The sequence below is a fragment of the Equus quagga genome, chromosome 14, assembly GCF_021613505.1.
Source record: "Equus quagga isolate Etosha38 chromosome 14, UCLA_HA_Equagga_1.0, whole genome shotgun sequence".
Taxonomy (NCBI): domain Eukaryota; kingdom Metazoa; phylum Chordata; class Mammalia; order Perissodactyla; family Equidae; genus Equus; species Equus quagga.
In genome coordinates, this window is record NC_060280.1 from 7,785,212 (window position 1) to 7,857,300 (window position 72,089).

Here is a 72,089-nt window from a genome sequence, read left to right on the forward strand (position 1 = left end):
TCTGTTGCCACTTACAATGTTACCCCCTAAGCTCAAAATCAGCCCGGAGCCTTGTGCTCCCCAGAAGGAGTTCTGTTCTGCACAGCTGCTCTCCAAATTAATCTGTCCACGACGAGGCTGCCTTGCTCAAGGCAATGCTGTCTTTAGAGTTTTTCAGCTGAATGAAAGAACAGAGAGCTTTGTTGACAGATTTTTCAAAACAGGTTATTTTACACATATTTTGAGAGTCAACCATATTTTTTGTCCTTTTTTTGGCCCATTTTTACGACGAATGTTGAAGCCACTAATCAAATTTCTACCACATTGCCTAGACATGTTAGGGGCCCAAAGGTTACCTAATGAATAGTGATCTAACTAAAATTTTGATAAAATTTTGTTGGAAAGGTAGAGAAATCTAATTATTCTGTGGGTCATTTCAAAGTGAAACTAAGAACCTAAAACAAGGCCAGTTTAGTTGACCTTGTATCAACACAGGACTTCAAATTTGGATTCTCACGAATAATGACAGTATTTTGGTATAAAATTTCTAACTCTTTGTGTAGGTGATATGATGGTCACCATGTGCTGTTGGTTCTAGATGCAAAAGTAAGAGCCTAATTGTCAGTTGACTAATTTTTCTGCATTGAGTTAAATATAGACAAAAGTCCTCTCGGTGCATCATCATAGTTCATTTTCTTCATTGTAAGGAGCATATACACCCTTTCTAATTTTGCTGTCACTCCCCAGCTTGACAACAGCTTCAATGGCTCCACACTGCTTATTTAGATGCGTACATGTACCTTTACATAATAAATCCATTCTGCCCTGCTCTGTGGGGCACAAGTAGACTACATTTCACACATTCTTTGTCAATTTGGTAGAGCTGTGTGACTAAATTCTAGCTGATGGAATGTGTAGGGAAGTGACAAGGCCCTGAGATCTGCTGGAGCCACAAGTTTCTGAATAAAAACATGAAGGAGAATGGCTTTGAAGATCTGAATGTTTCTGCCTCAAACTGAGCTTCCAGAGGGTAAGAAAAACGAACACCTGGTAGGACTTACAGAGGTGTTGTAAATATAAGGAACAACTTTCTGACCATGAGGTTTATCCAAGAGTAGATTTGACTCTTGTATGGAGAGTGAACTTTTCATGTTGGAAAGTGTTCCAGCAAAATCTAAAAGGCTGTTTCTCAAATATATTGAAATATTCCTGCTTCCTGGGAAAGATAGCATCATGTTAGCTGTAAGTTCTCTCATGGCTTTATATAGCATGCCCTTGTTTAAGGGGATTCTCTGTCTCCAGCAAAGTCTACTCTCAGTCTTTCCTCTAGCTCAGAGCCTCGGGTTCACTCTGTTTCTGATGGTTGCATGCCTCTTACGATCTGTGGCTCTCTAAGCAGTCTTTGGTCATTCTGTGTTATTGCTCCTTCTTCTGACCTGTTTGTGGAAGTCCTGTTCAAGACTCATGGCTGCCCTTTCAATTAATTACCTCTGGTTAGTCTCTTTTGACTCTGACCTCTGCAAAATTTTCCCACTCATCCAGTACAGTTGAATAGCTGACCTATATGGCTGTCTATAAGTCTTTATTTTCTTTTCAAGATGTCGGCCCATTCTGTTCCTGGTGAGAGCCCTCTTCCTGGCTTGCAGACGACATCCTTATCACTGTCCTCATGCGTGAGAGAGAGAGCTCTGATCTTTCTTCCTCTTCTTATGAGGACATTGATCCCATCATGAGGGTCCCATCCTTTTGGGCTCATCTAAACCTGATTATCTTCCAAAGGTGCCATCTCCCAATAGCACCACATTGGGTGATAGGGTGTCAGCATATAAATTTTCGTGGAGACTTAATTCAGTCCATAGAAGAAACTATGCAAGATACATGTAAAAACTTATTACATGATTAAACAATTATCATGGCAGCAATTAACTATTCCAAGTTTGTACAAGCCTGACTAGTTGTCTATTCTTAATTGTTCCCAGGATCACAGTGAACAATGACTATTCAAATAGCAGAATTTATGTGATTCCAAGAGAAGACACAATCTTCAAACCATGCATATTAAAACTTGTAATATCTCTTATAAATCTTGAAAATGTGATAACCAAATTACAAATTGTGTTCTTACACGTCACTCGCCCTAGTCTATTCTCCATAATGCATCTTGAAGCATCCTTTTAAAATTTACATATATGATATCTCTGCTAGAAATCCTCTGGAGGCTTGTCATCGTCTGTAGATTAAAATCCAAATTCTATACCATAACTTCCAAACTCCGTATGATCAGATCCTGTCTACCTGTTTGTGCTCATTTTCTCCCACCCTCCCCCATCAATGCACCAGAGCCACCCTGGCCTCCTTACTGTTCCTCAGACATGTCAAGCATATTACATCCAGGGTCGTTGCACTTTGTAATTCTGCTGGGAAGGCTCTTTCTTAAGGAATTCTAATCTCTTATCCCTTCTTTTCTCTCTAGATTTCCACTCAAAAGTCACCTCCTCAGAGTCCTGCCCTTACCTCTCTATTTAAAGTAATAATTCCCCTCCTTCCCATTACTTTCTATTCTCTTATCTGCTTTATTTTCTTTCAAGTACTTCTTTCTTAGTACCTGTCATAATATCTGTTTCATGTCTAACCCCCACTAGAATATAAGCTTCAAAAAAGAAAGGGATTTATTTTATTTACTTCTGCAGTCTCCATGCTTGGAAAAGCAACTGGCTTCAGTGGGTATATATGGAAATTACATTATTGTACTCAGTACTTCACCCTACCCTTAATGTGTAGGCTTTGTCATATGATTTTGCAGTTTCTCCCTCTAGAGATGGAATATATTTTCCTTCCTCACTGATGTTGGCTATGGCCATGTGACTGCCTTTTGCCAGTGAAATGTAGATGGAAGTGGCAATGTGTCCAGCCTGAATCTTCCCAAGGTATCCTTTTTTTCCCTCCTTAATCTCACATGCACTTCTACCACTGCTGTGAGAAGAATGTGCTCTAGATATCTTGCTAATCCAGAAAGGATAAGAGATGCATCTTGCAACTTGTAGACAAGACCCAAATAGGCCAGCCAAGGTAAGTCAGCCCCCAGATGATCACGATGCACCAGCAAGAATTAATTTTTATTGAGTATTGAGTTTGAAAGAAGTATCTTATAGAGCTTTATTGTGGCAATAACTGAATAAAATAGTAATCAGTAAATATTTTAATGCCAATAAATCAAGTTCTAAAAATATCTTAAAGTTCAATAATCTCTCCTATGTTGTTTGTTTGTTTGTTTTAGGAAGATTAGCCTTGAGCTAACATCTACTGCCAATCCTCCTATTTTTGCTGAGGAAGGTGGGCCCTGAGCTAACATCCATGCCCATCTTCCTCTGCTTTATATGTGTGATGCCTACCGCAGCATGGCTTGACAAGAACTGCATAGGTCCTCACCCAGGATCCAAACCGGCGAGCCCTGGGATGGTGAAACAGAATGTGCAAACTTAACTGCTGTGCCATTGGGCCAGCCCTCTCCTATGTTTTGTTAGCATTTTTTTTCTTAGTTAACCTAATTCTGTAAATAGACAGCTTTAAGAACTCTAAGCAAACATAACGTAAATGGTATCTGGAAACAAGAGTATTATTGTAAATTTACAAATATTTTTTTTATTTCAAAACTTATGAATAAGTTAATATCTCTAAAGGAGAAAACATAGATAATTCTATAGTGCTTATTGGATGGAAAGGCCTTTCTTGGCAGGGTGCTGTTAGAGCAGGGACACTCTAGGCAGGGGAGGCAGTACACAATATAGTGATGTGCTTATCGGATGGGGATGAGAAAGCTCTCCAAAGTGAGTCATCACATCGAGTTAGTGGCTCTCAGACTGTAGTGTGTATCAGAGTCACTTGGGGAGCTGGTTAGGGACACAGATTGCTGGGAGCAAATTCCTGAGATGATTCTGTAGGTCTGGGTTGGGGCCTTAGGATATGCTTTTCAAATAAGTTTCCAGTTGACATCAATGCAGTGCAGCTGGCTTGGGATTCACACTTTGACAACCACTGATCTCTGAGGTCTGCTCATTCAAAGAGAAGTAGAAAAGCCTAAAAATCTTTTTGCTGGGCATGGAAATGAAACTAACAGTGGCCGTACTTTTTAAAGGTTTATAGATATGTTTATACCCTTTATATTTTCTCCTCCTTCTTCAATCATGAACTGCTCTGTTACTGGATCACTCAGCCAGTAAAATTTTTCACAAGCCAATTTTTGCACTGTAAAATTGCTAAAGTCAGCTGTCTTATTGGCATGAAATTAATGCATTGGATCTCTTCAAAAAGAGAGAATGAAGCAGTAAAGATTTAAGTTAAAAATTACACAGTGAAAATAGAAATAGTAACATAAAGTCCAGGCCTGACCTAAGAAATATTTTATTCACAAGCGCTTCAAACTCACTAGTTTGCATAGATCTGTCAGTGTGATGTTCTAGAAGAAGACCACTATATTTTTGGATCATATGCTAAAAAAGGAAGGTAGGAAGGAACAAATGCCATTGCAAGATGTGTGAGTAGTACATAGAATTAAATTCTACTCTGTTCTGTACTAAGAATCCGAATGTCTTTGGTACATCACACTCATCTCAGAACATTATTTTTTAAGATCAAATCAAAAAAATTTAATTTCTGCTCAGGAACAAAGCTAGCCTGGGAGTAGAGTCAAAACTGTTCAATAAGTGACTCATTAAAAAATACATGAGTTCAGTCTGAAGACTTCTGCCCCCTGGGAGAGAGGGCTCAGGGAGAGTGAGGGATTGCCTTCCAGAGGGAGCCAAGCCATCACTTTACAGCCATCGAGGCAAGACGTTTTATCTGGAGAAAACTGCAGGCAAAAGCTGATTCTGAGGCTCTTTATGACCCTCTAGTAACCTTCACTTTCATGATGTTGTCAAAATAAAATTGTTTTAGGAAGTGGCATTGTGTTATGTTTAAGGGGGACCCCTACGGCTCTCATTTGAGAGCTAAGTCATAGCGCTCACGTTTTGAGGAAATGTTAATTCAGTTAATAACTGAATTCCAGCCAAACATAAAATCAAGCCTGTCTCTTGGATTCTAGAAAGGTGAAATGAATATCCTCTCTGTGGCTACTCAGGTCCTGATTTGCCAGTTCCTAAAGAAAGGCAAACACATGTAGTGATGCAGTTGCAGACAGAATAAAAGCCAAAGGAATATTCGAAGTTGGAAGGCCAGTTACGTCAGTGCTGGTGAGGGGAGTGCATTCAGCAAAAGAAGGCCAAGTGACACAGTGGCCCCCTCTCAGGGAATTTACCACAGCTCAGGGGCTATCCTTAGTCTTTGCCTGGGAGCGGAGATGCTTATGGCTAGAGTTGCCCCAATGACCTGAACACACATGCACGTACACACACAGATACAATTTCACATATCTAGCCACGTGGGAATTCATAATAGTAATGAGAGGATTCCCTGGTGAGCAAAAAGTTAGAGGAAAGTCAAGAAGGGGTAGATAACATAAACCTTGATTTCTAAACTGGCTGCTTCCTTTTACTGATATCTTGTTTCTTTAAACACATTAATCTGGATAGCAGTTTCACCTGGTTTAGAAAACTTTCTCCCTTATCCCATTGGGTGGGATTACACTAAACTCTCAGAGACCGATCTTATTCCCCTTATAGCCAGAATCTTATTTTCAGGTTCCACTAGAAGCTTTCTTTGTCTTCCAAAGAACAAAATAGAGCATCAAGTCCCATCCCAGAGACGTATTTGTACAAATGAGATTAAGTCAAACAATCGCTTCATTATTTTTCCTTGAGGGAATTCCTATCAATTTCTCCAATAGATAATTTATATTAGAGTGAAGAAAGGTGAGTACATTTTTATTGTTTTCTTTTCTCTAATACATTTAAAATAACTTTACAGTAAAAATGGAAAGATCTTAGACCCCCCAGCAACATCTACTAAAATAAGTAAGCCAAGGTGACTGGATTACATTACCAGTGTGAAGATTTATAGAAACGTAAACTTCTTCAATTTGAACAGAGAGCTGAAATGTGAGAATATTTATTTCTCTTCCTTATTACTCTAAAAATAATTTCTTTTTCCTAATTCATTTAAAATTCCATACAATATTTTGCCATAGGGCTCCTGATCAAAGCTGAAAAATTCAGAGTACAATTCCAGATTGAATCATCTTTTAGATGGTATGTAATAATAATTTGCTTTAGAGCTACCGTGCCTTACGTACAATGCTAAGCCCAGGAGTTCACAAAAGAGCTCACAAGTTACCAAAAGAGGCAGATATACACGAACATAACGACATCATAGAGGCATTACAATGTAGTAAACAATATCTCGGGTGGAGGGAGAAACTAGGAGAGACAAGACAAGAAAAGCTTTGTAGAATAAGAACTTTTCACTGGCATTGGGGCTTGGATGACAATGGGGTTGGAAGCAGGAAGGGGATTCCTGGCCCAGGGTCCAACGTATGTGAAGGCACATATGAGTGAAAGACAATGACATGTTTATAAAATAATGGTTTAATTTGTTTTAAACACTTTTATATATAAAACATCATATACGAAACATAATCTATCAGTCCTGAAAGAAGGACTTGTATTGATTGAATATTTCCTGTAAGAAGGTAGATTATTGATTTTTTTTTTCTTTTTTTGAGGAAGGCTGGCCCTGGGCTAACATCCCTGCCCATCTCCCTCTACTTTATATGTGGGACGCCTGCCATAGCATGGCTTTATAAGAGGCGCGTGTGTCTGCACCTGGGATCTGAACCGGCGAACCCTGGGCCGCTGAAACAGAACCCGCGAACTTTGCTGCGCCACCTGGCCGGCCCCCGATTATTGGTTTTTGGTTGATTAATTTACTTCCCGTAAGAAGGTAGCTCCAAGGAATTCACAGGAGGAAGAGAAGATTTGCTGCTGGTTCCACACATTTTTCTCCAGTTGAGCTGAATGCCAAATGTCAAAGAGGATGACCAGTGCTAACCCAGCACACTCCTTTGTCTTCTTTATCATCCTGCCGCAGAGTGACTGAGTCAGAGGATGCCTTCCCCAGGAGCATACCTCTGCTTCTCAAATGACTTGTTTTGATATACTGTGGTCCTTTGGCATCTGCAGGGAATTGCTTCCAGGAGCCCCGCAGATACCAGAATCCGTGGATGCTCAAATCCCTTGCATAAAATGGGTTAGTATTTGCATATAGCCTACGCACATCCTCCTGTAGACTTTAAATCATCTCTGGATTACTTATAATACCTAATACCTTGTAAGTGCTATGTAAATAGCTGTTATGCTGTGTTGTTTAGGGAATAATAACAAGAAAGAGAAATCTGTACACGTTCAGTACAGACACAACTATCCTAGGCCTTTCAATCTGCAGTTGTTTGAACCTGAGGATGCAGAACCCTCTGATACAGCAGCCTGCTGTATGCTTACATCCTCGCTCCTAGGTAGTTTCAGTGTAACAATTTATGAGGCAAGCAGTAGGTCTCTATGGTTTGTTGAAACTATTTAATCTCTCTATGTCTTGGACCCTAACTTCCTGGATAAGGGTCTTATTACTAAACCTCAGTTTCTTCATCTGAAAATTGAAACTACTGTAGTTTTTCGGTCGAAGACAGTATTAAATTTAAGATATTCCATTATTGTTTTTTGTTCAACTACTAATAGAAAGCTGTATTTATGTTATGTCATAATGTTTTATTTTCACTAGTTATGTTGTGTCATACACACAGAGAAAATATTCTTTTAGCCTGGAGTCTTATCAAAATCACTTTTAGATTTACAAAAAAGCCTGAAAAATATAAGCAAAATAAATCAGTTGAATTATTTCTAAAACTTGTTAGCATTTAGAGTCTGATTCTTTTGAATTACTCCTCTGTTCGTAGACATCAATGTCCTTTCCCATCCACACAATGTCATTCTTTCTGCTGTCAAGATCACTGGAGACGGAGCATTTTTAAAAAGTAATCCATTTCTTAAAATGACACTGGGATCTGAAATTGCCTTTGAAATTATGGAAAGATAGCCTAATTTTGACTCTACTATCAGGTCTGTTAATAATGCATTAGCTAATCCTCAGTGTGGCTGTGAAAGTTCTTTAAGGAATTCTGAAATTAGTCAACCAGTATTTCCTAAAGTATATCATACAGAATATTGATCAGGTATTAAGGGATTAAGGATTAAACAATTTTGAGAAAGACATCAGGCTTTGTCCTTTGACATTGCACGTTAAATGTTGGCATGTTATAGACTCTCTTAAGACTTGAAGTAAAGAAAAATTGAACTTCCGTTAAACCAATATTTCTCAAATTTAGTTGACCCAAGTCCCTTCTTTTGTGTTGGATGTATGTGTTGTGTTTGAATGTATTTGTGAACACCAGTAAAGTTGGGGCCTTGAGAGAGTTTGGAAATGTCTGATGTACATGACAGGGACTATGAAATCTGCTACTTTTAGGAACCTGTGATCCGAAAATTCTCCATGCTCCATCTTCATATCTAATTTTTTTTTTAAATCTGGTCCTTCATCCTCTTGTGGCCCTGGAGGAGGGTGACTTGGTGATGAATGAACACAGTCTATCAATAGCAGAGATGAAAGAGCAGCACAAGTTCATGTCTAACACTACTCGTGATGTCCCAAGCAGCTCACATAGACCTGGAATCCAGGGGCGAGCAGAAGAGGAAGACAGACCTAGCCAAAATTATCTAACTGTGAAAAACTTAAATCCTATTCATATTATATGCAACACGCATAGGAGAAAATAAATCCTACTATGTGAGGATGCTTTGCCAAGACAAAGTCGTTCTATGTTCAAAGGCTGTTAAATTATCTGTTAAGCTGCTTATTATAGGGGCAGGATAGTACAATGTATGTAAACACGTGGGTTTAGGCATCTGTTATTGGATTCATATCCTGGGCTTTCAACTTACCTGCTGTATTTGACATTGAGTAAAGTAGTTGAGCTTTAATTTGCTCATCTATGTAACGGAGTCAGTTATAATATCCACTTTTTAAGGATAGAGATTAAATTACAAAATCCACATAAAATGATTAGCTCCATCTTGGTGCATCTTTGGTTTTGCATAATGGGAGCTATTATTATTTACTGCAGGCTTTTAACTTGGCTATGTGTTTTTGTAGAAAGGATCTATTTCTATTCAGTAGTTCGACAAGTGTTTAGTTAGAGTATCCCTGTTGGGAAATTGTCAAATTAAAGGTTATATGGCCGCTGCCCTCATTGAACTTAGATGTTACCCCTGATATTTCTTCATCTGTGCTCATATGTATTATTCTTTATTTTTTTATTCATACCTTGTGCAGACTTAGTAATTCCACCATAGGTGATAGAAATTTGATCTCCTTTTCTAAGACGTCAAAGGGAAGAATGAGGAGTAGACCAGCTTCTTTTGAAGAGAAAATATGGAGTGATTTCAGTTCATTTTAAACTCATTACCAGAAATATGAGGTAATATGTGTTTAGATATAGAATGTGACCGGTGTAAATGTTAAAAATCAAACATAGTGTTGCTTATAATAGTCAAAATTGGGCAAAATAGTCCATGATCTTCTGTAGGGAATCAGTTAAATACGGCATGTTTCTGCAAAAATATTTACAGGGACTGAATGACATATGCTTAACCATGTGGCTTCCTGAGTCAACTGCTTAAATTTGATTTCCGATTCCAGGACATAATATCTGTGTAACATCAGGTAAGTCAATGACCTCTCTAGTCTTCGGTTTCTTCATCCTGAACAAAAGTCATCTTATTCATCAGGTAGAAGTGAAGAAAACATCAAGAAAAACAAATCACGTGCTTGGCACCATGTCCTACATGTAGAAAGCAGCAACGTTGGCAGAATACCCTACATGGAGGTGTGATTCATATCATTCCAGGTTATTTTAAAGCACAAGGACTCTTCCCTCTATTGTCTAAATAGTTTCTAAAGAGCATAGAAATGGCTATTAATGTGAGAATATTCTGTCTAAAATCCTTTCCCAATTTGTGTATAAGTTGCAGGTAATTTCAATTTTCTGTGTTCCTCTCAAGAAATAATATTATGTTAAGAATAAATCTTTGGCTCTATATTTTCATCCATATACCTTTCAAAGTGTTTTTTAGAATCTCTAAAATATTTTCAGTTAGGAGTATAATAATGCCTTCTAACTGAAAATGTCTGTTAGGCAAAATTCTAATATGCATAGACTTAATGACATATCTTCTTTTTTAAAAACAATTCTGAGAACTTTGAGTTATCCTAAATCATTAAATGTAAATATCTTCTTGGAGAAAAATATATAAGAAATAATATTTCTTAGTATTCTTGTCGTGAAATGAAACACCAGGTGTTCTGGGGGAGACCAGCCATGGCTCCACCAAGGCCGTGAATATCAGAGGTGGCGCTTTCATCCTGATAGGTGAACTGTACACACTAAGGGCAAGATCTTGTATATTCCTATTAAGCATAGATGGAAGGAAGGCAGCAAGATCACCTTCCCCAAAGAGGGGGATGCCATGCCTGATGACCTCCCTGCAGATATTGTTTAGTATTCAAAGAACAGCCCAGTGCCTTTTTGGAATAAGGCATCAGTGTGCTGTGCAGTGCCTGGATCAGCCTCAAGGTGGTGATGCCTGGATCAGATTGAGGAGGGGGCGGGGGGAACAGGACAGGGTCACCATATGGATGATGAGGCATAAAGCTTTGTTCTACCAGCAAGGTCCTTCTTTCCCCTCTTCATTTTTTCTTCCCTCCTCGCTTACTCCAAGTCATCTTTTCCTTACTCTCAGCTTTATTTTATCCTGGGAGGTAGGTGGCTACCTGGTCAACATTGTTACTACTGGCAGCCGAGTGATGCTTTTGCTTTGCAACAAAATATCATTTGGCAGTCTGAAGAAATACCTACAGAGGGGAACCACTTCCCCCAGGTGCCTTTCCAGTAGGGAAACCTCAATGTAAAGTTTAAAGTATTCTTCCCTAACACATTAATATGACTCACATGACAGATTCTTAAGGAGTGTCTGTGCTGTTCGTAGCCCCTCCCCCACCAGCCCAGGATCCACTGCAGCAATACCCTCCCACAGCCCCCAAATCCCATTCAGGGTTCACCCACCTGTGGGGTCCTCTGGTCACTGACCTCTAAATCATGATGAAGCCACTGTTTTTTCTTCATTGTTGTTTTATGAATTGCATACCTATTCTTGACCCTCTTCGGATAGAGAACACCTGTCTTCCCTACTCTCTGAAGGATGTAAAACATTCAGTGAGTGGAAGGTGTGGGCTGCTCTACACTTTCGTTAAGGCTAAGCGAAGAGGCAGGAGGCAGAGCCCACCTCCTCAAACTTCATCAGGGAGGAAATGGGCTTTTGGGGACACGTGATATCTCTTTGTCAGCAAGAGCTCCAGAGCACTGGTGACCTTTTAGAAGCCAGAGGAAGCAATCAGTAAGAGCTGAACTCACTCCTCCTTTTCCCTAAGCACAAGCCCTGAGTTACCTGAAACCCATGCCCCCAACACAGGACACAGAAAAGACATCACTATTATTAGAGAATCATTTATTGGGGAGAATTAATATTCTCCACAAGAAGGAATTATTTTGCGGTGGGAAATTTTCCGCTCTCGAAACGCTGGAAAAGTGTTTTCTGTTGACATAGAGACGGATCCCTAAACATAGTGCCTTTAGCAGTGGTGAGAACAGCTGGAGGCCCCTGGGCCGGCTTGACGCCTGCAGGTGGGGCTTGGATGGGGCACATGCTCCCTGCGGGGCACAGATAAGGGACTCTTCTGATCCAATAGCTGATCTTTAAACGCCATGACTTTCTGAGGGTGTCTGTTCTGGTCTCTGATCCGTCTAGGACATGTAGGATAATTCTGGCCAGCAAAGACAACTTCTTGGTGGCAGGACTTGGTGCTTGGCACTTTACAGGAGGGAGCCATGTAGTGGGAAGGATGCCCCTGGACAGGCTCTGCCTGGGCCTGCTCTTCTGCCTTCTGCTGAGTTTTCACAAACTTCCTCAGGGAAGGAAGGGGCTCTTGAGGGCGGGTGATCTCTGTTGCACACCGCTGCCGCAGTTTCTCCACTGGGAACTTCCCAGGGACCGTCCTGGTCTTCTGAGCCGTGGTGGTCCCAGTAACGGCAGCTCTCCCTTTAACCAGGCCTCTGCTCTGTGCAGATGATATGGGGCTGCCCTTTTCCTGGGGATGTTCTTGCTTTTTGCCTTTTGTCCCAGGATGAAGCCATTGAAAAATGTGGTTCATCTTTTTTCTGAACAGACTTTCAGGAGGAGGCTGTGCCTTCTGTGATGAGGTCTGGGAAGACTTGCTCCCAAGCGTCCCCTCTGACGCTGTGATCTGAGTAGGGAAACTCTTTCTTGTAGGTTGGGATGTCCCCAAACCTGCATCCCCTCCACCAAGCTCTTCTTTGTTGGGGCCCGGAGGGCTCACTCTCATTGTAGCTGGTGGGAATTTCTTATCCTCGTACCTCTTTAGGTCTTTCTTAGGGACCCAAGGCTCCTTCCACTGCTGCCTGCTGATCCCACTGTCCTCCAGATGGACATGCAGCACCTGGGAAGCTCCCATGTCCCCACTGGAGACACCGTGGGCATGAGTCAGTGAGGCCTTGTAAGTCAAGCTCTCTGAGGCAGGGGACCTGTCAGTGTGTTGGCCTTGGACCTGGCTCTGATTCCTCTTCTCTAGTTTCGACTTTAATTCCCCAAACAGATGTTCCTTAAGATCCGATGACTTCGGGTCTTGGGGAACTTGTCTTTTTGGTGCAGGGCTTTCAATGGTCCCAGTAATTTCTATTTTACTGTGATTCTCACGTATCATTTGGGAGCTTCCTGGCTTGCTGGTTGTCAACACATTACCAGTTTTTGACTGCAGAGCGTTGAGCTCCTTGGCCGTGAATATGTCCCTGGCCGTGTTGTGCATGGAAAAGGGTTCCGACTTAATCTTTTTGTCCTGTCGCCTTTCTCTTCTATCACTGGAACTCACTCTCTCATCCTTTGTCTCATGTTTGGCACCAGCTTGCCTTGCAGGCAGCTCTGGGGGGCATCTGTTGCCTAGCTGAGTAAATTTCTGACTCGCTTTGCCTGTGATGCCACATGTGACAGGCAGATGAGTCTGCCTGGCACCCTTACTCCTCTGAACAACCTCTGCAATCTCTTGGTTGATACCAGAGGGTGATTGTCTCAGCACCCCTTGTCCTTCCCTGCCCATAGGTGAAGTAGCAGGGCAAAGACGATCCAGGACCAGGGCTGAATTTGTTGTTTCCGCTTTTTCTTGAGGAACAGATTTAGAGCTTCCTCGATGGGGCTTGAAGCCCTCGGATTTGGAGTCCACTTCCCAAGTTGGGTTATTTGAGGGGGGACAGTAGAAATACGGCAAGGACTGGGATGCAGCATCTTCCAATTTAAACGCCTGTATGGATTCAAGGACCCTGCAGGGAAGGCCCCACTCCATCCTCATATGAAACCTTTTAATATGGGTTTCCATCATCTGTTGTGCACTGGAATCAATGAAGCAAAGCTCCTGGAAGGTATTCAGGGAGGAGTTCCCACCCAGTGAAGGTGGCAAACTCCTCTGTGTTATTTGGGTGTGGGATTTGTCAGAAAGCAACAATGTCTGCTTGCTAGCATGCCATGAACTGCGCACCGTCCCAGGGAGCCAAGCCTCACTGATTTCCTCAAACTTCTTGCTCAAATGTGCTTTTAGGACATTTTCAAGTTGTTTCTGATCTAGACTTTCCTCCAAGGCCCTTGAATTTTTCCCTGACAGACTTGCCACGTGACTATTTAGGTCTTTCTTAGAGTCATATGCCGGATCCTTATCTGAAGAGCTCTTTGGGTCACTCAACAGATGAGCTTTGGGGCCGTTCTCTGGGCTATGCCCCTGATCCTTCCCCATCTCCTTCTCTACCTCAAGCAGTTCTGAACCCCTCTCATGGAAGCTTTTGGATTGGCTCAATCCAACATTTAGATCTTTGTTCACAGAGATCCGTGAGAGTCCACGATTGCTCTCTGACTTAGCTATCTCTGAGAAATCTCTTGGAGGCATCATCAGTGACAGACACTCACAGATCCTGCGGGGCAGGCCCCACCGGTGTTGGATGAGCCTCTTTCGAAGGTGATGTTCCAGTTTCTTCCTCAGCTCATCACTGAGAGGAAACTCTACGTGAAGGATGGAGATGGAGGCATGGGCCTGGGAGGCCTGAAGGTAAGGAAAGTTGGGAGCTGAAGAACAAAATTCTTCCTGAGATCTTTGGACTACAGAGGGGGAGCCCCACAAACTTTCCTGTTGCTTCTGCAACACTTTCCATTCCAGTTGTTGAATTTCAGATGAGGTGAGAGACTCTGATTCATCCTGGGGTCTATGGTAACACACTCCACAGATCCTTATCTGGCGTAGAGGACCAGAGGGTAGGATTGGGAGTGGGGATTTAAGGTGGGCCTGGGACTTGACCTGAGTGAGAGGTAGGGGCTGGGATTGGGGCAGGGTTTGAGGCAAGGGTTGGGGCTGGATCTCAGGCAAGGATGGAGGTGGGCGATGGAGAGGTACTGGGGATTCTTGGCCCATGGAGGCATTTGAGATGGTATTGAAAAGGAAGATTGTGGTGCAGTCACTTGAGTCACGGATAGCAGAGGGCAAGGACTCGCTGTGCAGAGATGGGAGACCCCAGAAGAGCTGCAGACATTTTTCCTGTAAATGGTCCTCCAAGATTTTAGGATATGGGGGCTGCTCATGCATGTGCAGCTCCTTTGGTTTGCCTGCACTGCTCCAAAAAGGAAGGGAGCATGCTGAGTCACACTCATCAGCATTTGACTCTGACGTTTTCCCCGAAGGATTTAGTTGGTGGCCTGGCCTAAGTTTTTTCGGAAAAGAACCCTTCTCCTTCTCCTTTTCCTTCCACATCAGGAAATCACTCCTCTTTCGGACTTGTCTCTCCAGGAGTGCCAGGACATGAGGGCTGAGAAATGAGAGGTTACCAGGCTCTATAAGGTTAGCTGTAGGGTGTCTCTCCAGAGAGGACTCTGAAGAATGGAGGGCAAGAAACTCTCGATTAAAATCACATGGTGCCAAGGTGGAAGGTGCTAAGAACAAGTCTTTGGCACAAGCTTGCCACCAGGATAATTCTGAAATTGACAGGCTTGAATGGTCAGTGCCTCTGATTGTTGGGACATAAGTGGACAACCCGCCAGGGCTATCTGGAGATGAGTTCTCTGGAACAGACTTCAATAAGATGGAAACAGATTTAGATTGAGTCACAGTTAAAGGGTGGTCTGTCGGTGGTGAGACAGACAGGCTTGGTGGTGCGTGATGACAAGCCAGTGAATCAGTGGGATTGATTATCTGGGACAAATTTGGTAAGGGGTTAATATCTTGGGAAAGGGTGCGGTCAAGAGAGAAGATCGTATTCAGAGACAGAGTGGCCTCTGGTTGGAGAATAGGATCCATTGCCTGGGTGTCATGTGGTGGGAGAGGGGGAAGGGCAAGGGGTTGGGGTGGGGAATGGTCTGCTGGGAATTTGGACTCCAAGGGAGGAAAAGGCTCTGGTGGCATAGAGTGACCCGGTGGTGAGGGTGAAAGAAAGTCAGCTAAGGGTGTCATTGGGTTAGGTGAGAGAACAGAGGGGGGTGGTGGGGAAGGGTCAGGTGGAGGGGATGGTGTTAGGTCTCCTGGAGGGACTTCTGAGAAGGCAGAGGACAGAGTGAATGATGACTCAGTCCCAGAAGCTGTGGAAGCCATAGAGGACACAGAGGCAGTATCATCTTCCAGGTCCTCCAGGAACAGCAGCCGATTGACCTCAGCAGTTGTGCTATTACACACCTCACAGGAGGGGTCTGGGCATAATAGTTGACGAAAGTGGGTGGTATCGAGAGGCCGGCCTAGGGGCCTGCGGGAGACAGAAAGTAGAAAACTGTAGCCAGGACCAGAACAAGGAAAGGAGGACCTGCCGGCCTGTCAGGGGAGGGGCCGCCTGAAGGCTGCTGCCCCTTCACAATGCCCCACGTCTATGACTTCACCATACACTCAGCAGCCCTCACCCCAAGGCCTTCATTCACATACCCGTTCCTATGGCAAACCTCTCCCATGACTACTGCAGGCTGTACTGAATCCCTGGAATTGCAGAGAACATGTTAAAGAGGGATCAGGAAAGAAAAGACTAGTCACCTTTTCAGAATAGAAATTAGCCTCCTTTTCTCCTCTGTTTCCCTCTGGTAATTTCTCCAACCTGGGAAACCAGAAGAGTGAATTACATGTAATAAAGGTAGAAGCATAGGTGTTACACAGGAGTCCCTTTATGGGAGACCCTTGGGATATTAACGGGATATTAACTCTGAAAGCCCCAAGAATCAGTAGATGTGGTCAAACGGTCAATGATAATATTAATAAGGTTCACATGTGTTTGTTGCTTCATTTATAAAGTACTGTCACATACATTATCCCATGGGATGTTCAAAACCACCATGTGAGGAACATAGGTCAATGGTTACCTCAAAGAGGAGTCTGATCATCCAGGAAGTCAATGTAGTTTCACAAGGTCAGGAGACAGAAGTTCTGACTCTTGACGTCTCCCACGGCCACCCACTGGGCAACACCCATTGTCCAGGCCCATCACTGCTTCATGCCCAGAGCTGGGCAGAGCAGGAATCTGAGAAATGTCTCAGGTTCTGACTACCTTCCCATGAGCCTTTCCTCTGAGGCCTCTATTTTCTGAGAGGGACTCTATCTAGTGACTGACATCCTCAGAGACCATGGACCTGGGACCTCATGGAGAAGACAGGAAGGGTCACCCTTGGAGAGCTCAGGTGGGATAGGTGGAACCTTACCACTTGATGTTCCACCTTTTCTTCTCCTCTTGGCTCTGCCCTGATGCTGAGAACAAAAAGAAAAGAATGAGGAGCGAGGACTTAGTTGTCTTGCTCCTCTCTCTAGGAAACTCAGCTATTCATCCAAGATTAATGTCACTCTCTATTTTTATTACTAGCACTTTGTGTTCCTTCCCTTTCTGAATTTCTAAAGGTGATAAGATACTTTCAATTTTTCCTTCTTTGAAAAACTCGAAGGAGGATTTTTGGCTAGAGTCCACACTTGATATTCTCAGTCAGAAGTCCTCTGCTCAAGGAGGGCATAGACTCTGAGGCCCACAGTCACATCTGTGCTTCCTCAGATAGGACCCTGTATCCTGGGACAGAGCTCACACTCCAGTGTCTGCTCAGAGGCTCAGCCCTGCTTTCCTGATCTGCCCAATACAAAGGACGGTTTGGTCGAATGACGCCCGACATGGGAATGTGACTCATGATCCAGTGTTGGGAACAGTGTTCTCCTACACAGATCCCAAACTCTCTAAATAACCTAATGCAGGGCCGTGAAATCACTGATGGGATCTAATCCAGGAATCCTCCACCACACCCAGATGGTCTGTGAGTTTTGAATGGGAAACAGTCCCAGCTGAACCCCTAGTCCTGCCTGGCCTATTCCCCTAGAAGGATGATGTTCTATCCTCTATTCAGACTTGCCATCTTAGGAGTCTCTCTGGACCAACTCATTTAAAAATGTGGGACTAGAAATGGAAACAACAATAAAAAATCCCTGTTGGTGGCTTGCCCAGGGATCCTTACCTTTTGGTAGATTTTGGTTTTCCAGAAGGTTGGTAAAGATGGAATCCCCACCAGGAAGCACAGGAACAGAAGAAGCAACCACAACCCACACACGATGGTGAGGTTGTGGTCACTATCTAAGAAGGTTGAGCAGATGCTCAAAAACAACTCAATATGGCTATTCAGAAATGAGAGAACATTCCATTGACTGAACTCCATTTTCTGAATCGCAAGGCTGCCTGAGGCAACTGAGCTCTGAGAGTGTCCACACTTGCCTATAATCCCAGGCCTGCATCACAGAGCACTGAAGAGTCACAAAGGGTTTCAGAGTGTGGGGGAGGGGACATGCAGAGGGTGTGCCCATGGCCCCTTCCCCCCACCAGCCCAGCTGATCTCTCCATCCATCCTGGGCCCTCCAGGTCCCTCTGCCCTACCCTGCCATCCTATTTTCCAACTCTGTCCGTTCATCATATCATACAATTACATTAATGGAATTTTCTGCCTGTTCCACCTGTACTCCAGATATTACCTGGGCCCCCTTTACTGTTTGGAGAGCTTGACTTTGGTTTCACCAATTCCACTGCCTCGAAAGTCTGAAATGCTCCCTGAAATTTTTGCTTGTACCCAGACATTTACACTCAGAATCATATATGTCCTCAAATCCATCTTTCCTTTGGAATGTTTTTGCCTTACATGAACCCTGATATAGAACTTAAAGTTCTTCTTTACTCATTTGGTTTGTGAATGTTGAATAACAAATTTTAGTTTTTTGCTTCAGTCAGCCTTTACCATCTTCAGCCAGTGGGGCTGACTCAAATAATTGAAATGTATAATTCATTATTCAACACTCACAAGACTAAAATCAGTACAGGCATACCTCACTTAATGAAAGGGATATGTTTAGAGAAATTCGTCATTAGGTAATTTCGTTGCTGTGTGAACATCACACAGTGTACTTACACAAACCTAGGTGGTAGAGCCTACACACCTAGGCTATGTGGTGCTACCCGTATGGGACCACTGTCATATATGTGGTCCATTAGTGACCGAAACATCGTTAATATTGTTACGTGGTGCGTGACTGTGGTGGATGACAATGACAAAATGGAGTACCATTTTCAAGTCTTCTAAAATGGAGCTGGGAGGCCATTAAGGAAGTTAATCTCCAAGGTGAGAACCACTGCTGTACGTAAAGCTCAGTTCTGAGCATATCACCCCTTTGCCCAATACTCTTTATTGCCTTCCTGCCAACAACCACATGAGTGCCTCTGTGTGTGTGTGTGTGTGTGTGTGTGTGTGTGTGTGCGCGCGCGCGCATGCGCCCTTCTATCCAAGGCCTTCTGCAGTCAAGCACCAACTCATGTGTCCCCACGCAGGGAGGTGTGTTCCACAGTCATCCTAATGGGTTATCTGCTCTTCCCTCTGCTCTCCTGCCGCCTCTCTCTGTTAATGTTGGGTCCTCTGCTAGAAATACCCGCCTCCTCCCTCTCCTTGGAGAAACCTTACTCATTCTTTAAAGCTCACTTAAAAATTAATATTTATCTAAGGAATCCATACTTGTGCCTTTAAAATCAAATAGTACTGAAGTCTTTATAAAGAACCGTGACAGGCCCTCCCCCACCTCACAACCCCAGTCCTTTCATCCCCCCAGTCCCATTCCCCGTGGAAACCACTTTAGCCATTTCTGTCACAGCTGTTCTTGTGTTTACCTCCATTTATATAACTAATACGCGAATACTTGTATTTAAAAGTAATTTTAAAATATTAGATACTAACTTCTTGCCGTGGTAGATAAAATTTGAGTAGGTAAAATTGCAGGTGGATGAAATTTGGTCGACACCCCATTCCCCTCTTCACTCTTCTCAGTCTGTCCTCACTTAAATCTTTATTCATGCAAAGTTCATCTTGGCATGGAAGGTGACCCCTTTCCCGGAACGTGTTCAGAGACTGCTCCTCCCCTGCCCCCACAGAGCTGTGTATCTCTCTTAGTGCACTGTTCCCCTTGCCCTTCCACGTTGGGGTTATCTATAGAACAGGTCACACAACTGTGGTCTTTACTGCTGTGTGCCCGATATTGGTAAACCCTGCTCTTCTTCCCTGTCCCTAGCCATCTCTATATCTCTCTGCTTTGCCAGTCTCTGGGTGGGGGGAAACCAAAGTGGGTACTTCATGTGTGCCCTGAAAGGCTGGGACGCTGGTCGTTCACTCTTCTCTCTCTTTCCCTGAAAGGAGAGTTCTTTCTAGCTGAGGAGTTCCCTCTTAGCACTGAGTAATGCCAGCTTAAAGGATGGGGTGATGCAGGCAAAATGAAGCTGTTCTTCTTTCTCTTTATGTGTGGTTATTCTCACATTTTTTGTTCTGCTATGTTGCTAAAGTTTCTTAAGGGGGCTTTAGAGCTCTCCCAGAACTCTTTTTGACCATGGGTAGGTGGCAGTCTAATTGTTGATCTTTCTGGGAGGACAGAGGCTAAGATCTCCTACTGCCCCATCTTGGTGACATCACTCACTAACACATCGTTCAGGATTTTTCATTTATATTCATGAGGGATAGTGGTCTTGTCTTTGCATGTGATGTCTTCACTTGCCATTGAAATCAAGGTAACTCTGGCCTAATAGAATGATGTGAGACCAGCTCTCTCCTTCGATATTTTCTGAAATAGATGGTGGGAGATTGGGATTATTTTCTCCATTAATAGTCAATGGAATTCACCAGTTGAGTCATCCAAATCTGGGCTTTTCTTCCCTGAAAGGGTTTTAATTACTAATTTAATTTTCTTGTTTGGTACAGATCTATGGAGATTTTCTATTTCTCTTTGAGTCAGTTTTGCAAATTTGGATCTAAGAATTTGCCAATATCTTATAAATTGTCTAATTTGTGGCATAAAGTTGTTCATAATATTCTCTTATAATCCTTTAATTTCTCTGTGGGTGGCCCTTTATAATTTCTAATTTTGGTAAATTCTATCTTCTCTCTTCCTTGGGGATGCTAGCTAAGGGATTGTCAACTTTATCTGGTAAACAGCCAATTTCTGGTTTTATTGATTTTTGTGTTTTGTATTTCACGGACACGTGTTCTAATCTTTTGTATTTCCTTTCTTTTGTTTGTTTTCAGTTTGGTTTATTTTCCTTTCTTTCCTTTCTTTGGGTAGGAACTTAAATTATTGATTTGAGACTTTCCTCTCTTCCACTATAGGTGTTTAATACTATAAATTTCTCTCTAAGTACTGCTTTAGGCACATCCCATAGACTTTGATATTCTATTTTTTAAATTTTCATTCACTTCAAAGTACTTTCAAATTTTGTTCCCAATTTATTCTTTGACTCATGTGTTATTCAGATGGGTGTCATTTAAGTTCCAAATGTTTGTGGATATCCCAGATATATTCCATTCTTGATAGCTCACATTCCATTGTGGTTGGAGAACATATTTTATATTATTTCATTCTTGCTAAATCTGTTGAATTTATTTTATGGCTGAGTACATGGTCTATCCTGGAGCATGTTCCATGTGCTATTGAAAAGAATGTGTATTTTGTAGTCATTGAGTGCAGTGATCTATACACGTCACTTAATTTAATTTGATTGATAGTGCTGTTCAAGTCTTTTATAACCTTGCTGATTGTCTTTCCTCTTTTTAATCCATTATGGACAGGAGGCAGTTGAAATTTCCAAGTATTGTTGTTGAATTGTCTCTTTCTCCTTTCATTTCTGTCAAGTTTTACTTCACGTATCTTGAAGCTCTGTTGTTACATTTGTAAGCATTGATAATTTTTATATCTTTCTGATGTATTGACATTTTGTCATTTGGGTATGTCCCTCTTTGCTTCTAATGATATTTCTTGTTTTAAAATCTACATTGTCCAGTATTACTACAACCCTCTAGCAACCTTTTGGTAACTATTTGTATGATGTGTCTTTTCCATCCTTCTAGTTTCAACTTCTGTTTGTCTTTGAATCTAAGTGTGTCTTTTGTAGATCACATATAGTTGGATCTTGCTTTATTATTCATTTTCCCAATCTCTGTCTTCTAATTGGTTTTTTTAGACCATTCACATTTAGTGCAGTTATTGATAGGATCAGAGTTACATTTGCCATTTTGTTATTTGTTTTCTATGTCTTCAGGCATTTTTGTTCTCTGTCCTTCCTTTATTAACTTCTTTTGTGCGAAATAAATCTTTCAGTATATCATTTTAATTCCTCTATTGAATATTTTTGAGCTATTTTCCTAGTGTCTGTGCTAGGGATTCCAATATGCATTTTAACTGACTATGGTCTATTTCAAACGAATATTAACTTAATTCCTATGAAATATAGAATGTTTCCTCCAATGTAACTCTATTACTTTCCCCTCTTGTGCTATTATTTTTATATATATTATATCTATATATGTTACAAAACCAATACTACAATGTTACAATTATTTCTTTGTACAATCTCATGTCTTTTAAAGAATTTAACAGAAGAAATGAGAAAATAGATTTATAGATTCTTTTTTTTAAAACCCAGAAATTTATTACTTCTGGCTCTCTTAATTTCTTCCAGCTGATTCGAGGTACTGTCTGATGTCATTTTCTTCCAGCCCAAAGAATTTCCTTTAGTATTTCTCACAATTTACTTCTGATATCAAGAAATTCTTCCAGTCTTTTTAAATTTAAGAATGTCCTTATTTTACCTTTATAATTAGTAGATAGTCTTGCTGGATAAAAAAATTCTTCGTTACCATTTTTTCTTTCAGTATTTTGAATATGCCATTTCTCTGCCTTGTAGGGTCTATTTTCTCTGATGAGCAGTTAGATATTATTTATGTTGATGCTCTCCTGTACATGTTCAGTTGTTTTTCTCTTTCTTCTTTTAAGATTTTCTCTTTGTGTGTGGCTTCCAACAGTTTGACTATGATGTGTCTAGGTAAAACTATATCTTTGTATTTATCCTACTTGGAGTTCAGTAAGCTTCTTGGATGTGTAAATTAGCATTGTTTCATCAACTTTGGGAAGTTTTGGACATTATTTCTTCAAAAAATTACAATAACTATTACATCCACAATTTGAGGAGGTGTATTAGATGAGATTTGGGACATTTACTGGGAAAATCTAGGAACCTGGAAATTGGAATGATTACATGTATTTGGATTCAGATTTGGCTGAACTCATTGGGCACAATGAGTCTCCCTTGATTTCATAAGCAGTTGTTTCTCCCTGTGTGAGGCTGTTCCTTCATTGCTGGTATTCAACTATAGGATGAATCTCAAAATCATTATCCTGAGTGAAAAAAAAGCCACACAAAAATACACTGTATGATTCCTTTTGCATGAAACCCTAAAAAGATAAAACTAATCTAATATTGACAGGCATAGAGAGAAACAGTTCCCAGATGGAGGTGTCTGAACAGTTTGAAAAGTGATCTAATATACTGGGGCTCTTAATAGATTGCCTCAATTACTCACTCAGATAAGGTTTGAATACAAGAATATCTTCAAGAGGGACATTATGTTCCTCAATATTTTATAAAATGATCACTACCCATATGAGGGTGAATGCCAGGTAAGTACACCTCCCCCAGTTACTGCTAGGATGGACTCAGTGTGAGGTCAAGATTAAGGTGAAGAAATTGTATTCCTTCACTTACATGGATTTACCGAGCATCTAGGAAGCCCAAAGTTATTATCAGAGGAGAAGGATATGGTCAAACACATACTACTACTTGGTCAGAACAGATATTCCATACTCTGTGCACTTTGCCTGGCAGGTGTACACTTGCCTCTGCACAGCTTTGAGGCTTATTAGACAGTTCAAGTTTGTTGTACCTGCCACACTCTCTGCAATTTTAAGGCCTTTAAGGTATACTAAAAGTCACTGCTTTGAGGAGCTTAGAAAAAGAAGTGAAGAGTAACTGAATTCTGACAGTGTCTCTCTCACTTCTCTCTCTCTCCAAATCCTAAGGGGTGATCCTAGTATAAGTTACCCCTGAAGGAGATACACACTATCCTCAGGCCCTGTCCAAACTTCCTTACTGGCTCCAGGCCTATAATGGGAATAAAAAACCAGCTATGTTCAGAGTAAAATTGCAAGAAATCCAGAAATTAAAAAACCAAAAACACAAAAGGAACTCAAGATCTTGCCCAATAAAGCAGAAACTAGGTAGCACATAAGGGGGTGGATCCTTACCATATTAGATTAGGAAGGATGAATTATGTTTGGATAGGCTCAAATTAATCAATATGAGTATACTCCCTGTGGACTCAGGAGCAGCCCATGTTGCATTTCATACCAATGAAATATGTGTTTTCTCTAATGGGATACTGACAAATGTTTTTTAAAACTCTTAGAGTGTTTCTCATGTGCAGCCATCTTTTGTGGTGACATGAAGGGATCGGTGGTGGTGGCTCTTTGATCATGAAGTTCATTGAAATGAAATAGATGGGTATTCTCCTAAGCTGCTTCTTGAGATATATATCTATATACATGTGAAATTCTGGATCTTTGGGCAGAAAACGAACACAAATCACCACAACAGGGATTCAGATTCTCTTTCTAAATCCTTGATATATTCTACTTTATAGACAGGAGGCTTTGACTAAAGGGAAGGCGGGGTCCCTTTGACAAAATTCCTCATAACTTGGTCACAAGAATATACAATTAAACATTCCCCAAAAGTCCCCAAGGGAGACCTGTGGCCACATACCCATCCACTCTCCTTCAAACTGGGTTTACAGTGTATGGTGGCATCATTGGAAATTATGGCTGCTACAATTACAGTCTCACTTAGGGGTGGTTCTGAAACGTGTGGTGAAAAAAATCTTCCCAGTGGGTAGAGTTTAAGGAGGTATATTTAGTTCACTTTGTGAAGAACTGACATGTACTTGAGTTTCGATTTATACTGATTTATGTCCAGTAGCTCAGTGAGTTGACAGGTAGTAGGGGGCTAAACAAGAATAAGACTGGAAAATTGGTGACAAAAAGGTCTAGAAGAGACATATGTGGATGGAATTCTAAGAATAGGTATTGAATGGAGTTTATAAATGCTTAACGGAGGATAGGATATCAGAGGGAAGAGAACAAGTGAGGTGTTGGGTATTTATTCCTTTGGCTCTCTGTGCTGAGCCATGTAATGGGCATTCACAATGTTTCTCTTCCTAAGACCACAGCTCTCATAAGGGTGGCCTTTTGTGCTAAGTTCTGATAATGTTACCTACTCTCACTACAGCCCTGGGGGTGGTGATAACTCTCTACCAACACTAGTTACAGGATGCTTCACTAACCCTACCCACATTTTTAGAGCCCTATTTATTAGACTCTCCTCAAGTGTCCCATGGTTTCTTGACAACTCACACCTGTTTCTTGAGGGGACCCTGACTAATAGGCCCCACAACAACCCTGATCACAAACTCCATGGGGGTAGGGAATTTACTCTCTTTTATTTGATGTTGCTATCCCAGCACCTAGAATCATGTCGATTGTACAGTCAGTTTTCAATAAATGTTTGTTAAATGACATATGTTGTGACCACTTTCTCTCCTTCGTGATCTTTATGTTAAAGTCTATTATGATTGATTTAATATAGTTTAACCAGCATTCTTGTGCTTTTATCTGTAATTTTCTAAAGAATGACAAAGAATTATAAACGTCAGCAAAAAGCAAGCAAACTTGTTGTTATGTGCATGGAAATCCAAGATATTTAACACAAAAATTTATGAAACAATAAGAGAATTCAGCAAGAAGCAATGTTAATGTATAAAACCCAACAGATTTCCTATAAACATCCACCCCTGGAGCACCTGTGCAGACCCTCAGTAGAATCTGCACACTGGGCCCCAGGCGCGCCAGGATGGGGCTCAGGGGTAGGTGGGTCCGGTGGCTGTAAAGGAACAGGGTGGAGGTCCCAGGTTGAAAAATTGTAAAATTATAATTTTACAGCTATATAATTTAACTACTTCAGTCGTCATGTTCTTTTCTTTTTACAAAGTCAATTTTCCTACATAATTCCAAATTTTTTTCACACCATCTAAGTAATATTTTAATATTTTCCATATCCAATCCGTATTCAAATTTCCCTAATTACCTCCAAATGACTTATGAAAAAAAATGCTATTTTAATCGGGAGCCAATAGCGGACTACCCTTTGCATTTGACAGCAGAGTTCAGGCTTAACCCTTAACCTCTTCGGGCTCGGAGGACCCTGGGCAGGAGAGATTTAAGAACACCGTCCTCCCGCTTTCGCGGAAAGGCCAAGAGTGACTTGAAATGTAGACGCGGAGGCCTATGGGAAATGTAGTTTTAAATAGGTGAGGTTCACCGCCTGGACTCTGGGAAGGGGATGCCACGCTCCTTCTGCGCATGTGCAGCCGTATCCTCCTCGTTCGTCTTCTCAGGACTCCAGAGAACCGTTGGGGAACTTTGGGGTGTGCTCGGAAAATGCAGGGTGCGCGCCTAGGGCGAGGGACTAGCTGGGAAGGGTGTGCCTGTGCTTGGGGATGGGAGCAGGAAGTGTCTGGGACCTCGTCGCCCCCCGCGGCGGTGTATAAACCCGGGCGGGCCGTCAGAGCGGGTAAGGCCGATGGGGGAGACCCCGGCCCTCGGGCTCCCGGGGCGCAGGTGTTCGGGGCGGTCCGGGGTGCCCGAGGATCGTGTGACCAGCCCGCCTGCAGCCCGACCGGAGAGAAGCCCGTGTCGGCGGCGGTGGGTGCGGGAGGGAGGAGTGCGTTTATCAGGCGGACGGTGACCGTGGGTCTGCGGTGGAGCCCGAGCTCTGGAGCACTACAGGCCCGGTCAGTGCCAGCTCTGTCACCTGTAAGCAGGGGCGACAGAAGGAACCTGGGCGAGAGTCAGGGTTCTCATCTAAAAATATTAATAATGATTGTTTCACGGCGGCGTTTGGAAACATAGATCACTATTTTAGACAAGTGCTAGGTAGAAAGCCTTAAGTAAGTGACAACTGCTGTTATAGTTAGAGGACGCTTTGTTTTTTTACTGGATAGTTTAATGTACCCTGACAACCACTTCACCAGAAACCGAGGCTCGGGTCGGTGGCCCGATGTGCTCGAGTCAGGAGCTCCCAGCCAGGGAATTTGGATTCGAGGGCAGGTGTGCTTCGCTTCAGTCTCAGGCTTTGTCTGATGTCACACCTGCCCAAGACTGGCATTACAGCCTTCACAGCACTTAGGAACATGGCCTGTCCCTGCGTCCCCAGGGATGTAAAGGAAAGGACGTGGATGGAATCCCACCGTGTGTCACATGTATCCTGGGATTTCTAGTGTCTCTTCAGGTCCCTTGGGTCAGACAGAGGTGCCTGGCCCCCTCTGCATTGTCAGGCTTTCTGTCCTTGAAGTCTAACGTTATAATGAATTCCAAGAGTCAGGCTTTTTGCCCCTAAGATGAATTTATTTCTCAGATCCGTGTCCCAGTTGCCTTGAAACAAACCAGCCCTTGTGAGGCGGGAAGCAGGGGGCCTCTGTGAGGGAGTATTACCTGGAAGAGAGCGCCCCTCTGACCTTAGACCTCTCTCCAGAGCTTCAGAGGAGAGACAAGAGCCCAGAAAGGAGCAGATGCTAGATTTGCAAGATCAGAAGCAGGTCTTGATCCTCCTGCCCAGGATGAACCAGACTTGATGATGATGCCACCTTCAGGAGCCACCACACTGTGTGACAGTGGGGCATTTGGGCCGTCCCTGGGAAGTACAGGTGAGCTGGGGTGGCCCAGGGACAGGCTGCTCAGGAAAGGCTGCTTTGTTGGAGAGCCGTGAGGGCAAGGTCTGGGGGTAAGGGACAACCAGGCAGAGGGAGGAAGTTCTGTCTCCAGTCCCCTTAAATGGCCCCCGCTATTTACAGATGCGCTGCTGTCACACATGTCCACCACCACATGTGACATTAGTGACGTTATCCTGATGTCACAGGATCCAAGAATGATGATCTGTGAAGAGTTTTCCAAGGTCACCTACTTCTAACCCTTTTGGAAGATTTAAAGACATTGGGCCTGAAAACTTCAGTGACTTGTCCAGGGAAACGCAGTTTGTGACAGTTCACTCTCTCACAGGTAAGTTACCAAAAGCATCTATCAAAAGGGCCTTTTGAGAAATACTTCCCAGCTGAAATGAACAATTAAAAATTCCTGCTTTAAATCATCCCATCTCTTTTACTAGGTTTTCCGTGGATTGTGTAGACCAGGGGTTAAATAATATTACTGAGAAAAATAGATAAATGATGCATACTGAGTATTTTTCTGCTAAGTTAACTTTAATGAAGGAATACTGTCTTGTCGTTGGCGTACTTTAATTCAACTAATCGGTTGTTTTTATTTCTTTCTGTTATTCAGAAGGACGCATGCGTTATTGTTAAATCAATCGAGTAAAGTTTATGTTCACTCAGTAAAAAACTGCAGATTTCAGCTCCATGGTCGTTTCAGAATCACACAAAGACAGCTGTTGCTGCCTGTCCAGGATCCTTCTTGTGCCTTTTCAATGCCCAGAGGGCCCTGTGCCTATGGGGAGGATGATCCCCAACTGGGGTGCTGAGATTTGAGGAGGTGAATCTAAGAGCTGTAAGACAGCTAAATCTCAGGACCCCTGTCTTCTTTCTGTCCCCTCAGCTGAACCACAGTCCTCTGTACTCGCCCAGGAGCCACAGAGGGTGAACATCCCTCAGGTGAGCTCTTTATTCATTCCCCACTTTATATTGTAACGGATTTATAAGGTTTAGCAGGATCCATGCATTAAAGGAAAAGGAGAAGTAGAAATAGTAGAAATCAAGTCAGTCTTGAGGAAAAATATACCGTGTTTTACTATTAATTGTGATGTTGGCTGTTAGCTTTGAGTGGGTAACCTTGTGAGGGGAAGTAGTTTCCCACTAAGCTACCTGTTTCAATCTCTTTACTTGTGATTGGGCTATTCAGATTCTCTGTTTCTTCTTGATTCAGTTTTGGGAAGTTGTATGAGTCTTAGAATTTATCTGTTTCTTCTAGATTGTCCACTTTGTTGCTATATAGTTTTTCATGGTATTCTCTTATAATCCTTTATATTTCTGTGGTATCTGTTGTAATTTCTCCTCTTTCATTTCTAATTTTATTTGTTTGAGCCTTCTCTCTTTTTTTCTTAGAGAGTCAGGCTAAGTGTTTGTCAATTTTGCATATCTTCTCAAAGAACCAGTAAAAGTCTTATTTAATTATCTGTCTCCCTTTTCAAGACCAGCTTCAAGTATAAGAAGAAATGGAAACCTATTTTTCTGGTAACTTATTTTCTAGAGACTCTCTTATCATGACTATCTTCTACTTAGAGTGATGCAAACTTGACATTCCATACGCAGTGTTATTTCCCGTTAGTTTAGGTTTTAATCTGCCTATATAGAAATTTAACCGAGAACTGTTGTTGACATCCTAAAGAGGTTACAAAGACTAAATCAGGAGCAGATTCTCGTGGGGGATAGGAGAGAAGGTAGTGAACAACAACCACCACAACGACTGGAGCAATGGTAAGAGAGTTTCTCTTATAAATGTGGCTCTTCTATGGATGTTGGGCTTATTGTGCTATATCCTGATAAATATTTATCATTTCCTGCAAAGTCTACAAAGGTTATGGCAAGTTATAAAGGAGGAGCCATATCTTGTCTTCATCCGTGGACTAAAATGGTTCTTAGGAACTGCAGAACGCTCAGCGAGGAGGCCGGAGAGAGGGCTCAGCAAGTCTCTTTCCCAGTCTAGGCCAGTGGCTTACAGAGTGGAGAATGAGAAGAAAATTTTATACCTTCTATTTATAAGCATTTTTTATTTTAGAAAAATGCCTGTATTAGTCAGGGTTATTCAGAGAAACAGAACCAATAGGAAATACATAGAAATTTATATACATGTATAAAATAAGGAATTGGCTCACGTGATTATGGAAGCTGAGAAGTCCCAACATGTGCAGTGGGCAAGCTGGAGACCCAGGATCGCTGACGGTGTAGTTCCAGCTCGAGTCTGAGTCTGAAAGCAGAAGATTGATGTCCCAGCTCAAAGATAGGCAGGCAGAGAAAAAGAATTCTGCCCCACGTAGCATTTTGTTCTGTTCAGGACTTCAACAAAGTGGATGATGCTCACCCACATTGGCAAGCAATCTTCTTTACTAAGTCTACCGAAGCAAATGTTAATCTCATCCAGAAACACCCTCAGACAGATTAGAACAATATTTAAGCAGATATTTGGGCACCCCATGGCCCAGTCAAGTTGACACATAAAATGAACTATCACAGTGCCTTTGACATTACTAAAGTATTACATTATTGGAAGTCACAGATATCAGTTTCCCTGTCTTTTCTGGTTTTTGTTTTCCTAATATTCTGTGGTTTGAAGATGTGGAATCAACAGTCTTTTTTCCACCCTTCTGCACTTCTATTCAGGGAGGATGAAGGTTTTGTCTCTCTAACTCCTGTTTCATAGAAAGCGTGTGATTTTAAGGTGAAATTGTCATTGAAAATACAGTTGGAAAACCTGTTCAATAACTGAGTCACTTCTGCCTTGTGTGTATTTAACACAACTATTCTATTAGGGAACAAAGTTGTGGTTAGTAACTTCATCCTAAATTGGCAGAGAAGAGAATTGTTATCTGGCAGATGTTGGGTGGCATGTGCAGTACAAATTGAAAGTGTCCACATAATTCTTAGAGAGAGGCTTCCTCCCATGAATGGTGGATTATGATTGATTTTAGGAACCACCATCTGCTCTAACAGTCTCTATACTGAGTCTGAGTGATGGATAACACTGTGCAGATGGGGTTATTTTGGCAGGTGAAACTCATGCCTGGGGTCTGCATAGAATTCCACAGTGGTATCTAATGATCCTGTTGCTTTCACTATTTGAGTTTGACTTAAATTGAAAAGCATTTGAATAAATATCTATTTTCAAGTTATCGCGTGACAATATTGAGCAGTGATTTCTTTCTTTTAATAATACATATTAAGTACAAAATAAAACAAATTCATCGTAACTAGCCACAACAGTATAGATATTTTTGTTTTTCATTCTGTGGCTCACTTCCCTGAGGTAACCATTGTTGATGGCTATTCTTCCTGATTTTTTTCCCTGTGTACACACCCACATAATACACTATGCTTTTTTTAAAGAAGGTCTTACTCTACAAATTGTTCTGTACAATTTTTTTCACTTTATGTGTTATAAAAAACACTTCTGCGTTTACATATGTAAATCCATGTTATTTGTAATTGATGCTTAATATTTTGAAAAATCACACTGTGTTCTTTGCGTGATCTCCAATTGTGAGGGAGGCCTCCCATCCCCACTTTAACACAGAAGCCCTGCGTGTAGCTGCTCTATATCCTAGGGTGCCACGTGGGATTCACATGAAGAAGGGGTTCTGCTGCTAAAGGCAGTTTGTAAACTAGAGTCACTAAAACAATACCACACACCAGAACATTGATTTTTAAGAATACTGTGACGTTAGGCATTTCATATGTCTGTATTTGAACAAATGCCTTCTCGGTTAACGTTTTACAAGGCCTTGAATGTATTCCTCAATAATCAAAGATAAATCATATTGAGACCCCTCATTTTTTTCCTTTCCACCTGGAATGCTAGTCCACTCCTTCACCTCCTTTAAGTCACTGGTATCACCTTTTCTATAACGCCTACTCTGATCTCCAAACTTAACCAGGTAACCCTCACCCCCACCCCCGTGATCCAGAACCACTTACTCTCTTTTCGCCATAGTGGTAATAACTATATGTACTATCTTATGCATTATATTATTGTCTGCCTATTTTATTACAATGAAACTATTCAAGGACAGGATTTGTGTGCATGTGTCTATTTTATTTATTGATATATAAATAGAACCAATAAGAGGAGCTGATATATAATAGGTGTCCATGTTATTTATTCAACAATATATTATTCAATGCACAATTGCACAAATGAGTGAATAAAAAAGTGAGCTGCACCAGAGTTTCTTCTTAGTCCTGGATGTGGTTTAAAGCAAGATTAAAAAATATTTTAGTGGTTTATGGGAATGAAAGATGTGACCTCACTTTGGAGTTGTTTCACTATTCTAACCGACTTCAGAGCCTTCTGGATGTAGACTTCTTGAGAGTATTCCAGAGGGGCATGGACAGCAGCCAGTCTTAGCAGACTGCTTCATAAAGGTCAAAACAGGACTACGTTAGTACATTACTTGTCTGCTCCCCTGTGGGGGCCTGCTACAGCCCTAGTTCACCTGAAGTGGGGGGGTTAAAATTAAAAGTATAAGAAATGACAAAATGTAAGGGATCTAGGGGGTAAAATTTCTTCTGTTCTCTTGCATCCCTACCTTGTTTCATAAAAGAGATTTCCACCCTTTGGAAATCTTGGCAGGGGGGGGGACTTTTATCTTTATCTTTTCTCTGCCCATTCACTCTTCTTACCTGAGACAACATTTAGAAAATTTTCATTGCAAACATATGCTTCATCCTTTCTTTGGGTCTCTCTTTGGGATCTGCCCTTCTTTAGGCTGAGCCCGTTCTCCACTTGTCCAGGAGCTGAGCCCACTCTCTGATGCCTTTCACTTCCAGAGGGGCTGAAGACTCTTCGGGTGTTCTGTACGTCTATGGGAGAATGATTCTAACTCAGTAGAGACACTACAAAATGCACATTTTGTACTCAAGTCCAAGTTGGGTTCTCTATCCCAATTTTGGTAACAGCTAACTTGATTCCTATCTTACTTGTCTGCATGTTTCTTCATTGGGATTCCTCAAAATCCAAGAAGAACTCTTTCTAGAAAAAATAAGACTTTCATATACATAATAAAAACTGGCACATATATTTTTGACATAAAATACAACTAAACAATTTCAAAGTCTATTGTATTTCTGGATTCCTATAATAAACCAGTTTCAGTAAGGAGGCAAGTTGTTACTAATTAAATTTTAAAAGGAGGAAATAAGATAGAGTGAGATTTTTTTCACAAAATTTACATCATTGCTAAATTTTAAGGCAAAGACTAGAACACAAGTCTTCCTACAAAAATCTGAAATACAGGATAACTGCAAACCATGAAAATGCATTTAATTCCCTGAACTGAGGGCAGAGGTGGCATCAGTACTGGGATGGTGAGCATCTATACTCTCCACAGACGGCAGCTGTCAAGACCGTCGACCCTTTTGCCATTACCCCGCTCTCTTCTGTTGGCATTCTCCAGGCTCGTTGTCTTTACGTGCCAAATTCACTCATGTAAATATCTACTTAAAGGAAGGAAACCTCTGATCATCACGTCAGGAAGAAACATGAAGATAAAGTAGAAAAGTGTGAGCTAACCACCTGTTCCACTCTCTGAGCAGCAGAAAGATTTTCACCATCTTAATGAGGTTTAGCTCAGCTTTATTTTTCTTTTGTCTTACGGGTTCATGTTAGTCGTCATCTTTACTTTACTAGAAATTTGGAATTACTTGATGAAACACTTATCTGCTCTGGTTAAAGTGCCTCAATGATTCGTTTTCTGACTGTGTTATCTTTTGATCATGGTCTACTGCGCAGATCAATGTTCAGAAAGGTCAGGAGAGTGTTTCTTGGCCAGACAATGCAGAAAACTGATGTAGCCCTGGAAATGTAGTTCACTCGATCCCTAACGTTAGAAGCCTCAGCAATGCTCTTGACTTTAGTTAAGATAATTGACACCAATTAAACAAACAAAGCCCACATTAATTATTGAAGGTGGCTAAAACTGCACAGCAATATCACATTGCTATGATTAATTAGTTGAACAATGTTTTGAAAAGAATAGCAATTTTTCACTTTGCTTAGGAACTTTTGTCGTAATGGCTCAATGGTTATAAAAGTACAGTTGTCAAGGCAACTGTGCAGAGCATCTGCTTAGTAAATAGTGCAGTTTCAAATGTGTGAAAGCAAATGAAAAATCCAACTGAGTTACATAGACACCATGGATAAAAGTGTCTGTTGACTGATGGCAGTATTCTGGTTGTCACTGTGTAGTAATGGTTGTATGTCTATGAGCAGACCATGCAAACAATGCATTCCCACCTCTTTACCTTTGTATTTGCTACATCTTTTATGGAAATACCATACTCAATGATACCACCTTATCTCTAACACTCTCCTTCCTTCTAGTAAAATACTATGAATCCCAGAGAGTCAGCTTAAATGACATCCACTCAATGGTCCTTAGGCCTTCTTAGTATTTGAATACAATTTTCTGACATTGAGACTGTAATTTTGGGCACGTTGCTTTGTACAAAGATTAATGATATTTGTTTTCCCTGGAAGGCTAAATGTTCTTTGAAGTCTCTTTGCTTTTGACACGCAGCACAGTGCTAGCACAGACCAGGTGCCAATTGGTAATTTGACACGAAATGGCAATGTTGCCCCTATGAATTCTCTAAATATTATACTCAGTCACATAGATATGCTATTACCCTGCTATGATCCCAAATGTAGCAAAGATGGAGGTGGCAATAATTGTGCTACCCTGTTCCATTCCAACGAGTTAGCCTGGAGGTGATGCTTAGATTGTACTGATATTTAAAAATTCTCGAGTAGATAGCACTGAGAAAAGACAGGATTGCTTGGTTAAATCAATGAGAAAGAGTTGGATTACAAGGGAGATGACTCTTAAGAGACAGTGATTTGCAAATATGAGCCAACAGAATACGTAACGTTGTTATTAATGAGAAAAAAACTTTGCTCATATTTTGGACTGTTCATACCTGGTGCCATTTATAACTTAGGACTGTATTATGATGACATATGAAACATTGCAGCAGTTAAAATACATACAGTTTTAAAATTGTGCTCTAGGGACCGTAAGGTCAGGTTAGAATCTGAGTACAGATACTCAACCTTTAGAGCCAATATCTGATTCTTATCCAGCAATATTTGGTGGGGGTGAAGTGAGATGAATCAAACATTTCAAGATGTCATTAGTCAGTTTTGTTTTTTTTTTTTCTTGAGGAAGATTAGCCCTGAGCTAACATCTGCTACCAATCCTCCTCTTTTTGCTGAGGAAGACTCGCCCTGAGCTAACATCTGTGCTCATCTTCCTCTACTTTATACATGGGATGCCTGCCACAGCATGGCTTGCCATGTGGTGCCATGTCCGCACCTGGGATCGGAACTGGCAAACCCTGGGCCACCAAAGTGGAACGTGCGAAATTAACTGCTACACCACCCGGCCGGCCCCTGTTCTTTTTTCTTTTTTTATTCTTTCTTTTATTTAGAATTATTAAAAACTACTTATAGATCATGCTATGTAAAACTATCACTCTAGGTAGTAGAGTAATAATTATTATGAAGACAAAATATTTCTTGGTTTTTAAAAAATGACAACTTTCTAAACTTTGATTCTTAATGCGCGCTGTTAACATGTGTTTACAAATGTGAAACAGTATTTTTGCTTATTATAAGATAAAGTCTTAAAATCCAGGTACATAATTACTTAAGGAATCATATTTTTCTGTCAGAGATTTTAAATTCCTGAACTCTCAACACTTATGATTACTTATAATTGTATTTTAAACAGAATAATTTATTCAAATATTCATACTTTGTATTTAATTTGGTTAATTTTCACACATTAAGGTATCTATAACATAGCCTTTTCAAATTATCTCAATTATTATTGAATTGATTATTGTTCTGCCTGCTGTTGATCAATATCTGCTGCTAATTGCATGGCTCCTAAATGCAATAAATCCAACATTCTGTTTGTGTAAAAACTGAACAGGTACTTATTCTAATGTGGATCTATCACTAGATAAAAACGATCATTTTGGAATGAAGTTTTAGACATAAATGTGCATTGCTTTCTTAAAAACTTAATGTTGCAATTACATTTTCTCTGCATCAATCATCTCACTTAATATGTTTTACCTATCATATTTAACATGGATATTTAGGAGGATAAAGTGAGCTTTCCCCATCACAAAGTAACTCACATGTCTGAAATTGATTTCTTTTTCAAAAATAAGAACTGCTTCTAACATATTGTTTGTCGTTCATAAACAAGCGATATATCAAGAGAGCTATTGCAGTGACCAGATCCTGTTATGCCTTAGACTACTTTCTGATGATGAGAACCTTGCCCATTTGAAGGCTACTAAAACTGAGTGTTGCCCCACGGCTTAGAATGAAGGTAATGTCAGCTTAGAACACACTTGAGAATGACCAGTACATTTAGCCTATGTACTCAGGGCATCCACAGGTAGAATTATCTGAAATTCATAATGTGTATTCATTTCTAAGAAGCTGAGGATGTATTATTTGCTGTCATCCTCTTTAAGAGCTATAGAGAAAATTGTTCCATCTTTTATCAGCAGCGGGACATCAGGATATTAGCTTAAGTGTCATTGTTCATTTCATCAGCCACTGAACAGTTAACTGATTCTTGTTCATTTCATTGTCTGTTTCAGTGTTACTCACTGAAGTCAGTCTGGCCACTTATTGACTGATTGTAACCAAATGATGCGAAGAGGCTGGAGAAAGAAATTACAGGAACATTCTTGGATCACTCACAGCTGTAGTGACAGACGGAAGAACTGGATCACACTAGCAATTTTATGCTAGTAAATCATGCATAGATGGTACCTTTTTATATTTACTTTATTTACTCATTGAAATGCAGAAAAGGAAAGAAATTGCTTATTGTATCTTCCAATTGTCTATTCACTTGAGAAGTTCTTGCAATACTTTTTCTGTTGTGTTTTCTTAGCTTCTCTTGGGTTTCTTAGCTTCTCTCTGACCTCAGGGACAGGGGGCCAAATTCTCAGACAGCTCCTTCTTTCTTTGAATGTCCCAATTTGAATAAAGTTATTTTATGTCTCCAGTCAACAGGTCTTGCCTGTGTACTATTTGGGCCATTTCAGGCACAGAAACACATAACTATACATATATATATGTGTGTGTATATATATCACAGCCATTAAGATTGTGAGCCCTGTAACTAGAATGCTTCAGTTCTAATTCTGGCTTTATCATTTACTAGCTGTGACTTTGTCAGTGGATACAGAGAAACCACTTGACAAAATTCAACATTAGCTCATGATAAAAACTATCAACACTATGGGAATAGAATGGAACTTCCTTAGTTTGGTAAAAGGCTTCTTCTAAAAAACAGTGCCTAGGGGCCAGTGCTGTGGTGCAGTGGTTAAGTTCATGTGCTCTGCTTCATTGGCCCGGGGTTCACCAGTTTGGATCCCAGGGACAGACCTATGCATCGCTCATCAAGTCATGCTGTGGCAGGCATCCCACAGATAAAATAGTGGAAGACTGGTACAGATGCTAGCTCAGGGCCAATCTTCCTCAGCAAAAAGAGGAGAATCGATGGGGGATGTTAGCTCAGGGCTGGTCTTCCTCAAAAATAAATAAATAAATAAAGTCATGATTTGAACTTTTGCAAAATTAAAACACCTACAGTCATGCACCACGTAACAACATTTCAGTCAACGATGAACTGTATATACAACAGTGGCCCCATGAGATTAGTATCATATAGCCTAGAAGTGTAGTAGGCTATACCATCTAGGTTTGTGAAGTGCGCCCTGTGATGTTCACACAAGGATGAAATTGCCGAAGGATGCATTTCTCAGAACGTATCCTAACCATTAGACGATGTGTGACCGTATTATACTATTTCTTATCTTTCAGATCTCTAACAAGTAAGAGATTGATAATGCCCAGTGAAAAAGCTATGAAGAGGCAGGGATAAGCCAACACTTTTCATGATGAAACAGCTCTGAATTCAACAGGAACCCCACTGGAATGGGACTGAAACTGTGGGCATTTTTTGAAATTGTAAATCACTCCTATTACTCTTGGATTGTACTTCTCATTGATCATTTCTATACCTGTGGTTCTCATCACAATTCACCATCTGGTCTCCGCTGTTCTTGTGGGTGACTAAAGAAAAGGTCTGTGACCACACTGAAACAAAGCAGCAAAGAGAACAGCGACAGTCTGAGGGAAGATGCATGTCCCGCAACGTCAGGAGGCAAGTGTGTTGAAAAGAGCAGAGGCCTGTGGAGAGAGTGGGCAGCACCATTTGGAGCTGAAGACTCCGTACAGGACCAGTTTGTGAGAGACGAGAGCATCTTCCTAATGAATCCGATATATACTTAGATAGGTATCGTGGGAAGAAATAAATGAGTAGCAAAACGAGATTCCCCACAGTGAAGCAGGATGAAAACCTGAATGATTTTATTTGTTATGTTAACATAAACATAGTTTTATATTAAAATTATTGAAGGGATAATTATTTTACAGTAGTTCATTTTAAAATTATAGTTCAAATGCAAAAAAAAATAAATTCCATGACCGAAGCACAAACAATAGAGTTGAAAATATCTTTCTAAATTAATTTCCTATTTGGTGAGAAGAGAAATGGCAAAAAATGTATGTGTCAAATGCCACGAAATGGGAAAAGATTTTCAATGACTAAGGGATGACATTACACTTTGTGTCAAAGCCAATTTGTTAGTTTCACCACTGTCAGGGGTTTGTGAACTCAGGGATCTAGATAAAGTGCCCCACATTAATCCCAGAAGAAGGACAGGAGGCTGCTGATCAATGGGGGCTTGCCTGAACTTGCTTAGATGCACAGAACTGTGAACTCAATGGGGCGTCATATCCTGAGTGTGTGTTTTCACAGGCTACACTTGACCAGTTTCCTTGCTTGGACTTTCTGACAAATCAAATACTTGGATCGCATCTTCTATCAGCAGCTGTAGTGAGCTTTTTGAAAATAACTTGGAAGTGTTCCCCTACAGATGTGCCCCTATATATTCAGCAGGATAACTACTATGAAAACTGATCTTTGGTTGCTGATTCATCAAATATTTATTGAGCATCTGTTTTGGAATATATCAGAAAAATAGTCCATAGTTGTTGGGGTTTTTTTTTTTTTTATGAATCTCTTGAGAAGCAGCACAGACATTAAACTGATTTTATAGGAACCGGTTGGTGAATAAATGACTGGCAGGCCTCCATTGCTCAAACTTACACCCAGGGCAGAAATCTCTAACACAGACAAACATTTTCCTCCCCAGGGAAGCTCCGCCACAACCTGTCACTTCCAGCCATCTAGCCAAGTTGGCATGCAAGAAAAAGACAATTTCCATCCTCTCATAGTAATTGGTTTTTTTCTGTCACATAGTTGGACAGAATGTCAGAGATAGTGGCTCTAATTTTCTATTTTTTATAGTCTTTGATATGTTCTGGCAGCCAAAAAACAAAGCTAGTCCAACAAAAGCCCTGATATGACTTCTGGGACTATATTTTGGGCTGTCACAGCGGGAATTGTCACTCTATGAAAGCTGACACCTATCACTTCTTTTTAGCTAAATAGTAGGAAAGTGGTATCTGTGTATATGTGTGTGTATGTATATATATGTACAGTGAGTACATCTGTTATGTAAGTGTGCAAGTATATACACATATGTGTATTTGTGCATTAACAATGTTCTAAGCTCTTTTCTGCCTATAATTACATTTTACCCTCACTTCTTTTAAGATTCTATTCACAGGCCACTTCCTCAGGGATGAACCACTTTCGTGATCTCTGAACATGAAATAACATTCTCCATCTGTTTGCATTGCCATTGTTTTCTTCACAGTGATTCTCCTTATCATGCATTCATTCATTTATTTTACCAGCTGGTTTTGCCTCTAAAATGTGCTCTTGGCGGGGGGGCTGGGTATTTTCTGTGTCTTTTTCACCATTATGTCCCCAGAACCTAGAGTCATACCTCACATAGATTCAATAATCAGTGAATGTTTGCTATATAAAATATATTGTGGGCAGTATGGCATGTTCTCTATTTTGTTGATGGTAAAGCAAATTCAAAACTTGACCTGCTTAAGGCGCACAGCAAGGAAGTCATACAATCTCTTGACCTTGCTGCTTCTATCTTGGCCCCTCCAAAGCTTAATGTTGTTTTGTATTTCTTGATTTTATTCCTGCAAATAGTGTTGGTAAAGACACTCAGCCAGAGAAAGTTCAATAAAACTTGATATTTAGCAATACTGTTAAATATATGCGAAGTGGAAAAAAGATTCAGTGGTATTACCTTGAAAAGGAGACTAACATTTTTATGGCCAGCAGGAAAGTGAATGATATGGACAAACTACCGATGTGTGTGCCCTTGATTGATTTACCTTATAAGAAAGCTTATTAACTCAAGATTGCACTAAAGCAGAAATTTTGGAGGCTCTGCTTTATGCCTCTCTGCTTAGCACATGCCATACGCTACTTCCAAATCATGAGTTTATGGTTTAATTGCTAGCACCTGCCATCACAATCCTTGTAATTGCCACTGGAATTAATTCGCCTTTAAGAGAGATAAGCAAAAATACATCTCTCTTCTAACTTTCTACTGCCTTCTCTGTCTCTCCAAGTTGTTCACACTTTTTTTTCTTTATGATCACTATGGATCTTATTTAAAAGGAAGTTCTCACATGCTAATATTAGGCCAGTTGCCTTCTATGCAAAGACAGATTGAGAGAAGAGGGCCAGGAGATATATTCAGAATCTATGTAGAATGGCAAATGTATTTATTTTTATAATTAAGTAGTATTTGTGGGAATGCTATTTTTCTTTCCAATTGACTAAGATGTATTTAAAAATACATGGACAGCATTGGCTGAATTTGAAATTTCTGGTACTATCATAACTTTCAAGGATTCAGTTGGAAGCAGGTAGCTAATGAAAGTTTCCTTAGATGATATGTCCAAGCAATGGTCTTGACAAAAGCTTAAGCAGCACAGAGAGGTAGTCACCCTGCTTTAATGGACACGGATATGGATTTGAGTCAGAAAAGGCTCAAGAGTCAAGGGAAGCAGAGAATGGGGTCGAGTTACAGGACTGGACTCGGTGTCTCTACAGGGAGAGAAGGCTGAGGGACTCATAAGAAATAAGGATTGCTAAAACTAAATTTTGTTTGGGTGGAGGCTATGATATATAATAATTTCCTCTTTCATTGACTCAAACTTTTCATATAACCTTCTGCCTAGCGCACAAACTTCGAATGGACAAGAGATAGATGCTTAAGAAGCCAAACTCAGGGGCCGGCCCCATGGCCAAGTGGTTAAGTTCGCGCACTCTGCTTCGGCAGCCCAGGGTTTCGCCGGTTCAGACCCTGGGCACGGACATGGCACTGCTCATCAAGCCAGGCTGAGGCGGCATCCCGCATAGCACAGCCAGAGCCACTTACAGCCAGAATATACAACTATGTACTGGGGGGCTTTGGGGAGAAGAATAAAAACATAAAAAAGAAGATTGGCAACAGTTGTTAGCTCAGGTGCCAATCTTTAAAAAAAAAAAAATTAAAACCCTCTCCAAAAACAGTTTAAAAAAAAAGGAAGCCAAACTCAAAGCAAGTATCACGTATCAAGACTGTATCAGAAGTGAGAAATTAGAGGAAAATATACACCCCTCCAAAATTTCCTGATATGTTAGAAACATTGTTCCGTGCCCCAGCATATAAACAAAAAAGGCTTGAAGATAATTGTATTAAGAAATGAAAAAGTAGATGAGCCAAACAGTCTGGCGGAATTGGGGACATCCAGGTAAATGACTTCTGGTGAACACTCAGGATAGAATCTTCTTAAATTTGTTTCTCTCTGTCCTTATCCCATTCATTCTGAATTAGTGGATTTCTGAATGTGTGTGCAGTTTTCACATCTGGCTTCTATGATAAGTAGTTTGCATTTAATCTAGGAGACAGCAGGACACCAATGAAGACTTTTGAGCCAGAGATTCACATATAATAGATTTTGCATTCAGGTTGCTGGAATTTCCAGGGTAAAACCAGAAATTGTCTTTCTGAATATTTGGATTATAGAAAAATATAGGGATTAATAAGAGAGACATTTAAGAGGCTGACATTTTTTTTTTTCACTTTCTAGAAGTAAAAACACATATACCACTATCTATTTCACAAGCATAAAAACATCGCTCTCTAGTGAATGGAATTACAAGATTACAAAGAGAGCCCTCCATTCCTTTACTGTGGTGAGTAGGTTTTCCCAGATGGTTTTCTCCATACCAGAGAATTTCTCGTAGAATCAGGACAGTGGTGAAGAGAAGTGGCCTGGTTCTCTCTACTGGATGATGAGAGAGAAGGCAGCTGCTTTTCTTCTTTTTTTGGTGATATACAGGAGGAAAACTTCTTCCGTCTTTCTTTCTAGGTTCTTTGGCTTGCCTCGTAATTAAATTGACATCAGACAGATTGACAGGAGAAAAACAAATTTAATTCTGTACATACAAGCGCCCCACAAAGATGTGACAGGCTCTCAGACAGTCAGATAATTGAAACCTCTAAGTCATTCTGAGTTAAGGAGAAGGGAAGAGGGGTCTGAGGCTTCAAAGGGAAGGAATACGATTCACAGGAAGATGGGAAGAGCAAATATTTGGTAAACAAACGGTTGCGTGTCATGCACATAAGCCTTTCTGATATAAGAAGTTATCTCCGCTAATGGCTCTCTTCCTGGTACATGCTCCTTATCTAAATTATTTTAGGCAGTTAAGAGAGAAGTAAAAGCTCTTCTTGAGTCTGTTGAGCCTTGATTGTCTTCAGCTTGAAATAATCCACATGCCAAAGTGGTACATTCTGGGGTAGTCTGCCCTGAACTCCATCAGTGATTTTCCATAAACAGAGAGTCAGAGAGAGAGACAGAGAGACAAAGAAAGGAAGAAAGGAGGAGGAAAGAAGAAAATTAAAAAAATTTAAAATATAAATTCCTACTTTGAGGAAATTAGTGACAATTCAGAGGTATATATTCACCTCTCTTTCTTTAACACTCTATTAACGTACACTGGTGTAGATTTGAATGCCATTTTTCTAACATTTGGATTTTAAAAGATAAAACCTTTCTCCTGGGAGCGCAATAATTGATTCAAACATGACCTGCCATTGGTCCAGCTTGTAACTTCACTTCCCTTTTCCAAATCAGAGTTTAAATTAGTGGCGAATTTGCTACAGTGACCCTGCTTAACTGTTTTCTTAGCAAAATAGGGATTAAATCATGTTGGAAATCATCTTTGGTTCTGGTGTTTGGCAAACTGCTACTGAGAAGTCTCTTCTTATTATTAACCAGACATTGCTCTTTCTGGACTATCGTTCACCCAAACAAGCTAGAAAATACCACTTCCAGTCCACAGTCCCAGAGCCCACTTGTTTGGCTTCGGTTTTATCTCCTAAGGACAATGACAGCCTCTCTCTCTGGGTTGCAAAAATTTGCTCTATCTCTTTTGCCCTTGATAGCGCATATCTCCACCCCAATTTCAGATTCTTTCAAATGTATCTTCTTAAAAAATCTTTTTGCTGATAGGGATCTAAGGTTTTTTGAGTTCATGATGCACTTTCGTTAGATATATATTCTTATCTCTATCCACAGGAAAAAATAAAAGCAACCAACTAGAAAATTAATAAACACATGTAGTCCTTCATTTGGGGGTGAAAAAAGTTGAATGTATATTTCTCAGTTCACCTCATTGACTTTTCAAAATGATGTGTCACACTATTCTCTAAATACACACAGACACACACACACACACAGGTGTATAGATTTCAAACTACTGTATAGGAATGCTAGTACTCTGAAAAGAATATATATATGCCCACATGACTTATATTTTAAGGCATGCCATCCCAAACGTATCCTAACAATTTGGCTAGGTATTCAGCCAGCCATATCTGGGGTAATGCAGTAATACATAAAGATGGATACATAATTTTATTTATAGAAATTATAAGACTCTTGATAGGTAGATACAATTTCTCCGACCTTATGGGAGTTCCCAGGGACAGCCATAAACATGGCAAGTGACCTTCTATGTCATTGAACACCGTAAACCCTTTTGAAAATGAACACTATCCCCACTGCTGGAGTATTCTTTCTGAGAAAGACTGAAAAACTCATACAAGAGGCAGAAGTGGTGGAAAATTTAAGAAAAAGGAGAAGAAAAGGTAAAAATTGTTCTACCAAAATATCTAAGCCAATTTTGGGGGACTACTAGCTCTCAATGATAAGGTAGTAGAATCTTTTAGTAAGTACAGTGCGAGTTGAACCAAGGCAGTAATTTTAACTTAAAATACCAGCAATATACAATGCTAATGCCAATTGCCCAGCAGTGGCCATGGAAACCTTTCACTTTAAAATTACAGCTCTGCCTGCTGCAAAAGGTGTGAGTACAACTTCTCAACTTGCTGTTTTCCCTGCTCACAGCCCCTGACTCTTGAACCCCTTTCTAGCTGCTTCCAACTTCTCCCCTCTGAAAACGTGGTCATATTTTCTGTCACGTTGTTGATTGAAATATAATTTCATTATTCTTTGCATAAAAAATTTCTCAAGCTTCACAATATAAATTTTGTAACACCAAGAAAACTTTCAGGACTGTTTCCAAATTTGGAAATATTTCGATCAAGTTTTTTTCACATATGAGCTATAAATTTTCAAAAAGTAAGTTCTGGTTATCTGAGTTTCAAACCTCGTCTCTACTATATTATTCACTTACTTCCAGTGCTAAGCATTAAGGAATATGTTCACTATGCAGCATGACCTTTGGCCCCACACCTTCATGTCAGTTTGCCAGGTGAGTGCCAGGTCAAGGGTGAGAACAGTCCTAGAAGCCATTTCTACACCAAGATGACTAATCAAAACACATCTACACACAGATATGACTGTAGGCCCAGAATTATATCCACTAAATGGAAACTACAATTATCTCTCATGCCACTGTCCCTCAGCTGGACTCTGAAATTGCTGGTCTAAGGCCACTTGACATGACAGGAATGTGATATAGGAGAAGTTGGAGTTGAGGAGGCAGTGATAGTGACTGGTTTTGCTTACAGTATTTTCCTTTTGCAAATTTAAAAAATATGTATGTGAACACGTGATAACTGTGCTTCCCAGGGCCTGTGCCTTTGATGCTCGTGCTTCACCTCTTCTCCTGTGAGCACTGTGCCTTTTAGATTTTATTTTTTTTTTTTTTTAGATTTTTTTTTTTATTTTTTTCCTTTTTCTCCGCAAAGCCCCCCGTACATAGTTGTGTATTCTTCGTTGTGGGTTCTTCTAGTTGTGGCATGTGGGATGCTGCCTCAGCGTGGTCTGATGAGCAGTGCCATGTCCGCGCCCAGGATTCGAACTAACGAAACACTGGGCCGCCTGCAGCGGAGCGCGCGAACTTAACCACTCGGCCACGGGGCCAGCCCCGCCTTTTAGATTTTAATTGTGTAGGGGAGGAAAAATAATTTTCCCTCTACTCTTCTAGCTTCTTGGCTGAAATCCCCTGTAATAAAAGACAGATTAACAGGAGATGTTACAAACAGATGTTTAGCAATTTGTTTACCTCCTGCGTACATGGGAGATACCCAGGGAAATGGAACTACTCCCTAAAATGACCCAAGCCACCACTTAAATATTACTTCCAGCTTAAGACAAAAGATGCTGCAGTGGGCAGGAGCCAGTTATGTATGGGAGGTTACCAGGCAAAGCACAATAAACAAGGGTATGGTTGGTATGCAGATATAAGTCACTGCCTTCTCCATTGATAAGTTTCTAGAGATTTAGTCATCCTTCTCTTCCTGGTACAAAGAGGGTGACACCCTTACAAACACATTGAGGTGTTGCCTAATGACAAGGATACGTTCTGAGAAATATGTCATTAGGTGATTTCATTGTTGTGTGAACCTCACAGATGTACTTAATCTAGATGGTATAGCCTACTACACACATTAGGGGATATGGCACCAATCTTATGGGACCACTGTTGTACATGTGGTCCCAACATTGACTGAAAAGTCATTACGTGGTGCATGATTGTAGAGATTTCCCTTATAAATGCAAATTTCTCTTACAATAGGGTAACTTCTACTTGGTGTTCAGAATTTCTCCTATGCTTATTGTTTCTTAAAAAATAACAAGCCCAAATTAATCAATATGCCAAAGAGGCATATTTTGGAGAGGATGGAGCAAAAAGACTGGACAGGGTTCTGCTCTAACATACACTGGGTGGCTTAGAGTCGGAATTGATTTAATGACTAACAAAAAATAGTTTGTACCCTTTCAATTGGTATTAAAGCTTTACAGTCTTTAGAGACTTTGATAGGCATCCTCTAGACCTATACTGGCCAGTTCCTGATTCCTAAAACCAGACTGGAGCATGAGTTCTGTGAGGGCGGCATCTTAGTCCTGCTGGGAGCTGTATCCCAAGTGCCTATAGATACTTGGCGTTAGAGTCAGTACACCAGAGACTGGTGAGCAAGTGAATGAATTGTGTCCATCCTCATTTTAACAGAAAAGCACCTGGCTCTCTGAAATTTATTTATTTATGTCCCTGTATTAAATCCTTCTAAAATAGCAGCTGTAACTAAGTGATTTTTCACCTGGCAAATATTGGATTGCCTAGAGACACAGTCTTATGAGGTCCTTCCACTCTCACCACAATCATGGAGCACCTACTAAGTAAAACTTACTTTTAGGCAAGGATGAGTGCTAATATTAGAAATACATATCTATGATGGATCAATGAATTCTGTTGAGAAGAATAATACCAAAAAATTAGGGTTGTCAAAAGAGGGGAAATGTACCTAAAAGTCTGCCTCTTCCTGGTCACTTTTAGATCTTTGAAGGTATGAAATTACGTTTCTTGAAGAAATCTGGGAGATAGGTTCTTATCTAGTTTTAACATTGAAGAACAATAAAGCTGAGAAAAGTTAAATAACTTGCTCAAGTTCTCAGTGAGTAAGCCATGAAGCTGAGAATTTTACTAAGGACTCTGGTTCCTAAACCCATGATCACGTTTCCTGCCATAAATGAAACTTATGGATGGTATGGCAAGCAAATCCATTACGCCTTCCAGTCTTTGTTAAGCAGAATCTTTCCTAGGCTACTAAGAAAATGACCTATATCAGGATTTGTTCCTTCTCACTGTGCTCTTTATTTTTTAGAAGGGCAACCTCTTACTTGGGGAGCCCCCAAATATTAATTTTGGGGAAGGTATGTTCAATAGAAAGATATATCTATGTTACTTCCAAGCTTATGGACTTTCAAATCACAGGCTGAAATAAATAAGACATTTCACTTGGAGATAATAAGTGGAAGATGAAAAAAGAAGAAAGAATTCAAGTAGGGAGGAGAGCGGAGGGCTGAAAGCCATGAAGGAGGGAAGGTATGAGACCCGAGTACAGACAAGAAGACAGCCCAGGGGACTGATGTAAGGGGCGCCAGGGAAGGTTGGTAACAGGCTCAAAGCTTTAGAGGAGATTACCCTAAAAGTAAAAGAACTATAACATATTGACATAAAATTATAGACAGTTCTCAAAAAAGTTTTTTTTTTCAAACTACTGAGAAAAACACCTGGAAGGTGGAAGAGACGGAAGAAAGCATACATTTCCCAAGAGTAAATGAATGATGTGCATAAAATAAGATCACACTGGCCTTAGTGATCAGAGAGACAGGTGAAGCTGAGGAACACCACAGAGAGAGCAGAGCCGCGCTCGGCTTACCCGGGCGGTGTCTGCTGAAGTCACGCTCTCAGGACTTTCACTCCGGGAAGAAAACGGCCAGAGTCATCATTCCCTGTAGTGCTCCTGGAGACACCGAGGCCCAGTGTCTTCTCTTTGCATTGTATTGTACAGCCTTTTAATTGTATTCAAACGTAGTTTTCTTTAATTACAATTAAATTATAGAGCATACAAATATAGACACATGTACCGCAGGCAGTATTTTTAGGAAGAAAGAGAAGGGAGTATTTCATTGACTGAAAATTGACCTTACCAGCTGGTTACTATGACTCTTGAGGCAAAATTCAGTGAAGGCAAGGGTATGTATCCTGTGCATAAACTCTAACCATCTGGCATTTCCTCTGTTTCCTCCAAGCTATAGAACTCATTGAAGGATGAGTCCATAATCTTTCACCAGCAGCCTGAAAGACCCCAGAGAAGAGAGGTTGGGATAAACCAGGCCAATGACAATGAATGGGCAAAATCCTCTCCTACAACATGATATTCGTGTTATGTTGTGTATATGCATGTTGTTGAAAGCTGCTATAAATCCTTCTGGGAAGTAGGCAGGGTATAAATTATGGGTTAATATACAGGCCTGTCTGGGAGTCAGAGGCACCATATGACAGCTTTACTCCCACTCAGAGTGTGACATTTGGTTACTGCTCCGTGTCTCTGAGTTCCTAAAATCAGGAAAGAAATAGAACATAGAACACTGAACATCAAACACTGACGTGTAATAAATGATATAAAAAGACACCTGACAACCTTCTGTAAGGTTCTGCAACTCGGAAGCCCTCTTCTCATTGCCCGCTGTCCACAATGGGTCTCTCAACTTCAGCTACTCCACGGATCTTCCGCTCCTCATCGCAAGCAGGAATCAATCTAGCACAGACTTTCTCCTACATAAACAGAGTTTACAAAGGGAAGCTTGGGGTTTTGGTCTCCTTTGCTCTTTTTTTAATAGCTTTCTGGGGTCAGTGAGCAGATGCATCACAACTGCCTACCTGGCCAAATAGCGCTGTGTTTCCAGGCCCGCCTTAAAGGCCTTCAGGGGAATCTCCTTCCATTTATTGCGAAGCTATTTAAATAAAGTCCTTTTCATCACCCCTGACAACCCTGTCACAAGAACAGTAAAACACATTGTATTTATTCATTAGGAAACAATAGATACAACCTAGGGAACCATAAGTGAATTTCGTTGTCAGCATGAGTCTGTAATAGGCCATCTCTTGGGCATTTACTTTTTTCTTGAAATACTCAGTCCAGTCTTATGTTGAGAAAATATGTGAAAGTAAGTCCCAATATTTTAGCTTTTTAAATTAAGGTTAAATTTATATCTCTTATTTTACCCTGTTTCTAATTCAACACAAATTTACCAATATCTAATATAATCATCATGTGAGGCATCATGTGAGGCATTAGAAATGTAGGGATGAATAAGGCAAACATTTTCATTTAAATGGATAGTTGGCAACTGATAGCTGAAAAGGTAGAAAGGAAAATAAATAAAAATTCACCAGAAAAAATTAGGGCCAGAATGAATGCAATACGAGGTGAGACTATGGTCAGAAAAGAGGTGGCAAATTAATTTTGCTTGGGAGAGAGACAGGGAAGTATCTTTGAAAGGAATAAGGCTTACAGGATGAGGGAAATTTTCTCCATGGATAGTGGAAGTGCTGTAGGAGGAAGGGTGGAACATTCTAGTCAGAGAGAGTAACAATGGCAGAGATGTGGAAGTGGGAGAGTTGACAGAAAATTTCGGGAATGATAGCAATTTGGTACCATTAAAGCAAAAGGTTGCTCAACAGAGACATGGCAAGTAAGAAGCTGAGAAGGTGGACTGGGGCAACCTTGTAAACAGACTGTGTACAAACCTAAGGGTCTGGGCAATGATGATTTTTAAGTAGATTTAGTAGATGTTGCTCACTCGGCAATTGTCCCCTCCCTCCCACTCTACCTTCTTGTTCTTCCAACAACTGCACTACAGTATCCTTTGGAGACCCTCTCCCCTACTTACTGTCAGCATGCTTCAGGTGAAGAGGGGATCTCTGGCTTTTTGCTCCAGAGTGGGCATGTGAACTCTGCCTGTCAGCCAGAATATTTCACCTTCATGACAACAGTGATTGGATGAGGGATGAGTAAAAGTGATTCAGGATTGTTCAGAGAGAATTTGCTAGAGGGATAAATGAACAGAGTCTGAAGTGTCGACGAAAATAATCCATAACCAATCTATAAATGAAAATTTGGGTGAGTTTATTCTGAGCTTAAATCTGAGGATTATAACCCGGGCCTTTCTTCCCAAAGGAAGAAAGGGCACCAAAGAAGTGGGGTGCACAGACTGGTTATATACCCCCAGAGAGGATGTCTCACATAGGATTGAAATGTCCCTTTTACAATAGTCGCGAGACTGCTCTGTCGGCACAGCGATTGATGGAAACAGCAGGTAGGTCTGCTGTCTCAGTGAACACAGCAGGGTGGCAGTCTGTTGTCTCCAGCTGGGTGGTCACAGGTGAGCTGGGTGGTCAAAGGTGAGTGCAGCAATCAGTTCCTAGCCTAAGGAAAAATGCTTATCCCTAAGGAAATGCTAATGTGGGGGGAAGTTGCACCTTTATCTCAAGGGCCTTTGTTCTGGCCGTAGGAAATGTCTAAGCAGATATGCAATGCGTGCTCAATAGCCACAGTCAGGTCCTTTTGGAAAAAACAAAGTCAGGCCGAATTAGGTTTATACCAAATGGCTTCCTCATATGCTCCAATATATCCTATTGCTTGCCATTTTTATTTGTCAAAAGTTAGAAAGAGACTGAGTAATGACTAAATTCAGTGATACCTAATACAGAAATAAACCTGAAATTTTAAGATTGAGTTGAACTTCTTTCATCTTCAACTAAGAATTCCTGATAAAACATCACATACATGCACTTTTTACATATATGTTTTATAGAGGTCACTATTACTCTGACACCAGAAGGATATATTGCCGTAAAAGAGAGTGGAAGAAGGGACATCTGATAAGCCAATGTTACTGGCAAAGCTTTGCTGAGGGCCTAGATTAAGACAGCACCCCTAGGGTTGGAGGATGAAGGCCTCACCTTTGTATTGCTCTCTCTTGGGTTCCCAGCCCCCAGCTCAAGTCCTAACACATAGATAGTACTCAAATTTACTGAATGAATGACCAGGGCATGAATTCAAGATAGAGAAGCTTATGAGAGGTATAAGTAAGGGTGAGGGGAGACAAGGAATTTAATAAGATGCTCATATTTCTAATGAGGACACTAGATAGACATAAGTGGCATTATTCAAGCTGGTTACAAGGAGAAGCTAATAGAGGTATGGTGGGATAGTAGCAAAGGAAGAATACAGTTTTACATACTTTGAGTCAGTGTTAGTTTTTGGCTTTTGATTTATGTGATTAATCTTCTTTACCATATGCTTAGATATTTAAAAAAGCAGAACTCTATATACACCTATTAAAATCTTACCTTTTAGATGTGTCCCAAAGGCAATCTCATCCATGGAATTTTACCCAATGTTCCAATCTAAAGTGATACCATTTTATCATAAATCCTCCAATAATTTGTAATTATTTATTTTAACACACTTCTCATATGTTGATTTTTTGCACTCGCAAGAGTCGGTTTCTTGCTCAACTGCAGCTCCTTAAGCTCAAGAGCTGTTCTTCATTCTTCTTCACGTCTCCCAGAGTTCCTAGAAAAGTGCGTGGCAATTGAAGATTCTCTCCAAATATTTGTTTAAAAAATAACACTTAGAGGGGCCAGTCCAGTGGCGCAGCAGTTAAGTTCGCATGTTACCCTTCAGCGACCTGCGGTTCACCGGTTCAGATCCTGGGTGCAAATCTATGCACCGTTTGTCCAGCCATGTTGCGGTAGGCATCCCACATATAAAGTGGACGAAGATGGGCATTGATGTTAGCTCAGGGCCAGTCTTCCTCAGCAAAAAGAGGAGGTTTGGTGGTGGATGTTAGCTCAGGGCTAATCTTCCTTAAAAAAAATCTTAAAATTAATAAATAGATAAATAACATTTAGAGACTTTTGAAGTTATGAGGTGCTTACTAAGTACCCTTCTCAGAAAGAAGTTAATTAAACCTATTTATCTCACTTTTATTTTTAGGAGCAAGCTTTCACTTTAAACTATATCTAGAACCACCATACTTCCTACTGTAAAATGTGCTCCCCTACCGCCCCACTCTCTCTCACCCTGCTCTGTAATTTTTCTAAAACAACTTCTATTATAAGACATAATTTATTTTTAAGCATTTTGGTATTTTATATTGTCTTTATCATCCAATTAGACTGTAAACTTTATGAAACTGGTATCTTTATTGTATTCATTGAGATATTTTAAGCAACTAGAACAGAGACTTGTACATAGTAAACACAAATAAATGAATCAACTGGATGTCATTTATTTATTTTATTGGTGACCTGCACTTCCTAAGACTCCAACCTCTCCTGCCTCCGGCGGACACCACTGATGTTGTGGTCCGTGTAAGATCCTCCCTGGGAACTGAGCAAGGCACGGCCACCAGGGTTCTCGGGAGATGCTCTGCAAAGCCACTAAACTATGAGGCCCATGAAAGTAGGAATTTGTGTCTGTTTTGTTTTCTGCTATATCCTCAGATCTTAGAATTACTTCCGAAACATAATAGATACTCGTTAAATTATTATTTAGTAAGGAGTGAATAAATGAATAGAGTACAAGACTCCATTATAAAATAGTAGAAGAATGAGACCTCTCAAAGGCTTAGACACTGTAAATGTGAGACTAACTGCCATTAACAGAGTGAAACAGATACTAGAAAAGGAACCTGTCTATTTTCAGTCAAATAATAGTCAAGATCAGTACAGCAAAAATGAAAGCTGATGATTCAGTTGAAAGAGTGAAAACCAAGAACATCTATCCATAAATTTAATATTCTTTTTTTCCTCGTTCACTGAAAGTATACTTAATCGACTCTAACAGTCATTGGTAAAGGAGGAGAGAAAAGGGAATATAAAATTTATAAAATGCCAATTTCTGAGCACAGATGGGGATCAAAAAAAGAGAGATTCCATGAACAAAAGCCACAAGAAACAGAATGAATTAGACATGTGTTGTCTGCTGGCTCTTCTGTAGACTCGTGTTCGCAAAGGAGGCTGTGGGTAAGACTGACAGCTGCTTTGGTTTCCTCTCTCAACAGTAATGAATAAACACAGAGAAATCTTAGGTATGCCAAAGCAAAACTTCTGGAAAAAGAAAGGAATATATTATGCAGTGCAAAATATGATCCACACGCACATGCAGGTGCACACACACACTGTAACAAACTATTTCAACTTAATGCCTGAATTTTGAATAAGAAAGAGCTTTATTCATGAGGAGGTTGCACATTCATGAGCAGGTTGCACTCAGCAAAGAAGAGTAACAGGGGCTGCAAATTTCTGCTTCTGAAACTAATGAGATGCTGGGAAAGAATTGTGGCTCCCAGCTTTTTACTCTACGCCACTGATAGGCCATGGATGCTGCTCCCTATCACACTCTGCCAAACACCATATTTGTTTTTAAGCTGTAAAATTGTTCACAGCCTCTTCAAGCTGTTGTTGGGTCCATGGTCCTTCTGTAGTAAATGGCACTTTAAATGTTAAGCATCTCCCTTATAGGAAAATTTCTAACATCCCCGCAGTAGATCGAATGGCTCCCCAAAGACATCCATATACTAATTCCCTGGAACCTGTGAACATGTGATCTTATGTGGCAAAAGGGACTTTGTGGATATAATTAAGGTTATAGACCTTAAAATAGAGAAAATATCGTGGATTAGCCCAGTGAGGCTAATGTAATCCCATGAGCCTTTAAAAGCAGAACTTTCTTCAGCTGAGGTTGAAGAGACGCAGCAGAAGGCATAAATTAGAAAGATTAGAAGTGCGAGAAGGACTCATTGCATGTGCCCTAGCTGATCTGAACACAGAGGAGACAATATGACAAGGAATACAAGCAGTTTACAGAGCTGAGAGAGGCTCCTGGAAGACAGCCAGCAAGAAAACAGGAACCTCAGCCCACCGTGCAAGGAAATGAATGTTGCTAACAACCCAAATAATCTTGGAAGTGGATTCTGTCTTGGAGCCTCCAGGTAAGAGCCCAGGACAGCCAACGTATAGATTTTGTCCTTGTGAGAATGAGGGCAAAGTAAACAGCTGAACTTCCCCTGGAATTCTGAGCTGCAGAACTGTGACATAATAAGCATATGTTCTTCCAAACATTTATAGAAGAATTAGCACAAATTCTTCACAATCTCTTCCAGAAAATAGAATAGATAGGAACAATTGCTAGTTCATTTTATGAAGCTGGTATTACCCTGATAACAAAGCCAGATGAAAACAGTACAAAGAAAGAAAACTATGAACCAATATCACTCATGACTATAGACACAAAACTACTTCACAAAATATTAACAAACACAGTTCAGTGATATATGAAGAGAATTATACACGACGACCAAGTGCAATTTATTACAGAGATCCAGGGGTGTTTAATATTCAAAAATCAATCAATGCAATCCAACATAGCAACAAGCTAAAGAAGAGAGTTCACAGAATTATGTCGATCAATGCAGACAATAATTTGACAAAATTCACCATGGCTCCATGAGTAAATTCCCAGAACTATACGAATGGAGTGGGAGTTACTCAACCTGATGAAGAGCATATCTGAAAATCGGAGGCTAACCTTGTGGGTAATGATTACACTGAATGCTTTTCCCCCAAGATCAGAAGGCAGGCCATGACGCAGGTTCACTCTGCTCTGATTCAATACTATGATGGAAATTCTAGCAATATATGAGGCAAGAAAAGGAAATCAAAGCCTACACATCGGAAAGGAAGAAATAGAACTGCCCTTCTTTTCAAATGACATGATTGCCTATGTAGAATATCCCAAGTAATCTATAATAAAAGAAAATCCAAGAAATAATGAAGTCAGCAATTTTGCGGTATACAAAAGATAAACATACAAAAATCAAAATCTATTGTATTTTTAGATACTAGCAATGAACATGTGTACATAGACAATACAAATGTAATATCATTTACAATCACTCAAAAAATGAAATAGGTACAAATCTAACAAAATCTATGAGATTTACATGCTGAAAACTATGAAACACTGATGAAAAGAAATCAAACAATATCTAAATAAATAGACATACATTCATGGATTGGAATAGACAACATAATAAAGATGTCAGTTACCCCAAATTGACATACAGCTTTAGTAACATTCCTACTAACATCTCAGCAAGGTTATTATTTTTTTTGTAGATATACACAAGCTTACTCTACAATTTCTATGTAAAGACACACTCCCTAGAATAGCTAAAACCACTTTTAAAATGAAGAATAAAGTGGTGGGAATCAGTCTATCTGATTTCAAGACTTATTATATAGCTACTATAATCAAGACTGTGTGCTATTAGCAGAGGATAAACACACAGATCAATGGAACAGAATAGAGAACTGAGAAATAAAGACAAACAAGCATGTCCAACTGATTTTTGAAAAAGGTTCAAAAAGATTGAAAGAGATGAAAAATAGCCTTTTTCGCGATGGTACTGGAGCATTTGCCCACCCATAGGCAAAAGAAAAAAACCCCTTAACTAAGTCTTATATCTTATGAAATAAAAAAACTCAAAATGGATCACTTTCAGGAAAAAAAAACTGGGAAAATATCTTTAGGTTTTAGGGTTAAGAAAAGAGTTCTTAGACTTGATACCAAAAGCATGATGCGTAAAATAAAGAATGGATAAATTGACTTTCATCACACTTTAAAACTTGCTTCACGAAGCCTTGTTAAGAAGACGAAAAGACATGCTATAGATTGGGAGAAAATATTTGCAAGCCACATATCTGAAAAAAATTGGAACTAGAATACTTAAAGACTCTCAAACCTTAATAGTTAATAAAAAAGAAAAGAAAATTGGAAAGTTGGCAAAAGTAATGATGTGACATCTCACCAAACATTGCAAATAAGCACATAAATAAAACGTTTAAAGTCACAGCCATTAAGTAAGTGCAAATGAAAAGCACAAAATGAGATATTTCTACATACCTATCAGAATGTCTAACATAAAAGATAGGGACGTTAAATGCTGATGAGGATGAGGAGTAAGAGGGTCACTTAGACATGGCTAGTGAGGATGTGAAACTTACAGCCCCTCTGGCCGCACTTGGACAGTTTCTCTAAAAACTCAATATGCAGCTACCATCCAATCCAGCAATTGCACTCCTGGGCATTTATCCCAGTGAAATAAAGATTTTTGTTTACACAAAAAGCTAGTCATGAATATTTAGAGTAGCTTTATTAGTAATAGCCAAAAAGTATAAATAACCTGAATGTCCTTCAGTGAGTGAATGGTGAACAAACTGGGAGCTCTATGCCAGGAATAACCCTGCAATACTACTCAGCAACAAACAGGGGTGACCTGTTGGCACATGCAACAACCGGAATTACGCTAAGTGAAAATAAAAAGAAAATCTAAAAGGTTATGTACTGTCTGATTTTGTTTATATAGTATTCTTAAAATGACAAAATTATAAAGATAAGAATTGATTAATGGTTACCATAGGTCAAGATGGAGGTGGAGGCAGGAGGGAAGTGGGCACAGCTGTAAGAGATTAACATGAGAGAGTATCATAGTCTTGGAAATATTCTGAATCTTGACAGCTTCAATGTCAGTAACCTAGATGTGACATTGTACTAGTTTTGCAAGATGTTGCCATTTAATACAGGAAAATAAGTAAAGGGTACACGGATTCTCTCAATATTATTTTTTACAATCGTATGAAAATCTACAAATTTTTCAAAATTAAAAATTTAATTTAAAAATTAACCAGTAAAGGGTACCAGGAATATGGTGGCACGTATTTTACACTATTAATGAAGATATTTGTCTTTGGCCAGGTTACACAGAAGCAGATGTGGAGATGATGGTTAGTATGTAAGAAACTGGTTAGAAAATGGGGCGAGCAGGACAAGGAAAGAGAAGAAATCCTATTCAGATACAATTCAAGACAAGTCCAGGCTTTAGCATGGTCCTAAAAGGGAGCTCAGGAATACAAATTTTGCCTCAATATTTGTCCCATTCAAAGGAAGGAGCTGGGATTTTATAATTCTGCACCAGTCGGTCACTGGCCAACAGCACTCAGGAGGAGAGAAGTCAAGTCCCAGGCACTTCTGTGTCCCTGCACAGTGGCTTCTGTAGCCCAGGGTAGCCCAGGGGAGTCTCAGAGAGTGTCCAGGTGCAGATGCTAAGAGGAAAAGCACACAATGTCTGGAATAGTACACACAAAATGAGAAGAGGAATCAGTGAGCATGTGCGTGGAATGCCAACAGTGTCCACTACGGTGGTCATGGTAGGCTTCGTGGACAAGGCGAGATTTGAACAAAGAGATGATGGAAATGAGGCACTGTTAAGGCCTAACAGGCTGTGCTTGGAACACGTATGCTAAACAAACAAAAAGTTAACCATCGGTATACTAGCAAATATCTCAGATGTAAGAACCAATGAGGTGCCATATGATGAACAGGTAAGAATCTTTTTGTTCTGATACCCATGTTCTACGATTTCTGCTCTACTAGCCATGGCCACGGTGGCTTTCTTATAGCCACATTCTCCTGGCACATCCCTGGTTAATAGGAATCACAAAATAAATAAACAGCCTAATGCTAAATAATCACTTCCCCTAAGCTGATTATAATTAGGTAACTTCTAAATATTAGTTAATTTAATTTAGTCATAGTACAGTTTCTACAATGTGAATATTATTATCCTCATTTTATCAGTAAGAAAAGTGAAATTTAGAGAGGATACAAAATTAACCTAAACTGAGATACTCAGCAGCCAGTCAACGAAGAGCCGGGCCTGAAATCCCAGTAAAAACCCTGTTCTTAATCACTTTGTATGACCGCGTCCAGCTGCTTCTGAAGTCCCAGAGATCACAAAGCTGCGGAATCCTCCTTTTCTTTGGCAGGAGCAGGAGTATTTACTTTTCTTTGGCATTCCTCCCTTCACCCCTCACCCAAGAGATGTTTCCCTGCACAGATGGGCTCTCACGCTGCTCTCACATCTCTGCTGAGACCGTCCGTCTCCAACTGGCTCACTCACCCCTCTGCAGGATTTCCCACAATGCCACTGACCCTCCACAAGTTACATTATTGTCACTCTTTCTTTCTGCCCTACATGAGTGCATAATTTCTTGCCCATTCTGGGTCTCTCGCATTTCGGCCATGAAACTAGCCTCGAGGACTCTCCTGGCTTGTTTTTCAAAGGTTCTTCTCAAATCCCATGAGCCAACATTCCTGAGCTTATTTGCATAGGATAGTGCATGCAAAACTGAGCTATATCCAGCAGAGGAAAGAAGAAAATTGAGTTTCTTTTGCTATCTTTTTCTATGCCGTTTCTTGACAACGTATGGTATCGAGCTTCAGTTGTGCCTGTTTAGAATAAACAGACCTAAACAAGAACATGGCTAATTCTCCTAGAGAAAGAATAATAAAGGATTAAAGAATAATAAAGAATAAAAAAGAATGTTTGAATTTTGTGCTTTGTTGTTCTGTTTGTATTTTTTTCTTTCTTTACCTTCCAATAAATGAAGTAACAATTTCAAAGGCAGCCTATCAGAAGACAGAATGAAATCTTGACAGCATGTGCTTTTTTTTGTATTAGCAAAATGGTGAGACACTGGTGGACTCTAAAAGGATTCAGCTCATGGGGAGCAGCAGTGGGGCTGAAGAGAGGCAGAGAAGCTGCCTTGTGAGGCAAGAGAGGAGCCCAGGGCTGATAAAAGGACTAACATGGGGTGGTGATATCAGAGATTCTCAAGGGTATTAGTTCTGAGTGGAGCTATTCAATGTTAGAATATCACTTTATTTCTGGGAAACACAGAATGATATCCATTGTTCTAGAAATACAAATTGGATACCTGGGGAACACAAAATGATATTCATCGTTCTAAAAACACAAATGAGAGAATGGATAGCTCTGAGATGGTTCCATAACTAGAAAATCCAAAGTTAAACATGTTGAAAACAATGCATTAAAAAATGTGCATCCCTAATTAATTGAATAAATACCAAAATAAATCATTTGAGCAAAATTGTCGTAATTGATTACATTTGCTTACTCTTAATTCCTTAGAATAATAAGAAAGGTCACAATGACATCATTTTAAATTACCACAACGTTGCAGAGCAGTGACCTTGTGCCATGTGCAGCAAGATGTAATCAATTTTTTCCCATAAGAGAAAGGAAATGTAGGATGAAAACACATGAGTCTTTAAAGCTCTTGTACACATTTAGTGAATCATTTTTGATTGTATTAATGTAGTCAACTAAATGGAAGGCAAATTCTCTAATACATGCCTGAAATACGTCTTTTGAAAGAGCTTGATTTTCAACAATGAGTTACAATCGTGTATAATGAAATAATTTCCTATAATTACCAGCAAAGCTCAATGTTCATTTCATTTTCTTCTTTGCAGATTAGATCAAGGGTAAAGTATAGCCTGGTATTAAGACAGTATGCTCTGGTGAGAGTCTAGGGGGTTGAATCTTATTTCTCCAAGGTGGCTGCTCTGTCACCTTAGTGAAGTTACTTGAGTTTTCCCAACCTTAGTTTCCTCAATGTAAAATAGGCAGAGTAGTAACACATACCTTCTAAGGTTGTTGTGAAGATTCAGGGAATTAATTGAGATAATCCAAGAAGAGTGATTTATACAGTGCCTTGAACAGTAAAGTTCTCAAAAATTTTAACTGTTACAAGTATCTTCTCTCTTTTTTCCATTGTATACATCTAATCTATGCCAATAACATGGAGATCATATTGCACCTGTGTTTCGTCTCATGCTGTATGAGAAACATCGCTCTTTAATGGGCAAACCTGGATCAGAAACTACGTTATGAATCATAGTCCTCCATTTACTACTGAAGGAGGTTCAGGAAGTTACTTTTTAGTTTTCTCATTTTTTTAATGGAGAACAGTTTTAGTTTTACAGAAAAATTGAAAAGAGAAGCTGTGGTTCTCTGCATTCGCGTGTCTCTTCAGCTGAACTTGTGATATCAATTCTCTAACGGATCAGAGAAGAGTTGTTTTTCAGTTTATTCAACTTTTTTGTTGTTGTGAGAATGGGAGTGATGATGCCCAAGATCTTTACATGTCGCAGAAGAAACTGGAAATCTCTCACTTGTTTTTAACCTCTTGGCACTCTATGCCACTATTTGTAGGCCTGGGGTCCACTCCCTATGAATCACTGACACAACTGGACCCATGTCAGGGGCCACCCTTGGTGCCTACCCGCCTGAGCAGTACCAAAGACCTATGGGATTCACCAGAATTGATACCTAAGCCTCCGCCCTCTCAGGCTCTCCAGGAAACCAAAGAGATTAATTTCTGTGTATGTATGTCCTAAGCACTCAATTTAGGCAATAAATGCACTAGGCCAGAAATGGTCAATCTGTGATACAGATGCAGCCTCAGAAACCTTCTTAACCCAGTACTCTGAGGAGTCACTATTAAACCTTATGCTTTGGTTCATAGGATTGAGCCAGTTTTCCATCCCTATACAAGACAATTTAAAGAAACAGAGTATGTTAGAAAAAGGGTTCTTCCCCAGAAATGTTACACTCTAGCTCAGGTGACAAACTGAATCCAGTTAGAGCATAATGAAAAGCACTTGTTTTATTTAGGATAACTCTAGACTCTGGAAGAGAGAAACTCCTGAATCTTAATAGTTTAATACAATAGAAGTTTATTTTTTATTTACATAAGGTTGAAATTGTGCATTCCTAAACAGTAAAGATTCTTCATTAGCATATTTTGGGAATCTAGGTTTCTTCCCTTATGTGGTTCTTCCATCTTCCAAAGTTGCCAAGCTCATTAGCAACAAGGGAGAAGGAAAAAGAGCCTGGAAGATCACACTGGGGAGGGTTTGGAGCCAGATGGATGGGCTCTGAAAATTAGCCCCACTGCTTATATCCTGTATGGATTTGATCCAGCGATTTAAGTTTTCTGAATCTATTCTGTTCTCTAAAATTGGTGTTAATATTACCTAATTCAGAGCTTACAGCTGAAATTAAAGAATGTATCTAAAGCCTCAAACAGATTTTAATACTCAATAGGCATTCAATGATCTTCATTCAAAAACTAGCATTCTTCTTTTTTTCCTGAGGGAGATTTGCCCTGAGCTAACATCCACTGCCAATCTTCCTCTTTTTGTATGTGAGCTGCCACCTCAGCATGGTCACTGGCAGACCAGTGGTGTAGGTCCCCACCCGAGAACTGAACCACTAGGTCACTGGGGCTGGCCCCTTCTCTTTTTCATATATACAGTTTCTTACTAGATTGTGCAGACCATGTATATCAATATACGTGTATACAAAGATATACACATACATACCTGTAGGTAACTTTCTGTATGTATTATAAGTTAGAGGTTTTTGTATGATTACTTAATAGCTTTCCAAAGCATTTTCAGATCTCTTCAATCTCACAAGAGTAAAGAAGATTTTGGATGAGTCAAAGCAAGTATGTTAAGCCGAAACATGAAATTGTCATTTTTGTAAATAAAAAATGATTATTTGCATTTACATAGTTCAACCTGGTATATCACATTATAGTAGTGGAGGGTTCTAAGGGAGAGAAAGGATCTGTACTAGTTTTTGAAGGATAGACAAGATCCAGATATACAGCAGGTGGGGAGGAAAAATCTTTCCAGGAGCCAAAAACATTTGGAATTGAATAAGCCAATTGCATCTTGCCTGGTGTTGCCCAGACAGAGGCAAAAATCCTACCCTCATTGCTAACCTAATATATTCAAATTCCATAAAGAAGATGACTTCAACTGATCAATAGCTTCTTTAATTACTTTTATTCCTTCTGGTTCCCTTGTGAGCAGCTCTTTGGGTACTTGATAGCGCGGTATAAGGTCACTAAGCTCTCGTTCTTCATGAATAATCTTTCTATTCCCTGGACAATCATTTGATAAAAGAAGACTCATAATGGTAGAGTACTTAATTCCAACCAAGTCATCCACTACAATTTTCGGGGTGTACGGTGTGCTCAAGCATCAACGTAGGGCTGTTCACTGTGCCTCTTGTGTCTCCAACCAAATATCCATAGGGAACTATTTGGTGCATAACTTAAATGCATGAAGCAAATGCTGGCAAGTCTCAGATCCACTCTGATGTCTATAGGCAGTGAGGAAACCTGTCATATGAGGGAGAGTTTCCATGCAGAGAAAGTGCTGTGACAGAGTGAGTATAAGATAGATGTCAGAGTAAAGATTTCTAGTGTGTAATTGGCTTGCTCACCTATTAACTTGAGCACGTAAACTCTTTATGCCTTGGTTTTCTTGTATATAAAATACATATGTACAGATATTTTAAATATAATGTTAGATGAGTTCATAGTGAGGCTTAAGATAACTTCATAAATATTCTTTATAAATGGCCAAGCAGGTAGACATACAAGCTTTGTTTGGTAAACAGATGTAAGTGATTCCTGTGTTCCAGACACGAAATCTAAACCTAGAGACACACAAAAGAACAAATCTTGGTCTCTGCACTGAGCATTCTTATAGCCTAGACATGAATCCAGTAAAAGATCAATTCAATTTGATAGGGGAAGAACCTCTGTCATAATTAACACTTTTCTCACAACTTGTAAGTGCTGGAACTTCCCATCCCTTTAACGTCAGAGCTCCAGGATTAGCCATCACACTGCTCTGCAGTCACAGAGATGCTACCAGCGTGGTAGGACACCAGCAGATGCAAAACTCACCCAACCTTGCCATTAGGAAGATTATAGAATATATTTACTGCAGAAAAATTAAAATGAGTCTCTCATATGAAGAAGAAGAGGGGCAACTTTGCAGGCAGAGGAGAGAGAACTGAGGAAGGCCAGGGAGCTGGAAATGGGAAGGTGGGTTCTGGAAACCTCAATGTGGTTTCTGAGGCTAAACTGTATTAGTTTCCTGTTGCTGCTGAAACAAATTTAGTGTGTCAGAACAACATGAATTTACTATCTCACAGTTCCGTAGACCAGAATCTGGGGGTAGCATAACTCAGCATGACCACTGCCTAGAATTCCACAATGCTGAAATCAAGGCAGTCAACAGAACTGCATCCCTTCTGGAGGCTTTGGGGATAAATCTGCATCTAAGCTCATTCAAGTTAATGGTGAAATTAAGTTTCTTGCTATTGTAGGACAAAGGTCCTTGTTACCTTGCTGGTTGTCAGCCAGAGGGCCAGTCTGCTTCTAGAAGATGCTCACATTCTTTCTCATGCTTTCTTTCCATTTGCCCTCCCGTCCTCTCCCTGCCTCACCCTCTAGTGGATCAGTTCCCTGCAACATTTTGAATCTGTTTAACTTTTTCTTTTTTCCACATCTCTCTGCCTCCAGCCAGGGAAAGTTTTGTGTTTTTAAAGGCATGTGTAGTTCGATTGAGCCCACGTGGGTTATTCACAATACTCTCTCTATTTTAAAGTCCTTAACCTTAAATATATTTGTAAAATCCCTTTTATCAGATAATGTAACATATTCCAAAGGCCAAAGAATTAGGGCATGGACACCTTTGAAGGCCTATCCTACCTGTTGCCTGGAGAGTGTGGTGTGGAAAAACTGTAGTAGATGCTTATGGGAGACAAGGACAGCAGCTAGAGCCAAAGTTGATGGGAGAGCACTGAGGAGTTTTAGATGAAATTGCAATGGAGTCAGGCTTTCTTCGTAGAAAATAAAGCATAGAACTTGCAGGGGAAAATGATAAGAGAAGACAAACTGAGGGCAGAGTCCAGTTAGACGAGTATTAAGAAGGTCTAAAGAAAAGAAGAGACTTCGGGAATCCTAAAGTAGCTAGTTGGTTGATTCTGGTTCAGCATTTCTGGTGCGGTCACAGCAAGATGCTGAACAGGGCTGAGCCACCAAAAGGCTTAACTGGGCCTGGAAGATCAACTTGCTAGATGGCTCATTGACTCATTCCTGTGGTTGTCCCTTGCCACATAGGCTTCTCCATCCGGTGGGTTATAACCTGGCAGTTGAATCCTATCTTGTGGCTAGCTACCACCCACTTCAAGGTCAAGGCTCAAGGTTTTAGATTTGCTTAAAACTGTGCCTGGAATATGACAAATGCTCTAAAATGCCACCTATTTTCGTTTTCTTTTCTTATTTTTATTTTTTGCTGTAATACTACGTGAACAAGTTACTAAGGAAGACCAAAGGAAGGAAATAATGATTCAGATGGCCTAAATAAGTGAAGAAATAATAAATAATGAGCATTTAAGTTAGTGCTTGAATTTAATAAACAGAGAAGGGAAATCTCATCTAATGAGAAGAAGATAGACAAAAACACTCATTTTCAAAAGAATGAAGGGCGTAGAGAATGGATTTCTGTTGTTGTTCTAGAAGTTCACAGGATATACTGCCTGGGTGGAGAAAAAAAGGTTGAAACCAAAAATAGATAAGATAAATTGAGGTCATCTTTTGGAGGGTTCCACCCAGGCATCCTCAGAAAACACATAGTGGTCTATTTTGTTGAATAAGTAAATAAAACAGAATTATACAGCGTGCTCTATATCTAGAAGGAGGGTAAGCGCTGTAGGGAAAATACAGACTAAGTCATTAGGTTTAGATGTGACACTATATAATAAGGAGCCATCAAGGGTTTATTGGAAATAGTCATACAACGAGGAATTTATTTTATCAACAAAATTGTTTTAAATACACTGAAATTTCTCCTGAGTTGCTCCTGGAGTAAATATACCTGGATGCTTATTGTGGCACTGATTTAATCTGTTATCACATATTAAATTATTTAATGTCTCGAGGACATTTATTTAAAATAAGAGCATAAGGGCTGGGCCATGGCCAAGTGGTTAAGTTCACACGCTTCACTTCACTGGCCCAGGGTTTCACAAGTTTGGATTCTGGGCAGGGACATGGAACCGCTCATCAAGCTATGCTGAGGTGGCATCCCACATAGCACAACCAGAGACGCTCACAACTAGAATATACAACTACATACTGGGGGGCTTTGGAGAGGAGAAGAACAAGAAAAAAAAAGAAGATGGGCAACAGATGTTAGCTCAGGTGCCAATCTTTAAAAAATTAAAGCTTAAAATATGAAATAACCTTCATGGCCCTTTCGGTAATGTGATACTATAATGCTCAAGGTAACAAAAGACATTTGTTTGAAACATCTCATAATGCTTATTATATGATTAGAGATACCAAGTTGAGCCTGTCTGGATGGGATAAGGTATGACTCGGGGCCCTGAGAAGTCATCAAACCCACCACAGACCTCACTTTCTCCTATTTTGCATTTTTCTAGTAAATACATGTCCCATGACTCTTGTAAACAAAGAGTTGAATTGCCAAACAGCACAATCCCCTTGAAAGTAACCCTGCAGTAGGTCACACTGCCTTTTAAATTACTTTGCTGCTTCTGACACAGAATTATTGTTGACTTTCCTTGTTTTTTCTCATTAATATAGCCCCATAAACTCAGATGTGAAAATGGAACTGTACTGATAGTGCCTACATATTGTGTAATTGTGGCTGTTAGAAAGAAGTTGAGATACAGACTAGTCCCAATCCTGATTCTGGGACTGAGACCTAAAGAGATGCTTTCTCTTAGACAGTTAGATGGCCCCCCCTACAATTAGAGACATCGCTCCTTTTGACAGTGCCACTCAATGGGTTAATATATTTCACAGGAGTAAAAATTGTAGGTTATTATTGAAAAAAGCATCATTTTCTAGTAGACATATTTTAAGCAATAAAAATCACATTCATATATAATTATGGTAGTAGACATTTTTTAATTTGCTTTAAGAAGTCTAGTATTTTATGACAACCAACCAAATCCTCATTGAGCTAGGAAAACAAATAAATTGCATATTACAGTCTGCTAATAGGGAGTGATAGGAAGTTAGTCTGGGATAAGTGAATGCTGTAAAGTGGGGTAGCAACAATTCCATCTTATAATTTTTTAAAAAGTAATTTTGATGAAGAAAATCTAATATTGGTTTCTAATTTCTTAAAAATAGACATATATGAAACACAACTGTCAGACTATACAAGAGGCCTTCTAAGTAAAAAAAAAATTACAAACTAAATTTTGACAGTTGGTTCATCACTACCTAAAGGGAACGACAGCATAATAGAGCAAAGAACAATTAAAAGTGGCTGAGAAGGTGAGAACAGGTTCTTGGAACACAGCAGCAGCTGTAAAGAGAGAAGGGACCAAGCAGTCTACTGAGGAATTTGCAAACCAACATCGACAATAATAGCGGGATACATTCTACTAGTATGCAAGGAAAGAAATGGTATTTAATACATACTTATTTACATACCAGGGAGAAAATTTTAGAAAGATACAGATTTATAGTCCTAAACTTCAATTTTCTTATAAGATAATTGGTACCCACAGTTACAAAATAGGTCAGCATTTTGCTACCATTTTGTTACAACCCTCCAAAAATCACAAAATATGGTCTGGACTTCAAGTTACTTAATAAAAGAATGCCATATATAACATATATACATTTATGATATATATTTAAATATATTTTCTTTAGACTAGAAGAAGTTTGAAATTCCCAATAACTTAGATGGAGAGTGGATGACATTGCTTACGACTCATTCATTTAGTCAAATATTTTAAAATTTGTATTCAAATCAAACCAGTGATTAGACACCGGGAGCATAAGCTACCCGGATGTTGAAAGTTGACTGCTATGGACTGAATTGGGTTCTCCCAAAATTTGTAAATTGAAGCCCTAATCCCCAATGTGACTATATTCGGAGAGAGGGCCTTTAAGGAAGTAATAAAGGTTAAATAAAAATAAGACGCTAATCTGGTAGGATTGGTGTCCTTATAAGAAAAGAAAAAGAGACCAGAACTCTCTCTGCCACATGAGTTCACAGAAAGAAGGCAAGTTTGCATGCCAGTCAGGAAGAAAACTCTCACTAGAAACCAAATTCTACCAACAACTTGATCTTAGACTTTCCAGCCTCTAGAACTGTGAGAAAATTAATTTCTGTTGCTTAAGCCCCCAGTCTATGGTATTTTATTACAGCAGCCTGAGAAGACTAACACAGTAAAAACTCATTGAGGAATTTAAGTGTGATAACTTTTTTTTTTGAGGAAGACAAGCCCTGAGCTAACATCTGCTGCCAATCTTCCTCTTTTTGCTGAGGAAGACTGGCCCTGAGCAAACATCTGTGCCCATCTTCCTCTACTTTATATGTGGGACGCCTGCCACAGCATGGCTTGACAATCCGTGCCATGTCCGTACGTGGGATCCGAACCGGCAAACCCTGGGACACCGAAGTTAAACATGCGAACTTAACTGCTGCACCACCAAGCCAGCCCTTATAATAATTCTTTAAAATCATACCAAAATGACATATACACTTCTGTAAGTTGAAATAGTTAAATTAACTTCCTTCTACAAATTAAAAAATCAATAAAAAACAGAAAATATAGTGATTGACTATAGCTTAACTAGCTTTAAAATTTTACCTGTATTTCTCATAATCTACTTACGTGGAGATGTGCTTATAGGTAACAACCTAAAAGCATCTCTGCTATATTATAAAGAAATAAAATGCACAAAGTATAAAAAATACTCAGCTGATTATTTTTTAAATCACAAAATGTTAAAATTAAAACAGGCAATAGAGGAGATGTGGGCTTATTAATTATAGGAACCAGCATTATATTTGAATTTTCAAATCGACTTCAGCTGGTTACAAAATCTTCTTAGTAATAACATATTTTTAATTAAATCACTCCCCTATGTCAACAAATGTGCAAATGTGTTAAGGCAGTTCCCAACTTTTGCACATTACACATGACTGCTAGGCTGCTTGTGCAGGAAGGAGAAGTCTTGTACCAATCCCTACGGGTACTGGATAATATGTTAACTCTCTGGAAATAGATTATCCCTGAAAGCAAGTGTGTCTTTCATTTGATTTTCAATTAGTCACTTTTAAACATGTTTCACATACACATCCTTTAGGTAAGTGTGCTATTATCTCTCACTAGACAGGTTGTGAATATCATTATTCATCCAATTCGTTACAAATCATTGTTCACGATATGACCTGAACTCTTCCTGAACTTTCCACGTCCATAAAAGTAGAATACATGTTTCACCCATGGTACCGTCGAGGTATAAGCGGTGTGTCATACTACTTCCCTGCCCTCCAGGGGAAATTTCTCTCTGAGCACTCTGCTCTCTAAAGTGTAAACGAATGAACTGCCTGAAATTTACGTTTCCCAGAGACATTTGCTTTTCCAAATGAAGCAAAGGCTTTAGTCACTGATTCTTAGGAAAGCAAACATTCACCTCTCCAGGGATATCTCAGAATGCCTGGAGTAGGAAGCAGGAAGCCTTTCTCTCTTTTCAGTAATCTGCCACTGCAACAAGATCCAACCAAACATCCAACCAACTAGCTCCTTAAACAAAAGACGTGATGTGGGTAGTTTGCTTTAGACTGACGCCTTAGACAAAGCAGGTGGAGGGGCTGGTGGAAGAGTATGGAATGCCTATATAGAAGTTAGGCTAGCTGAAACATGATGGCAGGTGTGAGGGTGAAGATTTTACAAAATGATTCCATTCCAGAGATCATGGTTAGCCCCCTGGGTCTGTGTACGCATTTGCCATACCACTTTCTTAACCTGACTTGTTCAGTTTACCTCCCTGACCTAAATTCAGATTGCATTTCCTTAATTCAATTTACATGTGCATCACGGCATGAATTCGGCATCTTCCTCCATGGACCTGATTCTTGAAAGCCTGCTGCAGTCCAATTTTTACAATCCGCCTCCTCGGTATCCGAAATTCTGAGATATGAAGGTCCCGTGTTGTTGTTACCAGTTTCAGGGGATCAGCCCCACCTGGCTGGCAGCACATGGTCATCCTGTGCCTTTGCCTGAGCTCTCTTCAACTTGTTCGGAAGGTGGGTTATGGCCTCAACTCTCTCTTTACTTGATCATTTGGTCCAGCTCAGCAAGGACCATTCATGGTCTTTCTTCTAAATAGGAGCAAGGATGCATTTGAACAGCCTCCACCAGTTGCTTGGTTGTGATTCCAAACAACGATCTTGAGTTTCCACAGTAGCTTGCAGACTGCCCACCATCTTGAGACAAGCATGGTGTCAGTTGAGGTGGGTGAGAGATTAGAAAGAAAGTGAGCTTCTGCCTGTATCTTTCCTTTAATCACAACAGAAGGGGCATTTGAGAATTTGTCACAAACTAACTTGAGAAAAGGAGCTGGTTATCTCATCTTGAAGGACAGAGTTAAAGAAAAATCACTAATGAGATACACAGTTAAATAAAGTCAGTTAAACAACAACAAACATCCCATCTTTATTGCATGAAAACTCTGTGATTGCAAATTTAATGGTGCTTTAACTTGCCCTTATAAACAAGAATAACATTTTTTTAAACTGATGATAAAATTATATACTACGTACCCAATATCAGTTAGAATGTTTTTAGTTGTAAGTAACCAGAAAACCGAGTGCAAATTGGCTTAAACAATAAAGGAAATTCCCTGGTTCATGTAAGTGGCAATTACAGCGGCTGGGTGAGCGTCATTTTCATTTTGATCCAATTATGTCAGTAAAGGCCCAGTTTCTTTCTCTCTCTCTGCTCTGTCTTATTAGTGTCATCGTATTCTAGGGCTTGCTCTGCGCTTGGTTCCACAGTGACTGCCTTCAGCTTATTGTCCACATCGGCAGAGGGCAAGCTTCTCTTCTCTAACCTTGAAACAGAAATTCCAGTTTAGGTGCCTGCAGACGAACCAGCCCTTATCGTTGTGGAATACCATGCACTGATTGACACAGACCTAGGATTATTTGCTGATGGTTTAGGCCAAACAGGGCCCAATACTGGGAGCTGGGCGTGTGGTCAGTCCTACCCTCTGCCACATTTCTTAGCACTCCTAGGAGAAGAGAATGGGTGGGCCATCAACTCCTTACCATACACCATATGAACATATAGTTGGTGCTACTAAAAACTTCTGTTGAGAGAAAGAAATGAATTAATTAAAGTGAAGGCTATTAAAAACTGCATTTTACTATCTTTCCGTGCTTAGTCAGAGATGAGCGGACAATTTTGATACTCTAAATATTTTTATTACAAATAAAAAACTGTGTAAGCACCAAATTTAGAACCAGAAACTGGAGGCTGAATTTCAAGACTGATTCTCAGTAACATCACGGGCAAAGTAGTTCATTCTTCAGCTTCTATTTCAGTTTCTGTAATACGGGAATATCACGTTCCTTTCAAAATTGCTGTGAAGATTAAAGGAGACAATAAATCCCAAGTGCTTCAGCAACTGAAAAGAACTGCTTTTAAAAACACGCTTTTTAAAAGTATCCAGACACCATTTTGTAAAATCATATGAAAAATGTTACATCTTCAGATTTGGTATAATTCAAATAATTGCTGTAAAACAATCTTATTTTTTATGGCAGATCTTTAAATCTGAGCACTTAGAAGTAAAGCTGTAAAATAGAACACAACAATAATAAAATAGAACATAATGTGTGTAATTAGTTTCAAAAGGAAAATTTCTTCCTAGGTGCTGCGTGCATCATAATTTCAAGAAAATATACCTTGCTGGTATGAATTACACTTTTTATGTTTGCTTAACATGGATAATTCTAGAGAAGAAATTAAGATCATATGGATGGCTGCTTTAGAAAAAAAATTAGAATATCCTTTTTATATTAGTCCAATTATTTTGGTTCCTAGATTTTTTCAAGTGTCCTATTAGCTGTCAGCACTGTTGGCTGACTTTAATCACTCCGTTTCCAGACTCTTAAAAACAAAACAACTGAAATGAAAAAAAAGGTTTTCAGAATTAAACAGTTGTCTCAGAGGATCGGAATATAACTCAACCATTATTGTAATTGGCAATTTTGACTATTTTAAGTAAATTCGTAACTTTATGCCAAAAGTAGGGGAGCAGGGAAGTGATTGACTTCTATATACGCACTCTTCTTTTGTTAAACAATTTTAAATGCATATTATTTTAAAAGAAATGTGTGATTTAATTTTAGCAAATAACTAGTTCTTTGGCCGCATCTTTTACATACGATATGCTCTCATTATTTGCTTAAAAAATTTTTTTTTGTTGCATATGAAACAGGTCAATTCCTGGAGCAAGAAGTTATACCTTGCATTGAGTAAAGTATGGTTAAAAGCATGCTCACTTTCATTTTGTGTAATTAGACTTCTAATTTCAACATTACAGCAGCTTTGGTTGTACGTGTCTTTGAGAATGAACTTAGTGAGAGCAAGGTGTTCTAGAGAAAAAAAGAGCTTTCAGACATTTTAGGGAACATGGAAGGATTTTGACCTGTTGTCTAAAATGTCTCAGATTGATATGGAGAGAATTTACTATGTCCACAAATGCTTGCAGTAAGATGGCAAATGCATGCTGACTCACAATTTAATGTGCTAATACGTTTCATCGAATTAAAAGTGCTGTAAATTCCGATTGACAAATTTATAATTTCCAAATTATAAATTTTAATCTACAAATTTACAAATCTGTAAAACAGCAAACTAAGATGAAATAAGCATAACTATATTTCACAGAGCCTTTCTTTTAGGCATGCAGGTTAAGTGTGTAGTCTCTTAATCATAAGGAAAAGATTTCAATTCCAGCACACTCTCTCTCATTAACTATGAAAAATTTGACAATTTACTCAACACACCAAATGAAGATAGTAGGATGCACCTCATAAGGTTGATTAGGGTTAATTACATCCAGATGCAGAGATAGATATAGACATATGCCCTGGTATACAATATGATGCGTCAAATAAAATAGATCAATACTGATTGTGCTTTTATTCTGCCCAATAAACAAATACACATATTAGAAAGATATTTTCTGTAAAAGGTAGGAAATAAGGCAAAGTGACCTTGAAGATGACCCATATCACAAATTAACTAATTTCCTTAACACTTGAAAAATCAATCCATTTTTATATCCTTGAGCTGTAATAATTCACTGGGCGTGGGTGAAGCTCTGGGAGATTTGAAAAGTGCTAAGAAAATCCCCATTCCCTCAAGAAGCTAAGACTCTGGTGTGAAAGCTACACTTTCACCTAAATACTCAAAGGCCACTTTGCAATAGAGGCAAGGGAGTGGGAGGGATCAGTTCTAACTGGAAGATTTGTTATTAATAATTTTAACAACAATAATAATAATTAACACTTTTAAAACCATTAATCAATAGATTTCTGTCCTTGAACCATTCCTTCATTAAAGACTATATTTTTCATTTACACAGGTATCAATATAGGAGTGCCAGCGAAGACTTTTCGATAGTTATAAAAGCTTCAATACACCCTACTCTTTGACGAAGTTTAGTTCTGGCACATTTGATAGCGTTTGTTTAAAAGGAAACAAAAAGAAAATATTTTAAACCTTTTTTATTTGAACTATTTTTATGTTTGCACTTTTTAATATGAAATTAATTCCAAATATATTTTTCTAATTTAGCCCACATAAAAATACTATGGCCAATAGGAAGATAAAAGAAATTTTAAAATACATTTTGAAGAACTCATCTGAGCAAACTATTTCAAAGCATTTTTCAAGCACAGATGGTAGGCTTGGACTATAGTGGATCCAGTCTCAAATGCTCACTCATTAGTATTACAATGAATTATTAAAACGAAATTGTATTTTTTGGGGGGGGTTTGTTTTATTTATGAGGATGATTGGCCCTGAGATAACATCCATTGCCAATCTTCCTCTTTTTGCTTGAGAGAAATTGTCTCTGAGCTAACATCTGTGCCAATCTTCCCCACTACAGCATGGCTGAATGAGCAGTGCATAGGTCCGTGCCTAGGATCCGAATCTGTGAACCCTGGGCCACAGAAGCAGAGCATGTGAACCCAACTACTATGCCACTAGGCTGGTCCCAAAACTAAATTGTGTTTTGAAGATATTCTATGTTGAAGTTGAAGTGCTCAACC

The 72,089-nt window shown here is 39.8% G+C and overlaps 1 protein-coding gene and 1 long non-coding RNA gene across 2 annotated transcripts; both read right to left on the bottom strand.

Moving 5' to 3' along the window:
- Window positions 1–11,652: 11,652 nt before the first annotated feature.
- On the bottom strand, window positions 11,653–15,579 carry LOC124252196 (spermatogenesis-associated protein 31D1-like). Its single transcript, XM_046685456.1, has one exon. It carries the CDS (start codon window positions 15,577–15,579, stop codon window positions 11,653–11,655), a length of 3,927 nt encoding a protein of 1,308 aa, XP_046541412.1.
- A 35-nt stretch (window positions 15,580–15,614) lies between these two features.
- LOC124252527 (uncharacterized) lies at window positions 15,615–17,711 on the bottom strand. The gene is made up of 3 exons (XR_006891982.1): window positions 16,803–17,711; window positions 16,144–16,204; window positions 15,615–15,865 (listed from the first exon to the last, which is right to left on the bottom strand). It is a non-coding gene; the product is annotated as an uncharacterized LOC124252527 (long non-coding RNA).
- Between the last annotated feature and the right edge of the window lie 54,378 nt (window positions 17,712–72,089).

Bases quoted from the DNA above. Each gene is read 5' to 3' on its own strand.
- LOC124252196 (XM_046685456.1), bottom strand. From the start codon at position 15,579: ATGACACCCTTAGCTGACTTTCTTTCACCCTCACCACCGGGTCACTCT.